Here is a 71318-nt window from a genome sequence, read left to right on the forward strand (position 1 = left end):
ACATCTTCACACAAACCCAAGTGTTTAAACAGAAGTGGAACTTTAATTTCCTACGTGCTGTCCCGCTCCCTGCAGTTTCTTCAGCCAATAACCTGTGTCAGCTCAGCAGCCTCCAACTGGGGGAGCTAGAAGCTCTCAGATGGTCACTGAAAAAAGAGAAGGCTCCTGCAGAGAGAAGCTGCACGTTTGACTGTTTCTGGTCATTGCTTTAGAACAAGCCCTTCCAAACAGCAAGGCCATCGGTAAGCAGCACAAGTGCTGAGAATTATTAAACCTGCACATTTTATATGTATATCAAAATTACACGATACTGCCATGATTTCACTGTACTTTTCCAAGCCTGCAGAAACACAAAGTGTGAAGATGAATAAAAGATTTATCACTTATCTAAAGTACTGTTGATAAGAATGCTTAATCACTACTGCCAAACAAACAATGATTTCTAATAGTGAGGGAAATGCCATACTAGCACACAATGAATGTTTTGCTAGACATTCATTGACTATTTTGTCTAGCGGGTGTTGCTGAAGACCACTAAACACTTGAAAGACAAGGTCACAACATCAGCTGTAGGGAGCACATGGGTTTATTTTGTCTTGATTTAAATTCAGTTCAACCACGACACAACTCTGATGGATTGCAGCACTGGATTCAGATTCAGGCAGAATAGGAGCATATTTCTAGAGGAGACAAGGATGTAAAATACCAGCTTTACAGTTATGTTAAGGTTCTCTGTACCTGTAGTTCTTCAATAAGTCAGACACTCTGATCTCAGCAGTCAGAGTACTACAATAGCTCTGCTTTGCAAAATGAACCTATTAAAAAATAAAAATCACAAGAGAAATAGAAGTAATAACACAGGTATTGCGAATAACAATTGCCTCCCAGTTCTGGTACTTGCTGCTTTAACCGAGATCAAACTCTTCTGAAAGCAATCTAAAAACTCACTAAGTAGGCTCGTCAATGAAGCCTTTATTACTTTTAATGTAGCTCTCCTCTTTACATATGCTACATACGTGTATTTTACTTCCATGCCATAGAAAACGTGCTCTTATCACATTCCAGTTCCTACCAGTTTCCCTCCAAGCTTCTGCATTAACAGTTCTCTTCCCACTCTCAGCAGCTTTCCCTCCTTACCTCAGAAGCAGCAGGACTTCCTTCACAGTCTGCCCAAGTCTTCAAGTCCAGTACACCGAGTTCCAACTCCAGTGTCTTCAGCTTCCCACCTCGCAGCACCTTCCTGAAGCTGTAGAGACAGACTGCTGTTGATATACACTAGCACAGGCAGACTGTTGCTTTTGCCCCATTGTGACTATTGGTGACTCCCACTCACAATAGCGAGGGACTCGCAAATTGCTACATAGCAACAGGAAGCAAATCTAACCCAGCCTTGGATTGTTCCTAAATCAACATCTCATTTCCACAATTATAAAGTTTAAATAAGCATAGGACACCACTAAACACAACTTTTAACTTTAATATTCAAATTCAACACTAGTAAAAACAAACAGAGCACAAATGGGAGAAACACCGTTTACACTAAAATGAATTAAGAGACAAGCCAGTTATTGGAACAGTTCTATCTTTTAGTAACATCTGTTAACCTAAAGCCAACGTCAGTACAAGTTTCAATGGCCACATTCTGTTTGTTTGGGAATTTCAAACTGAGCAGTTAAAATGTTTCTGTTGGCATCCCAGACTGCATTTATAGCATAGCGCACTATATGCACAGTTCAACTTATGTACATAACGATGAAGAACAACCTCAACACTTACGCTAAACAATTATTTACAGGTATTTCAACATTTAAAAAAATATACAAGAGCCTCAAGAATGAAAAACTGAAGAGAATACCAACATTTAGAGAACCTTATTAAAAGGATTACAGAACATCAATAGCCAAGACATTAACAATTGCACTACACTAATACAGAGTCCAAGTTTACATTGGTGCATTATTTCACAATGCACTAGCTTCAAGAGGAAAATGCTGCCTTCACTAAAACGCAGCTTAGATTTGATTCACGTAATTGTTTTAACAAGAAGCCTATTAACACAAGAATGATTGTTTTAATGCTACAGTTTACAGCGAGGACAAAACACTAAAATAGCAGCAGTTCCACATGGCACTTAATTCCACAGGTTTCTAAGCTGTGGTTTATGCAATGCCTACAAAGTGCTCCCAGTTGAATATACAAATAAAATTCACAATAGAAGTCTACCTGACATCAGGTACACCGAGCATAGGTGGCCTTAAAGCCCGTCTGTCAAAACTTATTCCCCTCTGCTCCAAAACCAGTAACACAGCAAGTCCCCTTCCCTCCTTCTTAAAGATCATTAGGGATAGTACTTGTCATTACGATGCTGTAACACCAAAAAGCAGCACACCACTATAGTGGTTAACCCTGGGGCGATGTAACATCTAACAGTGTAACTGAAATGTTCGTGGATTAACATCCAGGATCCTCTACAGATAGTAACCGAGTCCATTATCTCAAATGGCCACTACAGCTCATCAGCCATATCGTAGAAATTAAAAACCCAGAAGCAATTCCTGTAAAAGTAGCGACACTGTTCAGACAGGACAAGAAACCAGGAATTGAACGTTCCCTTCAAATCCTCAGGCTTCAGTCCAGCAGAGATGCTAGAGCCATTCTCAGTAGTTCTTTTGGACCTCAGTTCAGTATATAGTAAGACTAACTGAGCGGTTCATTTTCTTGCCAATGAGTCGAGATGGTCTACTTTGTGTCGTAGATCTGGTTGTCATTCTGTCAGTGAACAGAGCTCTCTCCTCAGCTGCAGCCTTTGCCATCTGTGCCTTCTTCAGCTCTCTGCAAGACATTGGAAGCCACACTTTAGCAAAGCACCAGTGGGAGTCTACGTGCATGTCACAGTAAGCGCTTCAGATTAGTCACAGCAGTTCAGAACTAAAGATTTGCCAACCATTTGGGATAAAAACTCTTAACAGTTCCTCAATGGCTTTTGCTTGTGTTTATAGAAGCCAAAACACCCACTGGAATGGAAGCGTGTATACACAACATAGCTCACCAGTTTTTCTAACCTTATGTGATACCTATTTCAACTCTGTCAGTGATAAATGAATGGAGAAAAATGATTAAGTTGCATGTTTTCATTCAACTGGCAAGTTCTATTCCTTTAAGCCAGAGTGTTAACACCAGTGTCCCATCGCATCCTCTGCACATGAACACTGTACCAGTTCACTGAAATAGTACGATCCATTGTAAAAATCTACTTCCTTAAAAGACTGGAGGTCAGTCACACATGCCCACATCTACCTGTCCATCACACCAATACTTGGGAATTAAGATCTACAGCACGTACCTATTCATCCCTAGAAGTCTAATCTTGAATTCTTCCTTCTACTGAAGGACACAGTACAAGAGCTGAGTTATCTCAGCAAACCTGCCCCTTACAGACCTGCACAACCTGTCAAATTATTCCTTCTGCATTCAATCATAACCATCCCATGAAAAACGGTATGAAACTGAGTTACATTTAAGGACCCCGAGGAATTACTTACTTCTGCAAAAGTGAATTTTTGAATTTCTCAGCGTTCAGCTCTATCCGCAGCTGCTCTGCGCTCTTCTTTGCAGCAGACAGCAGCACTGAATGCTTGACAAGCGCCACTGCTGAAGGTCTTTTCTCCGCATCAGGACTGATCATAACCTTGGAAAAAAGAAAATAAGTCATCCTAGTTAAGGCCACTAGTACAGGAATAAACTGCACAAATCAGTGAGCGGCTGGAACAAGAGTGCTTACTTTTAGTAACTCCAGAAGTTCTTGGGAAAGCACTTGTGGTATTCTTGGTAGTTTTCCTTGTCGAATTTCATGCCATTGGTCACCGTTAGTCGGAAGAGGTTCAGCCCCAGCAGCACAGACAACAGTTAGAGCAAGAGCAAAAATATCTGCTTTTGGCAAATGAGTGTAATTCTTCAAAAATAAAGAAGAATAAATTTATTAGACACTATCCAGTAATAAAAAGAAATCTGACAGACTGATGAGTACTGAACACACACACACACATTACGTTTCCATCAGTGTTCAGGGAGAAATCATTTACAAGTTTCTCCCTGAGCAAGGAGGTGGCAGACAACAAATCACAACAGAGAAAGCAGCACACAGATCAATCACAACTATCTTCCACAAGAAGGATAGCTACCTCCTGCAGGACTTCATTGGCAAGGAAACGGCTGTCACCTTCTTCCACTTGTGGACTCGATACCCGAGTTACATGACCAAGGTCACCTGCAAAAACATGAAGTTATTTCTCAGGAATGCACGTGATGCAGCTCTCAAGCACAAGTAGCTGCTTCTTACCTATTTTAAATATGACTCTATCAGATGACCACTCTTCATCATCACCTTCTTCTGCAGTTGTATTTGGCAACGATGTCCTGGATATGAAAATGTTACCTGAAAAAGAGTACAACTGTTAAAAAACCACATTTGTGTCCAATTTTTGCTTCACCCATTTATCTTTGCCATGCAGAAGTTTCAGTTGCGTACCCAACTCCTCAAGCAAGAAATTACAGCATACAAACGCACACACTCACTTTGTGCCTCTCTGCTGGGAGAACAGCCAAATTTTATGCAAGAGTCAATTACACAAAAAAGATCCAAGATAAACTCATTAACAGTTCAAGTTTGCTTGCCAACTTCATAACTGACATCTTTCTACCGCTACTTAGAACTTCAATTAACAATTCACACTTAATAAAGCATGGTTAACTACTCATTTGTCTACAGAAGATTAAGTTTACTGAAGAAGCTATCAGTAGATTAAAGCAGTTAATGCTTACTAGGTTTGATGTCCATGTGTACCAGCGACATTGAATGTATGTACTTTAAGCCTCGAGCCACCTGAAGCAGTAGGTCCTTCAGCTCTGGCTCAGTAAAATAACGCATGTTCCTGTAATTCTCACTTATGGCATCGGCTAAACTGCCACCTAGAAGAGACATTAAAGAAAACAATTTTTTACATCAGACAATTGAGAAAGTAATGACTTCAAAATTTAAGTACAACTGACTTCCAGAATTAGTAGCAACTCCATCATCAAGAATTTGCTGATGATGCACAGGAAATGTAAAATCAAGCATCACCTCTTTTATAGCAATGCAATGTATTCCTTCCACCCCCCCTCCCCCCCACACACTTTTTCCAGGGAAAAACCTTTCCTCACTCTTCCAGCTTGAGATACTATACAAAAGAAGGCACAGCTTTACTGCTCACAAACACCTAGAGTAGTTCCAATATTCTTGAAAGCTTCACACCACCTGAAACTTTGCTGTTATTGCTTCATGTACCTGTTATCCCTTTTGCAACAGAAAGGAACACATAAAACACACCTGAGACAACGACAACACCAGCTATGTGTAGGGCAATCAGATCTTGCTTAATGCTCGCAATTTGTAGATACCTGGGTATCTCCAAAAATCAGGTTATTAAACAAGTTCAGGTCAACTGATAAGCAGTACTTACCATTGCAGTATTCATTCTGTATGAGCATATGATCATCTTCAGCCCATGCAGAGTAGTATCTTACTACGTGAGAATGCTGCCCCAGAACTGCATGTGCATAAACCTCTCTTAAAGCATTTTGCCTGTTGCAGTCACAAAAAAACAGCACATAGGAATGTTATGAGGTAAAATTAGTTCCATTTCAGTTTGATATAGAAACACATTGTAACATCACCCCCTTCTACCAGCTCAGGTCTTGAAATAAAAATCTTAACATTCATCTCTGTGGCACCTTCCATTGGGTTTGTATTTATGTCCAACCAGCTAAAGCCATTTATTTTGCATCAGAAGACACTGAACATTAAAAATCAGGCTTTGTTGCAGGTGATTCTTGATGCCACTTGCATTACTTGCTTTCCAGCTATTCTCAGCAGCAAGTTTTCCGAAGCACATCATTGAAGTTTCAGGGGAAAAAAAAAGATCAGAATCATAAGCCGGGACCATAAATAAGTTTTTTGGGCCATGAGCACAATTGAATAATTCGAACTCCTCTTGTGTAGGCCTGGTATGCAATTTTGGGCAGCACACTACAATAAAACTACTTAACACTGGGGAAAAAAAAGTCAGGCACATCAGGCTCACCCAAAAAACACCTGCCAAGCTGTATGTCACTCAGACATACCCAGCACACACGAGCACCCAGTTGTGGGAACACTGCTTTCCTCTCCTAACTCAAAGATCAGCACTGCACGGCCTATTCGTACAGTACCCTCCTGCCAGTAATGCAAGGGAGCATTATCTTTTTATTTCCAGATGAGAGCGAACTGCTTCCATTTAGAATACTGGGGTAAATGAGTTGTGGTCAAATGACTTCTATTCCCCAGTTTCTAAGTCTGTACAGTATTTAGAAGAAAAACAAACCAACAAACCAATCACACGCACAAAAAAGCACTAAAAGGTGGCTTGTAAGAGTAGGAAATACTCACTCATCCACTGAGCCTGCCAAGGGCTTCTTAGATCTTTTTATAGCATAAATGCAGCCATCCAGCCTCTTCACACATTTAAATACAGAACCAAATTCACCAGATCCAATCTTCTCCAGCTCGTGAAATTCGGTTGCATATCGTGACTTCATATTACTTTCTGTTATTGTGATCCTCTGCAGAGATTAGAAAAGAAAATATTAAGGTGTGCAGACATGCAAAGTGCCAAAACCCACAACAAGCTCTAAACATTCATTACCTTAGCAGGTCTGATAACTTCATCTTCAGGCTCTCCATCACTCGCTTCCATGTCCTCTCCACAAGAGCTGGAATTCACACTTGTTAGTTTTGCAGAATTAAAACAGATTTACAATTCAAGTCTAACAACTACTGACTGTTTGGAGATTCAGCTCTCCCACCCCCCTCAGGTTTAGTCTAACTGAATGAGGTGTTTATAAGGAGAAAGTCAAAACAAAAACCATAAGCAGCTCAAGCACCATTGTTATTTCACACCAGCACTCAGTGTGTTTGCCCTTCCTCAAGGAACAGCCATGTGTGCAGTCTGGACACAGCCTGATCTTTCTCCACTACGTACTAACCAGAAGATCTAATACTAAATGGTTCTTCCACACTACCATGCATCTCAAAGATGCACGAGCTCGAGAGCTCTATTTCACATTGCTAACAGATTGGTAAAGAGAACTATTCTTACAGAAGCAGCTCAAGACAAATTTCACAAAGAAAGAAATACATTACTCACTCATTCCAGTGTGTTCTCTTCCTCCTTCGACACTGCCCTTCAGAGTTGTGAAGGAACATGGAATCGGGAGTGAAGGGATTAATATTCACATGAGGTGTTTGTCTAATATTTGAGTCTTGCTTCTCTGACCTCCCAGCGTTCATAAATAAGGAGCCTCCTCGGAGTTTGACTGAGCTGGAGCCCAGTCCTTGGGCTTTAGAAAGCAAACTCTGTATTTAAAAAACAGAAAAGGCATTTATGGTTTTAATATTGCTTTAGACACAACGAGTCACAAGGGGATGTTCATATAAACGATACGGAGGTGAGACTAGACACCGGGCCACGAACTCCAATGACAGGCTTAAAGCAAAAACCGACCATCACCAAGTCGAAGGGTTGCTCATTACATCGGGCACAGAAGCCCGCAGCCGGCCCCCCCAAGGATGCTGACCGCTGTCCTACTGCATGGCCAGCAGCAGCACCGCATCCAACCAGCTCCTACCGAGCCCGAATGGAACGTCAACACTCCGAGCGTCCCAGCCCTGCTCTCCAAACCCAAACTAGACGGAGACAGTCAAGGTTCTATGGAACCTCAGCACGGTTGGCGTTCCCGCTGGATAACGTCACCGATTTTCTCGAATTCCAAAGGTAACCTCCGGGATAACCGGCGGGGAATTTGGGTTCTGATCTAAAGTTCTCCGCCGGAACTCAGCGTTAAGCTGTTTGCTTTAAGTGTCACAGGAAAGACGCTCGCATCTTTAAAAGGTTCGCTACTACTCAGCATAAGCCCATCTCCCTCTTGGCTTTATCTAGACGGGACACTGCGCCGCCGGGAAAACCTCAGCAACAGTGAAAGTTGGAAGAAAAACAAAAACCCGACCGCCAAAGTGACCGTGCCGACAGAGCGCTGCCACGCTACCGCTCCGTGCCTCGGCCTTCCCCACGAGCACGGGACGGGCACGGCGCCTCGTTCCGGCCGCTCCTCACGTGTCGGCCCCGCTGTGCGCCGTGCGGAGCGGATGGGATGGGAGCGCCCCCCGCCCGACACAACCGCCACGGCCGCGCCCGGCCCCGCATTCCAACCGCCGGACGCGAGGGGCGCCGCCCCCCCCGCCCGGTAACGGCCGCCCCGCCCGGCCCGTCGCTGTGCCGCTCACCTTGGGGGTGTGCGGCGTGTCGAACAGCCGCAGTTTGCGGAACGTCTTGTGCGGCGGCGTGCCGGGGTACTCGGGCAGCGGGGAGCCGGGCTCGTCGCTACGCGGGCGGCAGCCGCCAGCCGCGGGATGCGGAGGGGAGCGCCCGGCCGAGCGGCGGCCCTTGTGCGGCGGCGGCGGCGACGGCGACCCGGCCATGAAGTAGGAGCCGGGAGACTTGACGGGAGACGAGCCGAAACCTTCCTCCTCCCACGAGTCCCCCTCGTCCGGCAGCGGCGCGGCCGCGGGCTCCATCATCTCCTCCTCCTCCTCCTCCTCCAGCAGGGGCGGGCCGCCCCGAGCCGGGGTGCGGGCGACGGAGAGCGGCGAGTCCGCCTCCTGGAAGGCCGAGTCCTCGCCGGTGCTGTTCCCGCTGCTGCCGCCCTCCTCCTCCTCCTCGTCTTCGTCCTCCTCCTCGCAGTCGCTGTGGCCGCTGAGGAACAGCAGCTTCTGCCGGATCGGGGCGGCCGCCCGTCGGGCCGAGACCCGCCGCGGCGGCGCCGTGGGCTGCAGGCTGAGGAAGCTCATGGCGGCTCGGCCCCGCTCACGGCCGCTGCTCCGCTCCGCCCTGCTGGCGGTATCGGCTGCTCCTCGCGGCGCTGCCCCGGGCACGGCGGCACCTCGCGCCGTTCGGACTCCGCGGCTTTCCCGCGACCGTTAGTCACGTGGCACGCACGCCAGCCAATGGCGCCCGCCCCCTCCGTTTGAAAACACGGCGGGCGGGGGCGGAGCTGCGCGCGATGACGTCACGGGGCGCTTTGGCGCGAACCGGGACTGCGGGGGGGGCGGGGCCGGGGCCGGGACCGACACGGCTACGGCTACAGGGCGGGACGGCGCCATCTTGAGCGCGGGGCGCCGCTGCACCGGGAGCGCCGCCCGGTCTGCGATCTCGGAGATAACAGTGAAACACACGGTTAATAACAACGTTAGTGCGCAGCCATGTCTGCCTTGATAACTGCTGCTGCCTCAGCTCCGGGAGCAGAGCCCCTGGGGCAGACCTGGTACCGCACAAACATAACAAGTGCCTCACTAACTTGGCCTCACGTTAATTTGGCCTCACATTAATTTGGCCTCACATTAATTTGGCCACTGCCGTGACTCAATACCTCCCCACGCTCCCAGCTCATGCACAACGAGGTGGTGTTGCTCAGAGCTCCACCATCATGTCCAAGAATGCCATCAGTTTTCCTTCTGACACAGTGCAGAGGGATGTTTCCACTTCAGCGTCATATCCCATACACTCCTCGCATTCTGATCACCTGAAAACTGAAGGCAGACAATGTAACCTATGAAAGAAAAACCGGGCATCATTCACACAGAGATGGCTACACCAAGCCAAGTGCTGTACAAACACTTGCCCTGCAATAATTCAGAACTACAGTAATTCAAAACGTGAATGCACCGTGCGGCAGATACCAACTGAAGTATTTGAGTTTCAAGATAGATGGAACACAAAAAGGCCTTTACAAAATACAGCTTTCATCTTGATCAATGGCCCACAGGAGATGAAAAGCAGTTTCTTATAAAGAACCTAAAAATTGCCCCTTCCCTCCCCCCCACCAAAAAAAGGGGGGGGGAGGGAAGAAAGTAAACACTTCAGTTTCCTTTCCAAACTCCACCTAAATGTAACTGTTGCTGCACTGCTTTCTGGAGTCTACAGATACAGCTATTTAATGAGGGTAAGTAGCAAATGGAACTGCAGAAGGTTCCTTGTACAGAGTAACCACTTAACTGTTGATCCTTGTAACAGCTTAAATGGGACAACATCAAGTGGAACAAGGATGAGTTTGTGCAGAAGAGGAAATAGATCTAAAGAACACTAAGAGAAAAATGCAAGAGGAGAAAAGGAATGGTGAAAGAAATGAACAAAATAAACCCAATTGTTTAAAAAGAAAGTTTATTTCCAAACTGACAGCAAATAAGGAAGTATTGCATAAATATGCAACTATAACAAAACGTGTAGCTGCTATAAAAGGACCACGCATTCATGGCTTCTACCTACGTGCCATCCTGAATCCACATAAGCTGTTGTTTTTGCTGTATTTTGATGGGACTGTCAATAGTTGTATTGAAGAAAAGTTGGTTCTTCCCAAGCATGAGTATGGTAACTTGGCTACCCTGCCCACCATGAACAAGGACTATCATTACCAGGCCTATCAACAGCCTAAATAAGCACTACAGAGCCTATTTCCTTAGACAGTACATTAGCAGAGGAGAATGTCACAGGGAGAAGTGAGCAGGGAAGAGCTGCGTGGTCTTCTCCTGCACTACACTCTTTGGAGCCAAATTCAGCCCTAGCTCTCTGAAGTTCATTAAATTGTACCTTGGAGCTTCTGTAGATCACACTAAATAAAAACCTGATCCCATGGATAGATGTGTACCCTGATGTCTGGGCAGCACTTACCCAGCAATAGTGCAATGCCTACTAATTCCATTTGTTTTCAGAATATATTTGCCACTTTTTAAAAAACGACTTGCTTTTAAATTAAAGAGTGTATCAGTCCAGTGCACTCAAGATTTCTGCTACCAGAAACGCTTATCTGGGGTGGCACACTCTCAGTGGGAACCAACAGCTTTTAACTAGGAGTTTTCAAGCTCAAAGGGAAACAGTTCTCTCCCTCTGTAGGTAGCAGGACAACCCAAACAATGATGAATGGGAAAGAAGTGAAACAATGGCCAATTTGTCTAGCTGTAAGAGGAAACTGCCATGGAAGGGAATACAGTGCCTACTTGTCAGGATTTCCTGCACTTACAAGTTCATCTGCAGTCCCCCAAAACCACAGTGATCAAATTGGAAGAGTTCTGCCAAAAACCGGATGAAACCCATTGCAGAGCAGCCAGCAGAGCTTGAAACTGGTTCGTTTTATGAGAAGGATAAACAGAGTGAAAAAGCCAAAGAAAAGGAAGGTCAGGCTGCTTTTATGAAAATCAGAAACTCTACAGCAGCTTGTAGTTGATGCTGCCATTCCCTTTGCTCTTTTTAGCCCATACTCAGCATGTAGATAGAGCATTTCTCAGTGATGTTATTTGCACTTCCTGAGTGAACACAAGAGCAAGAGATGGAGGTGGACAAAAGAAAGGGGAATTTGACAGCCTTCTATCAAAGAAATTCTGAGCCTAAACTACAGGAATTCAAAGGAAGATCTGAAAATATTCAGAAAGAAGTTTAAAAAATTAAAAAACAGATTTTGCCAAGTAGTCAGGCACAATTCCTCAATATCTGTCCATAACAATGAAAGCATACACTTTATCAGGCCTTACTGACACCCCTTCTGCATACATTTCTGCCTCTGGTTACAAAGGAAACAACAGAAGAATCTGATCCTGTGAGATGTATTTAGATCAGAAACGTTCTGGAAATCTGCACGTTGCTCTCACACCACACTCCTGTAGTTTGAAGAGGGAATAATTGCCCTGACAGAAAACAACAGGTACAATGAGAATGTCCCTTTCCTGTGTATAAGTGAAGTTAACAGAAGACTAAAAGCCTCAAATGTCCCACGAACATAAACAAAACAGTCACTACTACTTTACCAGCATCCCTAACCTTTGTCTTTTTCCCCTCCAGGAAACATACAAAATCATAGAAGTACTCTGCCTTTTCTCAAATTTACTGCAACTTATTTTAATGATCTCGTGTGCATCATTTCATGGAAGAAATCTTGCAGTCTCTGTTGACAAAGCAAAAAGCAGCTCATTTTGTCTGCCCCACAAACCATTCCTGCATTTGGCTATTTCTCAGAGTCATCATAACTTGCATTCAGATCTGAATGAACTCTACATCATGGCTACCAGCCCATGGGAGCTGTAGCTTGAGATGTAGCTTTCTCTAGGAGCTTCCTACAGCACTGTGATAGTTTCTGTTCTGTCAGCAGACCTGCCAGGTATCAGGGATGCCTTTCCCTTGTCTTGCTTCACTAAGATACCTGCTCAGAAGCCCCTTAGCAAAATACTACAGCATCAACATGATGGTGAATCAGAAACTCCCTGGATAAGTATGTAAAACACAGCAGTCAGCTAACATGGTGAGGGCAAATGCTTCCTTCACGTAAGGCACTTACATGTAAGCATGTAAGACACTTTTTTTTCTCCATGTAATCGTTTGTGCTCAAAAACTATCAACGTTTTGTCATTGTTTTGAATGCAATGCTTCAAATAATTTAAACGGAACAAAATGAATCTAGACAGAGTCTCTTAGGTCTTCAGAACCTGAGCTGGATGGGATTTAAGAGGGTCATGTTTCAATTAGAGAAAAATACACAGACTATGTAGGACAAAATGCTTCCTTGTTGATATAAGCTTCTGTGTTTATTGGGATAATTAAGTCCGCTTTGAATATAACTCTTCAGTTGAAAACGTCTGCTATCACATTAACAGTGGGGTCAGGTGCCAGCCAATTACTATTAAAGGTGATAGCCTAATTGTGCTGTCAGATATTCCTTTGGCCAAGTGAACTTTGCTGGCAAAACAACATCAAAGGAACATCAAAGGATCATCAAAACTGCTGAAAACACCTAAGCTACATTTTAATTACACAACATGACACCAAAAAATGCTGATTTATATGACTTATGAGTATAGTTTACTATTTAAGGCACAGGAATCAGCACTGGCTTTTAGTCTCCCATCATACGAATTCAAATTTCTGAAGGCTTTTATCCAATGGAGCAAAAAATACTTTTGGGAGATCCAGTACTCAAATACGTACTGATCTGCAAAAATAGGAGTACATTATTATCAACAATGAGCTGGAGTCTGAATTCATGCATTTGTATCTGTGCAGACAAGGCTCCTTGAGAAATCATTTTCCTGCCCACCCTGCTCTTACTTTCCCTTGTGCTATACATGAAAACTACTGAAATCTGTACTGCACTTCTTAGTATTACCCTTCAAAGACAAACTAAGTGACTGGGATGGGCTCGTTACAGGGCACTTCTGCATTCTGGTTAAACTGGAGTTATAGTCACCCTAAAGTATGCAGCCTGAGTTTAACCAGATGTCTCTGTTAAATGGCTGGATTCAAACAGGTCTTCTTCACACCCTTACTCTGCTCCATCTTTTCCTAGTGGTTAAAGCTGATTAAATAGCTTCTCGGCTCTGCCTCTTGAGAAGTACGCAGCACACAGGGCTTTTTCAGTACTCTAGTACTGCGTGACTGTCAGAGAAGCCAGAACATCCCGTCAAACAAATTGTTCCCCAAATTCAATGAAGGTTCGGAACTGGAGTAAAGTTTAGGAAGAGCTGCCATCCATGCTCCTACATTTCATTTATCTGGACTATTGGCTCCCTCCTTCTGCTCTATGCTAGGCAGACATCACATGTCCTGTTTTTCCTCCCATACTGTGCCTGAATATCTCTGGTATCAGTCAGCTGACTGGTCGCTGAGATTACTTAAACTATCAGGTATTATGGCTTTTTACAACTTTGTTGGCAGGCTTCAGGATTTACTCTTCTAAAAACACAGTCTTGCAGCTTCAGCCTATTCATGTGTGCTTTGGCATTAAGCTCTTTAGGGTAAGAACTGTCCTATTGTTATGCATAGTGCCTCAGGCACAAAAGGTCGTCAGCAGGGAGCACCTCTAATAATTGCCTCTCTGTTTTTACTATCTGGAGAGGCACTGAACTACTGCAAAGAAAAGCAAATCCCCCAGTGCAGACTGCCAAGTCTAGAGGTGGCTTGTTTGTCTTGTTGGGGTTTTTTATTTTTCCTTTAAGGAAGGAGTTGACTTAGGGCTGGAATTCAAGTCTAAGAGAAAATTGTGACTGGGAATGCTGGAAATGTGGGAGCCAATTTCTGAGAGGAAAGGCTGCTCTACTTCATAGGATCCCTGTTTTACAATTCTTTCTCCCAGTGTGCCGCTCCCTTTGAAACAGAACATTCAAAAAGAGGAGTAAAATCTATGGCTAAATGTAAGAGATTTCTACTGCCTGACACCCAGTTCTTTGGGGCATATTCTTTGCTTCCTCCTCCTGAAATCCTTTTCACCAAGATCCCTACTTCACCCAATTTCAACTTGTGTAATCTCCACTACAGAACCTTCCAACGGCAGTTTCTGCTCACAAGACGGTTCCCTTCTACTCCTGGGAAGCAGGCAGAAAATCACAGACGACACTCTACTCTGAAAACAAGACTGTTATACATACAAGGCCTCACAGTGAAAATGCACACAATCATCCCTGCTTCTCTCTCAAGACTAAGCAGTCTAAGTCAGTCTGGCTTGTTTATTCAGTATTTAAGTATGTTTTCCTTTACAGGGGTAACTATGGGGGAAGCACAACCTTTGACTGCAGGGATTTTGCAAGAACAACTGGTAAGATACAAGAAAAATCACTTAAGGATTTTGCAGCTTTTCCTTATCGAGCTAGCTTTCAATACCTAGCAGGAAAATAACTAGTATGAAGGAAGATGTAATACTCACATTTGTGCAGTGGTCAGAAAGTGTCCTGGGAAACAAGAGGTACTGCTGTTATTTCTGTGCTAAGTCACTTCCAGCCACTGTTTCCATAAACTATTGGCAATGAAATTTAAGAAGAAAAAACTTGAACGTTCATGTCAAATGATACATCTTTAATTTCTAAAAGGTCGTAAAAACTAAGAAACTGATCTAATTGACACGTAATTAACCTCTTTGCATAGTACAGTTTATCTCCAAGGGACATCAAAATTACTTAAAATTTCAGGAAATCTGGCATCTACATAAGTAAACAGCCTCAACCCCACAGGAAGGTTGCAGACAACCTCAGTGTTTTCAAAGTTGTGCTTTGTAACAGCTCTGGACATTAGTCTGTTTTGACCACCTTTATCCCATAGTACTGTGTTCTCTCACGGCATTTTGCAGTTGGCCACCTATATGAAAAGCATAAAAAGTCGCAACCCGTATTGATATAGTCAATCACATTAAATTCGGCCTTTTTGATGTCAAATACCTCCAAGTACATTGTTATTAACTTACTTTTTTTTTAATGCAAAATGAGCCCCTCACAAGACATACAAAATGATCACTTGATCAACGTTTCATCCCCAAGATGTTTAATCCTTCCCTTGAGAAAGATAAAGGTGGGGCTTCGGTTTCAGAAGTGCTCTCAACACTCATCCAAAGTAAGCACTGAGTCTTACAGGAAGCCAAGAAAGTTTAACTTGCTCAACAAGCTTAATAACAAGACAAGTAAAGACAAATTTCTGTATAAAAAGGTTTAAGTTACATCTTACAGTACGTGTTAGATTTATCTACAATGAATTTTTTCCTTTATAGAATGATAGGTGGAGAGGAGCACTGTACTTACATCATCTTTCATTAATCCCTTTTTTATTTCCTAGTAACTTGTGTCCTGATTTTCAAAATCATTGATTAGCAGCACATCGTAGGTAACCAGTATTAGCTGCAGGCACTCAGAACTGTTGAAAACAGACTATTAGTACATGTACTTATGCCCTAAATGCACCATTTGAACATATTCCTCTTGAGATCTCCTAGTTTACTTTCAAGTCAAAATCAGTTGACTAATTATGCTTTTTAATAATTTCTGTAGTGCTTCAGAATGCTGAAAATAACGACCAGCACTGATTACTTTATATACTTCAGTGGACCGTGGTCAAAACAAGTAAAAAATTTAAACTTATAAATAAACTTCGGGGAAAAAAAATTATACAAGGCCGTAAATAAATAATTTAACTTGTGCCACTAAAAGTAAAACAGTATGTCACAGAACAATGTCATCCTATCTAGATAATACAATCTTGTTATCTTTTATTGCATAATAATTTCAGAGTAACATCTTAAGTAAAGTATGTAAAGAAACGAAATCATTAGATTTACTTTTTTTTAATATCGAACAACCAAAGTTTCTCCTTTGTACATAATCCAATTTAAAGATAATACAATTAGCACTCCCAGCATTAACAATCTGTATTTACAGTGAATGGGGGGGAGGGGGCAATCTAAAGAGTATTCAAATCTGTATGAAACAAATCAAAATATGAAGGTTTGCAGTAGGCTCAAAATCCATGACTTTTCCATTTATGGAAAACAACTGAAAAGACTCTGTCTTCTTTATAACTTGAAAGGGTTCTTGAAATTATGATTTTGTCATAGTCTTTACAACACTTCAAATCTTCAGTAATGCCTTCATTATTTGTACATGACACTAAAAATTAACTCCAATACTTCCGTTTTGTTTTTAACTTGCTTGTAGACCAGTCTGAAATCTGATGAAAGGATAACAAGGAAATTTACTATATAATCCTAATTCCATATTCCTGAATATACAACAGTTGGAAGTAGATGATGTCAGTCCATTCCCGGGGTTATGTACACAACACTTACAAAACGTTCTTTGCTCTTGCATAAAATGTGTACACAGTACCAGTGAGCAGGGAACTTCAAAGTTTTTGTGGATTGCTGCTGCCATGGACCTTTGTAGTTTGAAAATAAAATACCTTTCAATCTATTGTTCTGGTAGCAGTTTTAGAAGTTAATCATCAATGCCTGGTGTTTCACCCTGCTGTATTCTGGAGGCTATCCTAATGGCTTCTTCCAGGGACTGTTGTTCTCCAAGCTGAAACAAATGCATTTAAACATAAATAAATCTAAACTTTTTACACAGATTGATTTTTCTTTACAGTTTTGTAAGGTGACACCAAAGGGAAAAATACCGATGGGCAGTGAGCACAAGTAAGTGTGATCAGTACTGTCACATCTCTCCTGGGTCATCTACAGTAGCAGCTATCTAAGCAGCAGGAAAACCAGGAGATCCTCTGATAGCAGATTTAACTGAGATTCTATGTATTTACCAAACTCAGTTTCTTCAGAGAACTGCTGCATGGCAAATGCATTTCATTACATATAATAACTTACATGATTTAGGCAGATAATAATTTCACTTGACAGAACAAAGCTAACATAAGGCTTCTGAAATTCACAGTAGCCACTGAATTACATTTCAGATCTGGTAAACCAAACAAACGCTTTCAGTTTCCTTAATTCTTCTGAGAAAATAAGCTCTATGGAACAACAGCATATAATATATACAGTGTGCATCTATTGAGGAATTCTGATTATATAAAGAAACAGTCCCATTACCACTGTTCCGTTCTACAGCAGTTTAGAGAGGAAATTATTATTTTATCTGTATAGGCATGTTCATAGCAATTCAACTTTGACAGTGTGGCGTTCCTGATCACCTCAACATGTAATGCTGAAGGATGAATGAACACACTCTTCCACTAAAGACCTACTGACTCTCCAACAGTACGAACATCATTCTCTGGTGAAAGATTCAGATGCCCTTAACTTCAGCCCTCCCCAAACAACATATATATATATATTTTTTTTATTTTATTTTTTTTTTCAAAGTTCTACAAATAGATTTGGAAAACCAGGTGCTTATTATTCTTCTTTCTAATACTATATACTATTTAAAATACAAAGTTATATGGTTACTGACTATTTTTTTTCAGGGGAGCCAAGCTTATTACATTGATCTAGTTATACAACTAGAAGCTCCTAGCTCTAGAAGCAAAAAGCACTCCAAAAAATCATTTCCATTTTACCTGTACTGCAATTTGTGTTCCGTTGGATGTAGCCAACAATGTAACGGGTCTAGCTTCTGTGGTTACTAAATGGTGCCCGTGTTGTTGATGTCCTATTTCTGACGAGGTGCTATGAAACGCTGCTAAGTCTTGAGCCACAATGGCAACCTTCAGGAGCAAAGAATGAGAATCAATGGGATGGTTCGAGATATTCATAGTATCATAGTATCATAGTCACGTGCAGGTTGGAAGGGACCTTAGAGATCATCGAGTCCAACCCCCCGGATTCGAGCTTCCTGTGTAGCAGAGCGGCACTTCTACCACTTGCGCCACCGGGGCACACAAATTCACCTATATTCCCTTCATACAACTGTTATCTTCAACATTAAATTTACATTCAAAGCTATGGCTACTCATGAGCACAATTTTAACCTGCAGAGCAGGTCATTTTTTAAGAAAGCTCACATCACTGTGTTTCTCAGTGTCATCTCTTAGCCCTCAAAACACATCTATCTTCAGAACAGCACAGAAGTTCAATAACTGTATCTGTGAGGCTGTGATTATCTACGCATACATGGAATGCATACACTCATACAGAGAAGTAAATATATTTGTTTTCACACGGCACATTTTTAGACCAGTATTTTCACTTACATATGAAAAGCTGTATCACCGTATTTGTACTAAAAAAGTTAACTACTGTATATTAATAGCAAAACTGCGAACGTATACTTACAAACATTTCTCTCTGCAAAACAGATTACAATCCCATAATATTAAGCAATGAATTCACACTGGATTCTACGTTTAGCTTTACCACTTGTTTACTGTGTGACTCTGGGGGAAATGCTTAGCATTTCTATTTCTTATGTATACCTACATGAATTATCAAACTAGTACCTCAATTTTTCTTGGGGGCCAATTATTGTTTTTAAAGCATCCTGTTGCTGCATGCTAATGGAACAGAACACATTGTAGTCTGATGGGAATGATACAGCCTGGTGTTGAATACTGCGATGACTTTTGTGCCTTTGTTATACCATCCCAAAAGGAACGTTACTTACATACACAGGATAATTTTTTACCTGCTGTCCTTCGGTGCCTTCTGCAGTAACCATTGCTACAGAATGTGTTCCTGCAGAAGAGATGACGGCGTCGTGGGCAGGGACTGTGATAGTGGTGCCATCTTGTGTTACCATAGTGATTGTATTTCCAATGGCCTGCATATCTGCCTGAGATATGTTGACCTGAAACATAACATAATTCCTGAAGTAATAAAGGTTTAATTGCTGCTCAAGTCATACCTGAGTCTGAGCTTTCAGCAACATAATGCTGTTCTCAGGTGTTTTTAACTGAGATTTGAAAAAAAAAAACAGAGTTTGCTTTTGCACTGTAGCAGCAAACACGTTCCCACTACTTGATTCAGCAGCAGAAGGTGCGAGTTCACCTTCCTCATGTGAAACAAACTGCCTGACAATTCAGAATGAAAAGGCAACTTATAATAGCACTGAAAAAAATACCCTAAGTCCCATATACAGTAACATACTGTCCACAAGTCCTAGCATCTATTATTCTACTTCCTGATGTACTCGTGCATTTCCTGAGAATCACCGTCACTCTCTGGCCAATTTCCACTCTTGGATGAAGAGCCCTCATTACAAACATCTTACTGGTGGATACCTAACACCCCATGTATCTCTTTACAGAAATACAGTTATGGCTGAGAAGGAGGCTGTGTGCTTTCAGTTAGAGTCTAGAACTCCATGTCAGTCAGATCATACCCCAGAGAACTCCATGTGAGGTTATCTATGCACGGGTCTTACACAAGAGGTCAGTGAGACTCAAAGCAGTTGCATCACATGCTTTTATCTTAATGGAGTCACTAAAGAGGTTTGGTAAGGACTTAGAATTAAAACCACCAATTAAAAATATCATTTAAAAATTGATATAAATTACTGATGTCTCCAATATAAATGTATTAGAGCATCAGTCGGTGATTTGATAAGATGCATGATTCAGAAGGCAATAAAACATTCCAGAACTGAAATCAAACTGAAGGATTAATAGATGTGAAAAGAACTCCATGTTATGGCTTTCAAAGGCCTTCATTTCCAGGGGCTAAAATGTTGGTTTCTTAGTGCTGCTGCAGTGTTAGGGGCTGGCAGTGTGACGGTCCCCTTTATTATTTCATACCCAATTCTAATATTAGATGTTTTTTATATCCTACTGGCACGGTAGCTACCTTTCTCAGCTGAAATATAATTTTTTTTCCCTGTATACATTTAATGTATTACCAGAATTAAACTTAAAAAATGTGCTGAAATCCACACTCAGTGGGTTTCTTACCCATTCCTCAAAAAAACCTATCCCAAGGAACATTCAGGTGTATGTAGTACCATTCTATTTCCTGATCTTCTCATGTTTATGTCAGAAATGGTAAGAATTGAATACTACCAGTTTGTAATACATGCACTGGGTCGAAGTAGATTATTTTTCTAAAAAGCACCCACAAACAACGCAACAGTGATACCAGTGATATTATTCCACTATTATCAGGTATTAACAGAATAACCAGGAAACTCTGGGAAACCTCAGCAGCCATGTTGCACATGTAACAGTTGTTATACAGCCTTTGCCTACAGTGTGAGTATAATGGACTTCCAGTGATATAGATAACAGGACAGACCAAAAAGTCTAAGATTGTATCAACATAGTTTCAGATAAGAGGATATATGGTTGAATGTAGGCGTTCCAGAGGAGATCCAATCCTAAGCATACAGATAGAATAATCTTCAAAGAAGTTTCTTTCCATGAGAAATCAAAGCACAGATTTATCAACAACGCACAAGCTTAAACTCTCAACATATTTTTGTCACCTTTTCAGCAAAACGTTTACTTACATGTTGGGTTCCATCCTGGGCAATTAGCGCTACTTGTTGACCTAATCCTGACTGAGTAACTGTAGCAACCTGTGCAGAAATTACGTCCTCTCCCTCTACACCTGTCACATAGGCTATTTGCGAGCCTTTCAGAACATCTTCCCCTTGACCTATTTGATACAAAGAAGGCAAGAGAATAGTTCAGTTTGGGTACTCTATGTACAGGCAGGAAAGATAACCAACAAGGAACAAATGCCAACCTGGTTTGATGGTTTTAAAATGCTTCAGTCCAAAAAGGATAGTTGAAAGATGAGAAAAAAGATATACAAACACTATTCATAACAAAAGTATATTACTAGTTTATACTGAAACATTAAAAAGGCAACAAACCATTTCTAGTTCAATCTTTAAATGCTGACTTTTCCATACAGGAGCCTTCATGAGAACACAAATGGCAGTTTTTAAAAGAGTTATTCATTAACGAGCAGACAGAGGAATACAGCGATGCCTTTGTGTGAAGATTTCAGTTAATTATCTTAATAAATGTTTAACTTCAGTAGAAGAATCCTGTAACTCCCTCAAAAGACAGCATGAGACCACAGCAAATTTGCTTGAGGCGTTCAGTGCTGCTTCCCAAATACACGTAGTAAAACAGAACCCTTTGCGTCTGCATTTTCTATCTTCAGACAAATCACAGTTTGCAAAGTAATAACTGTTCTCTCACAGTATTTCTTTTAGCCTCGTGTTTATAGTCACAAGATACTACTGATAACACGACAAACGTTCTTAGCTTATTTTCATCTTTGCCTCTAGGACATAAATTCACAGATACTGCTATTAACTGTCACAAAACCACCACAGTATTGAAGTGCTGCACAGACAGATTTTTTCTTTTCACAAGGCAGTGCCTTTATTCCTGACAAAAGACCTCCAGCAACTATGATGCCTCAGTAAAATCCAGTAGGTTGCAGACAAACACTTCAGACTCTTGCAGGTCCCTTCACACATTCACGTTTATAGCAGAATTGTTTATAGCAGGTTTGCTGAGACTGTAGCTCAAATTTCTCAACTCTCTCTTATCTCCAGCCTGCTATAAAATCAGTTTATGATCTGGTCAATTACTCTCTCGGTTTCTGTTTACAAGTTGACCAGCACACTAAAAAGTCCCACAAAGAAGTTCAATAACATTTATTAAGTTCTTCAGATTCTTATCTACACTTTAATTTCCTTGGTTATAAACAGCATAATATCATTCAGCCCATTTGTTACGACAAGAGATTCAAAGACTGAAACTCTAACCTGGTGGTGGCTCAAAAAAAGCCTCTTGTTCCTCTTCAATGGGCTCTGTGTCATTATGTGCTGTCCGCTTGTGCATAGCAAGTGTAGAAATCTGCTTGTACGTCTTTCCACAGTGATTACAATTATATGGTTTGGAATGAGTATGTACAACATGATGCTTGTATAGACTGGAATACTCTGTAAAACGTTTATCACAACCAGGAACTGTACAGACATAGGGCTTCTCCCCTGTACAGAAAAGAGAAGGAGAGGATGTTATCCAGAATGCACAGACAGATTGTCAATGAATGTGTAGGGTATTTAGTGACACACTTCCACTACCAACCCCATTTCAATTCCAAAGGCAACAGTGAAGCTCACTAAGTTTATCAATGCAGCCTCTCATTGGTCTTTTTTTATGTACTTATTTTTTTAATCTGCCAGTGAAAGTCGGGCCCTTTTTTCTCCCTGTCATTCCATATAAAATGTACAGGATGATGCAGTCTAAAAGCTGCAATTTGCAGAATCTTTAGAAACTGATACTGAGGATGAAGGCAAATGCAAACTGCATCACCGAGTGATACAGCACTTTGGGCTTCTGGAAAGGTGTCAACCTAAACATCAGTTTTGCACAGCACTGACAATTTCGTTCCTTAATTACTGGAAGCTCTGTACTTCTCCTCAATTATTAGTTGTACTGCTGCTCTGCTGTAAATTTTCTTTCGCTTGAGTCATTAAGCTTTGAATAATCTATAGGAAGCATACATTTAAATAATTATGGTTTAATATTAAGAACACTTCCCAATAAAAACAAAAAAATCAATGAAACAGATGTCTAAATTACATTACAAACTATAAAGCTAATCTGGTTCATAAGTTCTCCAAGAAACTTATCCACACTTGCATTAAAATGTAAGGCTTACAAGATGATATGGCTATCACTACCTTCTATGTTTCAGAATCTTGAAAATACAATCAAAGTGAAAGGGTGACTCACAAAGGTGAGCCAAACTACCCTCATACTAGGGAAGATAAGGCCCAAACAAAGGCACCAGGTCAAGTCACATAAACATGACTATATCCAATTACAACGCACCAAAATGGTGTTCAAAAAAGGAGACTCTCCCAAGCAGGATCCATTTCAAAACACAAAACATCATTCACATACCTGTGTGTATTCTCACATGATTCTTATAATTAGTTGCGCTGGCAAAAGCTCTCCCACATCCTGGCTCTGTGCAGTAATAAGGTCTTTCACCTGTATGTGTCCTGATGTGAACCTTTCTAATATTAGATGTTGTGAACGATCTGCCACATCCTTCAAAAGGACACTTAAAGGGCCTTTCCCCTGAAAAAGAGAAAAAGTACACACAGAAAAGTTACAAAAGAGTACAAAAAGTGTACAGACAAATCAGTAAAATATACCACAGAAAGCACTTTACCTTTGGCTGAGACAAATTTTTAAAGAGATGTAGCACTGAAATTCAAGTTTCAAAAGCCAAAGCAATCACAAACACAGAATTTTTTATTCCTAAGTCCATTTCTGCACTAAATTTACACACAATAACTGATTGCTCCTCCAAAACCTTCACCATGAAGACTAGATGAAGCCAGCCCCTGCCTAATCTCTCTGATCCTTCAGACCTAGCAGAGCACACAGCTCCTTTGGGGGAGAGCAAAGGGACTGACTCTGGAGAAGTGCGAGCCATCCAACACGCTGTCCTGTTGGAACTTCGCACTGGGTAGAGCTAAGTACATTGCCCCCGCCTTACTGTTCAACAAAGAGAGGAGTCCCGGAGCAAGAGAGGGCAGATTACCACTACAGATACAGTTCTAAGTACTTGGAAACAGAAATGAAAAATGAAGTCCTGACACAGACATTAATACCACGAAACTCCAAAGCAGTCAGCTTCTTGGCAGAGGAAACTATAATTCACTCCTTAAGGCCGCTGTTTCATGAACGTTTTCCACTTTTCTGCCAAGACAGAGCATATCTGAGTATACAGCCTCGATGTTGTGTTACCATGGCTCCCCTGATCCCCATCGGGAGGCAGAACCTCCAATTACAGCCTCAAGGAGGGCTGCAGTCACAAACCACAACGCCGATTGTTCTTCAGCGATTGCAGGAATGTCACCCGACTGGTTTGCCTTTGTGTTTCTAATGGAGTTGCTAGAAAAGTGACCTGTTTCCAGGTGACCGAGATTTTCTTGCATCAGCAAAGCGAGGGGACTCATTTGCCTCCATCAGTGCACTACTGAAACTCACACAGGGTTTGAAACTCACACAGGGTACGTATAAGCACACACAACTCCCACCTATTTCCACAAAGGACTTCAGTTTTAATTTTCACACATTTGGAACTTCCATTAAGTTTAATACCGTATTTTTTATTATTTTTTCTGCTGCGAGAAGGGCAACAACCTGGGAACTAACAGCCATCACGTACCCAGCTTTCAATTTATCTTAAAGCACCAAAACACTTCTAAAAGGTGAGCTACCTTACTGAGGAAAGGCCCCTTGTTATGTTACAGCTGCAAACCAAACTGCAAACGATGTCAGTCTGCAATGGCAGCACCGACATGTAAACGCTTTTCTAAGCAATGTGAATCAGAGAAATCCACCTCAGTGAATTAACTTGGAGAAACAAAACGATAGTAATCCTACCTGTGTGGGTTCGGATGTGTTTCTGTAGGTCTCCAGAAGTCTTGAATGACTTGGTGCAGTTTTCTTCTGTGCACCGATACGGCTTTTCACCAGTGTGCGTTCGGATATGACTTTTTAATCCATACCCTGAAGGTCAGAAAGGATGTTAAAACAGCCCAAGTACAAAATTAAGATGGACAGAAGCCATTACCCTTTACAAGCATTTCATTCTACCATACAGAGCAACAAAATTCCTGATTCAGTTTATGAATTCCTCCTTCCCTCATTTATTAGGAAATTACACTTCCCACTCCCTTCAAAGGGATAAACTGCAATTACTATAACATAGGTAAATATTTATTCTATCTTCTGATGCTTCAATTCACTCTTACGTCTAAAATAAACAGTACGTCATGATCCAACACAGCGGAGTCCTTAATATTTAAGCTGAAAACGTTCAGTGTGTAACACGAACCATATCAAAGGCTGAAGTAAGGGGGTACAAATGGCTTTGGCCAAAAATATAGCATTAGACAAAAAGCTATTAAGAGCTGCAGTCTGTTGCACTGGAAAATAATGTTTCGTTACATTGTTTTGAAATCTCTGCACAAACTCACTATATAATTAAATGTAGGTACAACCCTTTAAGTGGGATTGTTTGTCTTTTGACCTTTCTCATCAGCATTTCTTGTGCTTCTTATTTAAAGAAAAACTGTTCAATCTATTACATCAGATGGAGTTCCACAAACATCTCAGTTTTTACAGAAAATCTAGAGTCTAACTTTTCTAAGAATCAGGCTAATCTACATTCAAAGTAAAAGAATTTGAAACAAGTTTTGCTTTTTTGTACCACCTTCAATGGTCCATCCTTTATAATTACATCCCACACCATCAAATCAAATCTCAGGAAGTGTATCATTTATGAATGGAGTCGTCTGTACAAAAGACAGTGTTCACTTTAGGAGAAACATCACCCTGATACAATGTGATAACAAACACTTCAAGCAGCTCCCACCAAAGTTCAGCTCTGGATCAGAATATTATTTAGTTTCCTCTACCCAGCAGGTTCAGCTTTATTTTGTCACCTTGTGTAATTTACACTCTTAGTTCCATATAAAGAAGGCCTATTTTTTTCAAGATAAAATCTGACCGTAGCATGACAGGTGAAGACCAAACGAAAGTGCCAAGTGCTTCACCTCGTTACCTCTTCAGTAACTAACAATTAAATCCTCCCTCTTTTCTGTATGCTTAATTAGATAAAACACCACCTTTTTCTGCAGTTCTCATAAATGGATTCCCAACTAGGTTCTATACTTAGCAGTTAAGAAAAACAAACAGTGGTAACTATAAACTTATTTTATACAGACAAATGCTAAAAGGCAGGAAGAGTTAGTCTACAAAGGATTACCTGTTGCAAAAGCTTTGCCACATCCAGGATGTTCGCACTGATACGGTCTGTCTCCTGTGTGTGACCTTTCATGTACCTGCCAACACATCCAACACGCTCATTTAACCAAATGTTGCATCTGATTACTTCAGCACAGAAAAAACTTATTCTCAAAGACAATACATTTTATTTCTTTTCCCAGGATTCACATTTAAATGTCGTCTTTTTAAGTCAGTGATAAAAATTCACACAGGGAGTCTTGTTTCCCTTGAAACTACAAGTATGGAAAGCCATGAACTTCCACTTCACTGGAACAGGCTGCCCAGGGAGGTGGTGGAGTCTCCTTCTCTGGAGATATTCAAGACCTGCCTGGACACCTACCTGTGTGACATGGTGTAGGGAACCTGCTTTGGCAGGGGGGTTGGACTCTATGATCTCTAGAGGTCCCTTCCAACCCCTACAATTCTGTGATTCTGTGAAGTATCTTCTTCTAAGATCATCATCATCATAGTATCATAGTATCGTGCGGGTTGGAAGGGACCTTAGAGATCATCGAGTCCAACCCCCCGGGATTCGAGCCTCTGTGTAGCAGAGCAGCACTTCTACCACTTGCGCCACAGGGGGGATTCGAACCCAGGGCCTCCGGTGTTGCAACGCGGCATTCCTACCACTCGCGCCACAAGTCAGTCTTACAAAAAACATTTCTGTAAATATATGTGGAATGGCCAAAACAATGGCCAACTATATTAAAGAAAGCATGCATGCATCAGAGACTTCTCTCTCATTTTTGACTACACTGAGCACTTCTACAGGTCCTCTTACGTTGATTATTTTAAGTCCAACCAAATAAACGCTTGACAAAACAGCACCATCGCAGTTGTTTTCCTGTTAATTTCCATCACTTTCAAGCAAACAATTTGTCAAATAAACAAATAAATCAATCACACTTGCAAAGTAACAATGCTTACTGTACATCTCATTACCTTCAGATGGTGAGCTGTTGTGTACAGTTTTCCGCAGCCATCATAATCACAGCGAAATGCTTTCTCTCCACTCTGCTGAGATTTTGCAGCCACTCTCGTTCCATGTCCCTGCAAGACAATCTGAAGTTGAAAAAGAAAAGATTAAAAAAATACAATGGATCAAGAAAGTCACACACTGTTTTGCAGTCAAAGCTTATTCTAACAGGTTTCCTTTTGTTTCTCTTTGCTACGCTACATATTTTGTAGCACTCGGTAAATGAAATAAAAAATGAGTTTTCAAAGAGAGAAGCTGTAAAACATATTTAACTTGGAGCTAGAACTTCTAAATGAATGCATTAATTAGACAAATAACACTAAATAAGACTAAATAATCTGAAAAATAGGTGAAGCAGTAAGATGAGTGTTAGAAAGAAGAGGCTTACACAGAGATTACACATCTAAGGCACTGGCTTTGTTCCTAAGGGAGGTTAGTTATAAATCAGATTGCCTTCAAAGATAAGTTCACACAAAGGCCATCCAATAATTAAATGCACTAATAATGAGCACTTTCTAAAAATGAAGGAAAGCATTTTGCATTTCGTCAGTGACGCACGTATTTCGATCAAACTAATGGGTGCAAATGAAGCTAGGTTCTACTCTGCTTTCTTGCAAGATACAATAGGAAAATGCACAGAATAGCTTCATGATACAGCTTAGACCCCTATCAAAGGCTTTTTGTTATGCTAATAAACAAGGAATGTTCTTACAGACTGAAAAAAACCACAGAAGACCAAATGTAAACACACTGATACAACTGTATACAAAGTAACTACAACTTTTACAAGTGTATCTTTCAAACTACTTTTATTTTCTCCATAATCCAATTCAATTCCACGCTGCCAAAGAACATGCCACAGCATCAGTATGATGGGACAGCCTAATGCAACCTCTTCTCAAAGCAGAATCAGCTGCAGCAAGTTGTTCATGGCAGTACCCAGCTGAGCTCTGAGTATCTCTAGGGATGGAGACACTACAACCTGTGCAACCTACACCAGCACCGAAGACAAGAAGTTTTTCTCCTCAAGTTTAAACACAACGTCCTGCATTTCAGTGTACGCAGATTTCCTCTTATCCTGCTACTGTGCACCACTGTGAGCCAGGCTCTGTGATCTTTGTACGCCCACGTCAGGTATTTCTACTTATTGGTAAATTCCCCCTGGCCTTCTCTGCTGGAAGCTGAATAGTTGCAGTTTGCTCAGCCTCTCCTCGTCTGTCAAACACTCTAAGCCTTTAATCATCTTCAGTCTTTCACTGGACTTACTCCACTATGTCCACGCATTCCTGAAAGCTCAGAACTGGGCCAAGCGTTTCCAGCGTGTACCACCAGCATAGCAGATAAGGGAAAGATCACCTCCCTTGATCTGCTGATGTGTGGTCTTTGTTTTTTACCAAAGGCACACTGCTGGTTCACAGTCAGCTTGTCCACAAGGATCCCCAGTTTCTCCATTTTCTACCAGTGCTCTGGGTTACACTTCCCAGGTTCATGGCTTTCCACTTCTTTTTATTAAACTTTCCGAGATTCCTGTTGGCTCATTTCATGTGGGTAATAAACAATATCAGTTGTTCTCATAACTACAAAGGTTATTATTTTGTCATAAAAGGGGATTGGGTTGGTCAGGCATTATTTCTCCTTCCCACATCCACACTGACTACTCCCAACTGCCAGCATGTCTGAAGATGGCTTGTAAGATCATTTGTTCACCTAATTGCTTAGGACTCAGGTGAATTGCTAAGGACTCAGGTGTGGCCGGTGGATCTATAGATCTCTAGATCCTCCTTCTTACACATCTTGAAATAGGAATAACATTTGCTTTCTTCCAGTCCTCAGAAACTTCCCCTGAACACCACAGCCCTTCAAAGAAAAGCAAGAGTGGCTTTGCAACATTACCAAGCTCTATCAGCAATTATTATGCAATATATGGCAATTACACTAGACCCATTAGGTCCAGTAGATGTATGCACATGCCCAATTTATTCAAATGTTCCCTAATTTGATCTTTCTTCCAGAGAACTGTTTTCTACCAATTAAATAGACAAAAGCTCAGAAATTCTTTATTTTGAAGGCAATCACAAATGCATCCTAACTCAGCTCAGACAGGTAACACAGGAGGACAACAAAGGTAACTAAGATCTCAGGTAAGATTTTTAGATCACGTACACACACAGCAGTCACATGATTCTGCTTTTCATGTCAACAGATGGCTATGGCAGATGTAAAAAACAATAATGCACGATATCCTTTAGGTCACACAAAGGCTTTTGTTCTCATCTGTACAAACAATAAAGAGGTTTTATGCTTTATTTTTTTCTATGGTGAAAACCTTATCCACACACAAATGGTCTGAATGACTACTCAGCAGCATAACATCTGTTCTGTTCTTCAGTTACTTTGATTGTTTGTTTGTTTGGGTTTTTTTGAAGAATTTATAAATACACACTTATTTAATGAAATAGTTTCAAATTTAGATGAAGTATCTTAAGTAATACATTACTACTAAATGAGTTACAAGTAGGTACTTAATCATGCCAAGAAATAATCACTAAAAATATTTTCAGAAACAACCAATAGCTGGGACCCTCACTTCCTTGGTCAGCCAAATGAAGTCACCTTACTGGGGGGTGGGTGGGTATCAGACTTTGTGCCTGAGCCTAAACACCTGTTGAAACATCAGATCTTTTTCTGCTATTTGTTTGGAACACGTCCTGCTCCATAAGATCAGCACACCTCCGTACAGCCATATGTGTTGCCATATGAAGTGCAAGGTAAAGCAACCTTTGGATTCACTGTTTTAGGGTTGAGGCTGAAATCATCATGTAACTGGATATCTGTAACAGCTTGTTTTGCATAATAGGTGTTTACTTCTAGTTAAAGCCAAACAAATCTTATTCTATTCTTCCTTGAATTCTGCATTTTGATAGAGTTGTAGCTTAGTACTGTACAAAACTCCAGAAGTTCTTGATTTATATTTATGGGATACATTTTAATACCATTGATAACTTCTAAATTGGTCTTTCTCTCCCCTCACAGTCACACTGTACAGTGACAATAATGAAAAGATGGTAGTAAATATCCAAAAGGTTATTTACAGGAAAATCTCACCCCTATGGAAGCCTTCGGTCTACTGGGAACCTCTGAGGCAATCTCCATCAAGGAGCAATCTCCCAAGAGATGCTGCCTTAGTGGTGGTCAGCCCTTAAATGAAGTCTAGAGGAGATGGACTCAAGCTCCACTCCTTCCAGAAGCACAGCTAGATTACTCTCACCTGTGCTCCCGCAGCTGACCCAACACTTGCCTCAGCTGATTAATCAGAGGTTCAGGCTGTGAGTACCAATTTCCCATACGCACGCCATTTAGACAACTGTGGATTGTCACTGGTTTTAAATGTTGTGGGACCTAACATTAAAAAAAATGCAGAAGACAGAACTTTGAGGTCACTGCCAGAGGTGAGCCTATAATTCCCTCTTTCACAGGTATTGTAACATATTTTACCTCTGATGATATTTTTCCATGCTCATCTACTTCATCACCTCTGAAATTAAACAAAAAGGAAGAACACCAATTCTTTGATGACCAAATCCTTCTCGGTGCAATGACTTGGCCATTTCTATGCCATGTGAACATGTGAGGGCATAGGGTTTTGTTATTCGTTTTTGTTGTTGTTCCTAATTAGGATTTTACAGATTCCTGGTTAAAGTAAAAAAGGCCTGAGACTTCATAATTTTTACCTGTATTTTCTATTATTATTAGAACTTTTACGTTAATACCTTCACCTCAGTAAGTTTTTTATACCTCTAAGTAATCTCAACATGATAGCAGAAAAAGAACTGGAAATATCTGTCTGCTCCTCTAGGGTTCACTCGAAGCAATGTCATCTACAGAGCAGTAGATTAAGCACAGACAGTCAAACTATGCACAGAGAAGACTGAAGAAACATGCATGTAGGTATTTGGTATTGTGCTACATACCTGCATTTTTTTTTCTTGTTCATTTTCACCTATCATTGCCGTGCTACTGACACTGTCATTTCCATCAATAGATACCTGAAAAATGAGGTTGATATGGGAAAAACAAGTTATTTTTATTCACCTGAAAGACAGATTAACAGTCAGACAGTTCATGGGGGCTTATTCATTCACAGCTCTCTGGCTCCCTCTTGAAACCAGGTTGTCCCACAATACATTCATTCACATGAAAATCACCATTTGCAGGTAAGGAAAGCACCTCAAGACTGTCTTAAAATGACATCAAAAAGACTGCAAGAACTGAATGTGTTAAATGAAAAATCTGAAGAAATTATGTTAAATTATTAAAAATCGATAATACTGAGTTCTGAGAGAAAGAAAACATTTACTTTTTTTTTATAGTACAACAGCATCTCTCACACTGTGTTAAGCACAGTTCACTTGTTCCAAACAGCACAGCTCCTTTAGAGTCAAAGTACCTAAACAATATATCACTTCTTAATTCATTATAGTGAAATTACAACAGGTAAGAAAGGACGTGTGTATCTTGCGTGTTGCTCTTAAGGTTTAAGTACAAATTTATAGGAAGAGAAAGGTGTCTGTGTTTTCCAAGGAACCTAAAATATTTGAAATGATTGCTTAATATGCTTTCAAATGCATTAACTCATAGAACAGTAGTCACTGTAGTAAAAAACACTAATTTGAGGTGTACATTACAAAGTTTCCCACTTCAGTAATTGACTCTGTGTTGAGTGCTCACATTCAAAATACCCTCTTATACTCAAGGCTGAGATTGGTACCCCTAAATCTAGTCACAATTCCTATCTGCAATTCCACTACATATCCTCTGACTTTATGCAGACCAAGAACAATAATCTATTTGTTCATGGCTGCTTTGAGAGGAAGATGGCATTGACTAAGCCTAAAATTAAGAGGATTCCAGTTAGTCTTTACACACACTCTGTAAGATATGTTGGAAATTGTACTATGCCTAAAAGAGAAGTAAGAGGTGATGAAAACTGAATGTAAAAATGAGTGTGCTCCGCCAATTCCACTGAGCTTCCCTGTGGTCTTCTTTTAGCGGAACATTTCCAGAAATATTCTCCCAACCTCCAAGCAATTTGTGGCTTAGGAATTTCCTGAACTAGAAATCACATGCTTCTACCTAACAGCCCCAGATACATTTTTCTTTCATGAATTTGTCTAATTACCCTTTGAATCTAGGGATGTAATTAGTATGAGCAGCATCCTACAAGCAGTCCCATGGCTTAACTTTGTGCTGTTTGAAAAAGTATCTTTCCCTTGTTGTCACTGAACCTGTGACCCAAGTTTTATCTGATGTTCCCCAGTTCTTAAACTGGTAAAGACAATGTCAAGTCACGACTCTGTTCCACTTAAAATCATATAAAATTCTCTCATATCCTTACCTCATATATTTCATTTGTTTGGTCACCATTGCTGCCCCTTTCTGTACCTCTTCCAATGTCCTAAACCATCTGCTATTAAAAGTATACACTGCCTTATTATGAAGTCTACATGGACATGAAGTAGAATCATAAAACCGCATTTCTCCTTTTAAGAGAAATATAGGGGTGTAACAATTCAGCTACTACTTGCTTTTGTACATCATGCAGATTCAGTACTTGGAAATTCACTTCGACTGATTTTTCTCGAGAAGTTCTAGCATATACTTCAGGATAAGGCTGAGATGAAAGCTTTAAGAAAACAAGTAGGGTTTTTCCCAGGTATACACAAGAACACTTCAGAATATTAATTCACATTACAGAACTCAAAAACACACGTTGAGATGAATAGGAGAAAAAAGCAAATATATTTTAACAGAAACATACTCTTATAACAAATTTATATTAATAAGCTCCTTATTAAAAAGGACAAAGTTCAGATTGATTTAGACCTAAACGAAATAATAGCTTGGCAATGCTTAAAAGCTTGTCACTACAGCACAGCTAACCTTGAATTACCTTTTTATTGTATGAAACATTAAGGCACAGCTAAATGTAACAAAATCTGATGGGTTTTCTCATGTGTTTTGTTTGGTTTTTTTTCCCAATTATAGCACACAAACACCATGGAAAGAATGGTGTATTTGCCATTTACTCACCCTAACTGGCCTTCTCCCAAAGTCTGACAATTCCCAGTAATGCTCAAGAACAAATAATAAAATTCATTCAACTCCTCTCCTAACCACTACTAGCACTGATGGTACTCATCCAGGAATCAGGACACTCGGAAACTATTAAGTCATGAAAGCTGAACTGTTCGCTGCATATTTAGACCACACTTCACAGAAGTCCACTGAAGTGGAGAACATGAATTTTTAGCCTTACATTACATTTTTATCATTAAAAGCATGGACCAGAGAAGCTTTCTTCTAATTCATTAGCTGTCCAATCGTGTTTTTTACACTTCATTATTATGTAATATCCTTACTGAAGATAACGAGCCCAACTCTTCTCAAGGAAAGAAAAAAAGAATCAGCAATGGTCTCTGGTCAAGAATAATTCAATTTTGTTCCTTCCTCCCAAACTACATCCTCTGTAACACTATGTGTTTTAAGGAAAATAGTTTTTTACTTGTCTGAATCACTATGCACATCAGCTCAACTCCACATCATTTTGGAGTTCAATTTCTTGTTCTCTTTATGCAACAGCACACACCAGAGCTACACATAACAGTGAGGCACTGTGTTCTCTCTTAAGAGTCTGAAGTCTCTCTTATCATTTTATTTCTTTGATCACAGTGGGCTTTTGCTGTCAAGTATCATTGATATGAGATTAAAACATTACAGGTAGGTGAACTGTTTTTCAGCATACCTTAGCTGCATATTGCTCCAAAGCAGTGATAGTGTCTGGGTCAATGGCAGCATCTCCTGTATGAAGACCAGCCACTGTGCCATCAGCTTGAATAGCTAAAATGGTATCGGACTGTGGCATCTGCACTGCGTGGTGAATGTAGGCAGTAGTTCCATCCTCCAGCTGGACTGCTTGTAATGCACTCTGATCGTAACTGTCTGAGAAATAATATTATGACATTTTATGAATGAAATGGAATAGCAATGTCTATAGGTAACACAAGAAACTACTGCTGCTTCGGATATGTCTCCAAATGCCATATCCATGTCTGATACTTACAAGAAATATAACCAAATAAAACAGCACTAAATAACAGATTAACTTTTTTCAAGACAACACTATTTACATCTTTTACTTCTGCACACTTGCAGAAACGCAAAACCAATTCTGTATTGGTCTAGCTTTACTAACAAAGGAAATCACAAACACAAATATTCTTCCAATTCATTATCCACTCATATTAAAATGAAAATATATGAGACACATACACATCAGATTTTAGAAGACCAGAAGGTCTTTTAAGACCAGAGTCATGCAAAAATACATGCAAAAAAACCTCTGAATAGTGTTGCTGGCAGTGGGATGTAATTTTTGTCACATTAGTTTATTAAAATATCTGCGTGTTCACTTTTTCAAAAGAAATAGGATTGCTCCTAAGGTGAGAATAATCAGCTTCTACAGAAATCCAGGCTATAATTTAAAATGAATGTTTGCATTCTTGACCGTCAGTCATCGCATTTTCAGCCCTACTACTTAAAGATGACATGAAGAGATGATCTTTGAAACGTACATCATGTCTCTACAAGAGAGACTCACTGATTCATTCTCAACTGCTTTCTCTTCTCAGTTGTACATGCAGTTATGGCTGAAATCTGTACAACGCCTTACTTGCTCTACTAATGTGACATTACTTACTTTATTGAGATCCAGGGCTTTAAAAATAAATACACAGTTGGTGTTTTTTTAAATTCTGCTTATAACAGCTATATGATGTCCTAGTAAAGAACTGAATCCGAGCAATTGCAGTAATTTCTAGATGCCACTAAGCAGAAATAACAAATAAACTACAATGCGAATCACACTGAATTATGGAATTGCCTAAAGACAGCATCATGTTTTACTGCTGAAGTTCTGTTGAACTGAAATAATAAATCACTATTCAAAAACCATTTACCTTTGGAGGTGTGATGAATGAATGCTGTGGTTCCATCCTCCAGCTGAACTGCTTGTCCATCTTCCAGACGCAAACTGTCTCCTGTTTAGAAGAAAGAATTTCAATGCTTTGAAAAGAGGCTGGAAAACCCATTAGTTAGAAAAATTCTCTCTTCAAGATTCTTTGCAAAATAATAAGAAATCAAGCCTTTTTTTTTTTTTTTTTTTTTTAAGGATTACTGATCAGTTAATATTGGTACCTATCAGTAATAAAATACTTTCAAATATATGTCTTGTATTATTACACTTACTACTTTTAGTCATGGGTACATGTTGAACATAGGCTGCAGAACCATCTTCTAGTTGAATCACTTGGCCATCCATTAGTTTACCATCTGAAATACATGGAGTAGCCTTAAGGAATCTAACAGTGTGACACAACCCACTTTAAACACACAGCAGATACTTCCTGGATCAGACAGAATATCAGTAAAATATCACAGACATACACTGCTTGTTAAAGCCAAAGCATAGTAAAGGGCTAAGAAACAGTGGCTTTAAAATTCTAGGATAAAATAAATGCTACGAGGCATTAAGGTTGAAATAAATAAACCCAATGCAGAACACTAAATTTTATTTCCTATCCAGTAGGCAGAATGTTGGTATTTGGGTTTGATGCATAAAGAGTATCTTGCTTCTGTGTTTCACTTATGTTCTGCATTTGATAACTGCACCTTATTAGTACTGGAAATAAATATTTATCTGATATTATTACTGCAACACCCCAACTAGGAATACAGCTTTGAAAACACTGTGAATTTTCCTCAGTTTTACCACCTGAGGGGTTTGCAACCTAAGACAGGGTTAAAGAGAGGAATACAATGTCGACACACATCAACTTCCAGTCATTTACCTACCTTTAGAATTGTGCTGTATGTATGCAGTGGAGCCATCAGCAAGGGTAACTGCTTGCAAACTTACACCTTCCATGTTTTCCAAGTTGTCACCATCTAGTAAGGCAAAAGGTTCATATTTCCCATTACCAGCATTTAAAAATCACCAATTAAGCACCTCTGAAATGATGACATCCCTTACAACTCAATGATCTTAGATATACTAATAGGTTTTCTGGGTTTTCAACCTTGAAGATACACTGTGGTCATATGTTCAAGACCTCGTTCCATAATCATGACAGCCATGATGTTACTTGCTCTAACTAGAAAATAAATGACTGCAAAGTTTAAGTTTTAGGGAAAATATTAATTAGGTCATGAGTCCCAGTAGTGAAATCAGCATATCTATTTGAATCAATAATTTTGGTTTGCACACTATTACCCACCATTAATATATGCAAAACTATTTAGACTAAAATACTCAGGAAAAGGGTTTTATCAGTGTAAATCATACCAAAGCTGTCAGAAAATACAATGTTTAACCAATCCTAAATCACCAGCCTATTTCAAAATTTAACTAGTTCAAAATTTACTTTGCTGAATACTGAAGTTACAAAGTATAAAACAGTAAAACCACTATGAGAATTAAGTTATTGGAGCATCTATTTTGACACATTTATACTATTACCTTAATTAAGAGATCACTTTTAATTAAATCAGTGAACTTCATCTCAGCTAACTAAGAATAACCTGCTGATTCGTGTTAGATTCTTCATTTAGAATACACTGCTTGAGTTGTAGAGTTCTACCTGACCTTCCAACAGAAAAGACTCAATAATACACATTTCAACTGAATGTTCACCTTGCACGGCTACTGCTTCTGTCAGACAGAGAGTCACATGCTGGGCCTCCATTCCTCCTCCAGAAAATTCAGTCATTCCCTGAGAGTCTCGGTTTATCTGAGCTAGTAACATTGTCTACCTAAAAAGAAAGCATTCACAGGACATTAGTGCAAAATCTAAATACTAGAACGAGTTAAATACATTCCAAGATTAACTGGATTTTTATGCAACTGTCACAAACATTTTTTGTTACCTTCCACACACAGATGATGCAATGAATGAATGAGATAGCTGTAAAATAATTCAATGGCCAAAAAAACCCAACAAAGTTATTTGAAATAGATAAGTATTGTTATCTCAATTAATTAAGCTATTACGAACTTCAGGTAGCATTCAGTAAATTAAACTTCAACCAACATGTTGTATTTATTCCAGCTGGGATGGGATTGTTTTCTTCAGAGTGTCCGGTACGATGCTACGCTTTGGTTCTAGGAGAAATACAATGTTGATAACACATCAAAGTTTATAGCTGCTTCTAAGCAGTTTTGTACAGAGCTACTGCCACCCTCAGAGAAGGGCACAAGGAGCTGGGAGGGAACAGAATCAGGATGGCTGAATTAAACAGTCCGAAGGGATATTCCACACCGTATCACATCAAACAGGAGTTTTGAAGGGGATGTGTGCTGCTCAGCCACCAGCTTGGTTAAAACACAACACATACAAGGAAAAATTGTGTTAATGACGGTACAAATAATTATACCTTTTTGCCCCCAGAATTAAAATGAAGCTGACGATTCACTCATGGTCACCCATAACAGTGACAGGGCTTTCACTGCATGAACACCTCCAGTACCAGCAACAAGTTCAGGATCACACACTGGTGATCACATACTTGGTTAGCGAATCTGAATGGTCCAACTATTTCATTAAGCTGCTCCGAGAGATCTGTATCTATCTATCTATCTATCTATCTATCTATCTATCTATCTATCTATCTATCTATCTATCTATCTATCTGTCTATAAGGATATATATCTAAAGAAATAAATGATCTCACAACAAGATGTGTTAATAACAAGATAGAGATTGTTAAGTGACAGGCACAACTCTGCATCCCACAGAACCAGCCATTCCTCTGGATACTAATTTTTCACCCAGGCATGCTTCCATATGGGATATTAAGAAGTCTATTGAATCTGAAAGGATTCTATGACATGCTGTGTTGTAATTCAAGGGTGAGGAGAATAATCTAAGATTTCAAATTTACTTCTAATTAAATTTCTAAGCAGTTATTTTTTCTCCTATGATCTGAAAATCTGCCATTGAATGAGCAAACTCATCAGTGGGCTCAAAAACCAATGAAGACACTCACATTCACTAAGCTGGAACTACGGAACAGTGAAAGCAAAGTAGACCATTTAGAGCTTATGCCTCCAGGATGCCAGCAGTACTTACAAGGTTTGGCACACTGATTCAGTATTCAAAGAATAAATCCAAGCCACATTTTCCAAATATACCCAAGTGACTTTGAACCAGTTTCTATTTTCCAGCATGACAGCAGGAGCCGCTCTACCATCTCCACATCAGTGGCTTTAGACAAGCAGCTTTGCTCCCTGCTCACCAGCGATACCCCCTCTCCTAAAATGGGCAGAGAACTCTCACCTAGAAAGTGCTCATAAACCACAAATGGGAGCCTGCGCTAGAGCTACAGGACTGGCTTAAGCAAGCACTGCATGGAAGCAGCCCTTTCTTCAGTGTTCAAGTACCCCATGGTGATTAAGCACAGAAAACTCACAGTTAAAACAAACAAACAAACAAACAAAATTAACACATCTTTAAAAGTTTTATCCCAGACCAGGTTGCTGGGACTACTTCTTTGGAGGTACTGCCAGCTTGGAGCAAGTCTAATTAAGTAATTACGGTACTAGATGCTGGTGGGGAACAAAGTTTATTTACCCTCTTAACTGCTAACGCGGTGTTTTGTATTGACAGCGCTTCCCATTCACTCAATTTTCAGGATGCCTTGTGGGAGTAGGCTGCAAATCATCTAGAATGTTTCATACATCAGAGAGGAAAGGCTACAGAGCCTCTTCGTGATGCTGCTCTGCCATCATTCTAGCAGGAACGGGACTTTGAAGGCCTCTCATTTGGGTTTCTCTATTGAGAATTCCCTCTCCTGGCAAAGCACCTTTTAAGAAGCCCTCAGCATAGTTAGCATACAATCCACCTTTAAAATAGAAACAGGATCTCCCTCCAGAATTAACACTGTTCTCTTAACTCTTGGGAAGCACAGCAGAAGCAAGGCCTTAGCAGAACACTCTGCTTGGAAGCTCAGGGGTTATTTTGTAAGAAAAAATTAGATTTAATGCAGATAACTACATTGCTGCTTTTCCTCAATCCTGTCCCCTTCCAAAATCCCCCTTCCAATCTATCTTCCTCCCAGTCCTCCACCCTCCCACTAACTTACCTCAGCTCCATCCCCTCTTCTCAAAGTACCAGTTTCCTTCTTCAGATGGCCCAGCCACAGTACCCAATTTCCAACACGTTTCTCTTCATCCCACCCCTGTCACCAAAATAACACAAAATCTGTGCAGGGAGAAATACCCTCAAGCTGAAGGACACGCTGCTCCCTTGAAAGGTCCCTTCTCATTCCCTAGCAGGGAAGACAAGCTATGCAGACAGCACTATGAGGTCTGAGGACGAGCATGGACAGGGACTAAAGGGAAATTAAAAGCTGGGTAATATTGTAGAGAAATGGATCGGGATACCTCAGGGAAACTGTTATATAGACATTGCAGCTACTGCACCATTAATTTCTATTTTACCTTTCCTGGTAAAAGTTTGTTAAATTAGAATAGTCAACTACTGGAGCAGATTGCCAAGAAAGGTTATAGACTCTCCATCCACGCAGGTGCTAAAGGTAATGTGACAACAGACCCACCTGGAGCAGGGGCTGGCTCAGGTAACTTCTGCATCCAGAGAACTTCCGAATGTAACTGCTCTGAGTTTCTGGCTATCTTCATCATTTTGGTATCACATACTTTTAGAGCATCACCACCATGATGTTGGTACATTGCTCACCATGGAAATTTCACAACTAATTCCATGGATCACTGGGTCCATGGAACACGGATCACTAAACAAGATCCACGTTTTCCAGTTCTTCTCAAAAGCTGTCCTACAGGAAGGCACACGTACAGCCTCAGTCATGAGGTACTCACTGAACTGAAAACACAGGACTTGATTCTGTGAACTGCTGCACACCTTCAGAGACCATGTACAAGTTGTAGTTCTGTAAGGCACATATCAAGGTATTTGGGAAGATTTTCTAAAGGGCTGTAATACGCACTGCGTTCCTGACATGACTGATCACCAGAATACACCTATGGCAGAGGATCTTACCTTTTTAAGACGGTTGAAACGCTACCCAGAGAAAACTCAGCCTGAATCAGCAAATGGCTGAAGCCTGAACCCCCTGCACTGAAAAGAGATGGATGCAAAAGGCAGCCACAAGAGAGGATGATGAAACAAGTCTCACACCATCAAGCACAGAGGGAAAGCAGCTTGTTCAGTATAGTGCTGATGAAAGCTGTACTAGAAATGTGAAACATGCCACCCACCAGGGTACACAAACACTAACTTCTATTCATTTTTTAAAATATATGTTTATATGTATCTACAGTTCTCCAAACAGGGAAAGCCATACGCTCTTACACACCAAGTTCTCAGCACTCAGATACGTGGAGCCAAGGGAGGGAGGATTTATCACAAAGACCTCACGAAGCTGCCTGTTAAAGGGCTCCTGTCACTAACACTGTATTCCTGCCCCCATTAACATTCACATTACCAGACGTCTTCTTTAGGGTGCTGTCACCTGTTTTGAAGAAAAGATGACATGCTAAAAGAGAAGTTTTTATGTAAGCTCTATATGGCAGCTGAAAACAGGAGTCTGGGCTGAAAATCAGGAGTGGAACAACAGCAGCTGGGATGGAACTGAAGGAAAAGCAGGCACTGGTAGAGAGCATGGTGCCATGTGGCAGGAATTGGGTCTGGAGGAGTGGGAAATCAGGAAGCTGAGGACAGAATGAGGAGGAGACCATACAGAGACGAGAATGTGGCAAATAACAGCTGGAAAACAAACACTAGAGTTTGGCATTGATAGAATTATTATAACATTGTATTGTTGGACAAAGAAAAAACCTGTAGTGACAGCAGCAGAAACTCCTGAGAGAGGAAAAGAAAAAAGGCTGACACTTAGGGCATCAATAACATGAAAGGGAATGAAGGTTTTAACAGCAGCCAAGGAGGAAAAGTTACGGTTACAAAACGCAAGGAGACAAGAAGACAGACTGAGCAGTGCCAGGTGGAAGAACCATGACAGACAGACAGGAAAAAGGCTGTTCCAGACATGAGGTAACCCTGTGATTGCTCACCCTCGCCACACAGACAGAGCTGGGAAGTTTGAAATAACACCCATCTATTTAATTTAAAAATAAACGTCACTTTTATTTTTAATGCACTTCTAATGATGTGCAAAACCACTGTAATTTTACAGCATTTATACAAACAGATGATAGTTCACCTGGCAAAGTGAAGCAGCCAACAATACAACCCTGCACCTGTTTATATCTCATTAAGGAATTTTAGGAAACTGTGTTCCCCTGTTTGATTAAGCTGGATCCCAAGTTCAGTTCTGGCTGCATTATATCATATCATAGAATGGCCTGGGTTGAAAAGGACCACACTGATCATGTAGTTTAAACCCCCTGCCACATGCAGGGTCACCAACCACCAGACCAGGCTGCCCTGAGCCACATCCAGCCGGGCCTTAAATGCCTACAGGGATGGGGCATCCACAGCCTCCTTGGGCAACCTGTTCCAGTGTGTCACCACCCTATGGGTGAAAAACTTCCTCCTAATATCTAACCTAAACCAGCCCTCTCTCAGTTTTTATTCCCCCCTGTCCTATCACTACCCAATTATGGCCTTCAAGAACTGATACGATTGCCAGTATCAGTGCAGTCATTTTCCCAAAGCAGTTTGATTAACAAGCATTTGTGAAAGACCACAATTACTACCTATGATCAGTGTTCTGCTCCAGTGCACTTCAACTGATAACTAACATTGCAGCCTGCTGGGTCTTAGGGCAAAAAGCAGTGGGTCTGGATTGAAAAACAGAGCTGCCCAAAAACGTTGTGTGTTACGGGACTGAGGGTTAGACCAGCAGCTACATGAAGGCAGCGGACAGTGGTAGGGTCAGAAATACAGACACGGCAAAATGAAGGCTCTCACAAAGCTTCCTTCTTTTCCCAGCTGTACCTGCATGACAGTCCTTCCCAGTATTACTTAGGAAACCTGGAGGGTCAGAAATGACATCTACATCCTGTTCATGCTTTGACCAAATGCTTCAAGAGATGAGACAAGGATTTCCTGCTCCTTCAATAGCCTTTGCCTCTTCCAGGATCATACTGCTGCACTACAGTGTTGATTTCATACAATAATTGGTCAGCTAGATTTTTATTACATATAAGAGAGGCTCCTTGATGTCAGGCATTTCTCACTTTCCTGGTGCTTTGTTCTATCATCTTCACTTCCTGTACTTTTTCCTGTTCTTGCAAAGGGACCCAGGACATAATTAAGCAGCCATTTCCACATTAAATCAATCACTCACTGTACAGGATGGGCACAAGGCTGAAACAAAGACCAAAACCTCTGCAGAAGACACTGCTAACAGCTGGATTCAACCAGACCGGCCACTGAAGATGCGTAAGACACACAATTTAACAACACACCACAGCAGTGTTTTCTCAATGGCAGGAAGCACTGCAGCCCAGCACAGAAGAACCTAATCAATCCCGACAGCAGTGCCAAGTGCATGAGTCCCATGTCTGCGTGCCGCATGGCAGCACCACTAAGCCACAGAGACACGTGTGCCCAGAGCAGGGCCTCACAGTCCCAACCAAGGCTCCACTTTCCTCTTTTTGCAGCACTTCAGCCCTCCCAACCCACCAGAGATGCGCTGTCCCAATGGTAATGCAGCTCCCTTCAAGACTCCTTCACCGCCAGAATTTGATCCTTTCACAAACAACACGTGAACACAAATGTAACACTGCCAGAACAAAGCCCAGCTCCATGAGAGCAGTAAGAACACAGAACTTCATGTCATTAGCTCCCGTTCCAGCAGTTCTTTTCCCATCGCTGTGCAGTCAGCTATGAGTGTTTGCTTCCTCTGCTGCCTGAACATATTAGAGAAGAAATGACGGGTTAGGCAGCGTGGGGTCAGTCTTTCCACCAGCCAGTGTTAGCTGTGGGACAACAGCTCCCCTGCAGGCAGCAGTGCAGGATTCCCACTTCCACAGAGCCAGCGCTCCATGGCAGCCCTGCAGTGGGGAACCCCATTGACCAGCACAACCGTAGGCTCTGCTTCAGACCAGAGTCCATACCAAAGCAGTACATTAAATGTCACTGACAGCACCGCAGCACTGGGTAAATAATAACATGCACGCTCAGAAACTGAGTTAGGCCAGCAGTCAGAGGAAAGCTGCCAGCAGAACCAGGAATTTTAACAAAGTACGTGGGTATGTGTTAATCAGTAACAACTGCAAATGTACCAGCTCCAGACATGGCAAATTAGCTGTGGTTTCCATCAATGTCTGTGTGGCAGGAACTCCCTCCAACTCCTCACTCATCCACAGGAAAATACCTGTGAGCACGTCTGCTTACAGAAACCAGAGCAGAATGTTCAGTTCCACAAGGAAACCCATCCATTAGGATCACAATCCACGTTACGGACCTGGGTGTTTCCTTTGGCCTTTCAGGAGTCCTTGTGGCACAGGGACAGGTTACCCACGTCACATATCTCTATAGGCTCACTTATTTCCTTGTAGAACAGAAGAGAAAAGCAGACCACCTGTTGGTGGGGAAAGAGCAGAAAGCACTTTGCTTCTCTGCAGCTCAGCAATGTGACAATACAGGAAGATAAGCCAATGGTAAGGAAAGGGGAACACAAGTCGGCTGGGATGCTACGGTACATAGCATAGGATGGCTTCCATGTGACAGCAAGGAATGATCAACATCCTGATCTTTAATGGAAGCCCAATGGCACCGTAAAGCTCAAAGAGGTCTTCTTTTTAGCTTTATTTAAAACAAAAGCTCATACATTTTAAAAGGCCATTACATGAAGTCTGTAACAACACTCCTAAATTAGTAAACGCTAACATTTGCTGTCCAAAAGGACCTGGTCGGGTTCAAAAAGTGGCCCTGTGAAAACCTAATAATGTTTAAGAAGGCCAAATGCAAGGTGATGCACTTGGGTTGACACAGTCCCAGATATGATTACGGACTGAGAGAAGAACTCCTTGAGAGCAGCCCTTCAGAGGAAGGACAAAGAACTGGACGTGATCCAGCTGTGTGCTCTCGCAGCCTAGAAGGCCAATGGTATCCTGGGCAGAATCAACTGGGGGGGGAGAGTGAGCAGCAAGGAGAGGAAGGGGATCATCCCTCTCTGCTCTACCCTGGTGAGGCCCTATCTGGAGTACTGTGCCCAAGCCTGGGGCCCCCATCACAGAATGCAGAGCTGTTGGAGTGGGTCCAGAGGAGGGCCACAAAGATGGTCAAAGGACTGGAACACCCCTCCTATGCAAAAAGGTTGAGGGAATTGGGCTTGTCCAGTCTGCAGAAGAGGAGGCTCCAGGAAGACCTCACTGCAGCCTTCCAGTTCTTGATGGGAGCTCACAAGCAGGAGGGGGAGTGACTTTTTACATGGTCTGATAGTGACTGGACAAAAGGGAACAGCATTAAACTAAAAGAGGGGACATTCAAGTTAGATGTTAGTAAGGAGTTCTTTACACAGAGGGCAGTGAGACACTGGCACAGCTGCCCAGAGAAGCTGAGGATGCTCCATCCCTGGAGGTGCTCAAGGCCAGGCTGGATGGGATGCTGGTCTGATCTAGTGGGTGGCAGCCGTGCCCATGGTGGGGGATGGAACTAGATGATCTTTAAGGTCCCTGCAACTTAAGCTGTTTCATGATAAACCGGACCTTAACTTGTACACGTTTGTTCATTTCAATAGGGACATCTACTTAGGAAGGTGTGAAAAGCACACCAGGAAAACCACTCATTTCTGAAGTACTCTCCCAGGCCAAAGCAGCAGTGCAGGACCTGTTCTAACAGCGTCCATTAGCTCCTCACAGTGAGGACCTCACACCACACAGATCCACTGATTTGCATGGTCAAGGGATCAGCTGAAGGCAGGTGCTGTGCTGCCCCTGTTCTGCAGGTCACTGATCCACCAGCCCATCCTTCTCTACACCACTAAGTTCTTTAGGATGAATCTGGTCAAGTAGCTTTTTCAGGAAAGAACATAAGCTTGAGCAATAGCTGTAATCAGCCATTCCAAATCCCCTACCACGGGTGATGTGCACTGCAGGGGCACATTCCATCCCCCTTCAATAATTATTTTTGCTGATAAATAGGCAGAGGGTCTGACGGATCAGTGCCGTTTCTGATACCCTTCTCACTCATTTGCTGAGCTCACTGTGGCCAAGCACCCATACCTATAAGCACAGCTAAGTATATATTCACACAATGTTTTAAGGGAAGTCCAGCACATATGGCACACGGGAGGATGCCCTGACACCACAGGAGCAGGCAGAGGCGCCCAGCCTGGCCATGCTACATGTGCCCACTGCAGGTGTGGAGCCAACGGTGGCAGCTCAGTGGCTCATGGCTCAGCTGGGAGCCAGCACAGCAGCACCACCTGCACCCTGCCTCTACTCCTGCCGGTTCCACCCCCTGGGCAGCACAGAGCAGCAGTGTGGGCCAGAGGCAGCCTGACCTGCTGAACCTGAGATGGTCCAGAGATAAACACACATTTACAAAGCTAATGCTGGCGCTCACCGCTGGGGAATATTCATCGCTATTACCTCTGTCCTTCTCTGCTGAGAGAAGGGAGTCCCAGCATGATGCCCCAGCACAGATACTGCCACGATGGCACAGAGTGAACTAAGTGATGTTCTGGCTAAGGACATTTTCAGCCTGGCTGGCGCATTTGCTGTACTCGAGCCGTACAGCGTAAGGCAGAACAATTCTTTTGCAAGCAGGATCACGGAACGAAACATTATTTTATTATGAGAATACTTTATGTAAATTATGTAATCAGTTTGGAATAGGTTACTCAAAAACCATTTCAACGTTTATCCCACGCAGCCCAATTAAGGCACCATCTGGTACCAACACAGTCGTGTGCAATGTGAGAGCACATCCCTGACTTCCACAGCTATTCAGATGGGAAATTCCCACTCTACGGACACCGTGTTAAGGCCCAGCCCACGAAATACAAAGCGAAAAGCCACGGCAACGTGCTTCAATCGCACTCCATCATTTCAAAACTGTACGGCCAGGGCACTCACAGAGGTGTAACACACCGCGTTATGTGTGTGTGCCCTTATAGAGGTGTTGGCTAAGAACGTGCCGCTTCCCAGGTACCATCACCTGAACGGCGGCCGGCACACCCGGCACTCAGGGCTGCGGGGCCGGGAAGGCCAAGAGCCCAGTTCCCGTGGGACACGGCTCCGTGAGGCGCGGTGCGGCCCCGTGCTGCTCAGAGGGCCGAGGCGCCGCGTTCAGGAGCCCCAAGAGCTCCCGGGCCGCAGTACGGCACGGCCAGGCCCCGCCGCGCACGGCCCGTCCCGCTCCCCGCCCGTCGGCGCCTCGGGCCGGCAGCCCCCGCCCGTGACGCGGCGGCCAACGGCGCCCCGCGAGGGGGGCGGCCTGAGGGCCCGGCTGGGGTCCCACAGGGGCCGGTGTTGCCGCGCGGGGCGGGGCGGGGCGGGGGGCGGCGGTGCCCGGGGCTGGAGGCCCGAGGCCGCGCTGCCGGCGGGAGGAGGGGAAGGTGCGGGCGGCGGCGCGACAGTCGGTGGATCGTTGTGGGCCGGTGCCGCGCTGCCGCCCGCCCCCAGCGCTGCCCCCGATGCCGCCCCTCGGCGCAGCACCACGCGCGGCGCGGCCCGGCCCGGCGGCCCCATCCGAGATGGCGGTGGTAGAATAAGGCACACTGGGTAAAAACACATTTATATACGAACCTCGCCGAGAAATTTTCCAACAATTCCTCCGTCCGACCACCATGCACCAGGACAGGAAACGGCCGCACAGCGCCCGCCCGCCTCAGCGCCGCCCCGAGCCGCGCGGGCGGGCTCTGCGCACCGAGCTCCCGACGATCCCATTGGGCGCGCGGCGCCTTGTGGCTCCGCCTCCGCCGGCCATTGGTCGCCTCCGGGCCCCGCGCCGATGCCCATTGGCCGGACGCCCGCGGCCCCGCCCCGCGGCTTCATGGCGGCTCGGCTGTGCTGGGTGCGGGGCCGCCGCGGCCGCCATTTTGTACCGCGGGCAGCGAGTGGCTCGTGTGTCAGGGTCGGAGCGGGCGCCATTTCCTGCTGCGGGCAGCGAGACCGGCGGGACCGGACCGGACGGGACGGGGGCGGCCGCACCTCGCGGCGAGTGCGGCTCTCTGCAGACCGGGCGCCGGGAGCGGCCGAGAAGGAACGAGGGGCCGCGGACCGGCCTCGCGGCGACCGGCTCCCACCGGCAGCGCAGCGCAGCGCCGGACGGATCCGAGCGCACGGGGCCGGGCTCCGTCGCCGCTTGGGCCCGGCTCCCGAAGGCGTTTTATAAGCAGCCCCCGAGGACGCTCGTTCGAGGCGATGTGAGCGGTGCAGCCATCCGGCCGCAGCTCCAGAGGCTGATAAAGTGCGGGGCACCGGGCGGCAGAGACTGAAATGGCTCGATCGAAGCCTGTCCGTGAGGAACGACTAGAAGACGAGTGAGCCAAAGCAGGACAGGACGGGCCGTGAAGCTTAACGGTGCTTCTCGGAACTGATCAGTGCAAACATTGCCTTTAGATCCAAAGAGATCTAACATCGATTCCCCAGCTCTTCCCTTAGAGCTGCATCACAAAACGCAATCACCAGCAGCAGCGTAAAACCACACTGCTATATACATGTATATATATATAAGTTCCTTGGAGCAAAGGAAAACAAAGCTGGAGGATCCCTTTTGTGTTAAAGCTACTCCTTTCTACCCAGTTTAGTTAGCACAGAAACACAGCCTCAAAGGCTGTCCTCACTCCAAGATAGACTAACGCCCTTCGTGTGGAAAAAATAGAAGCTTCAGAAATAACAATGGCAGTGAATTGGTAATTCTCCATCTTTTCCCATCTGCTTTGTACATGCAGCCTTCTTGCAGCTGTTATATCATATATATATATATATATATGAGGCAAAAGCATCATCTGTCCTAAAACGTTCTCAGGCTTTTCTGGAGGGCAGGAAGCAGAACGAGATAAGCAGGAACCCAACGAGCAGATGTTCAGAAAGATTGAAGTTCAACTGGGTGTTTTTCAAGGTCAAGGAACGCACAGGAAAAAACATTCTGTGATGATGCATCACGTTTTCATACAAGATAAAACTGCCCAGAGACCTGTGGGTGTTCAGGAGTCGTGCACTCTATACGTATAAACACAGTTCTGCCCTATGTACTTGGCCAGTCAGTTTAGAGCTCACTAAGCACTACTGTGGCTCCCATACCACTAGCATAACAGATACCATGGATTCAATACTTAATTTTTTAGGCAATATCAAGCCCAAACTTTGCATCAGGTACCCCTTTGCTATTACAGTAGGGCACAGTGACAGCACAGCGCTGCCTCAGCCTCTCACACCAGCACTCTGCACAAGTTTTTCAGCTTAGAAAGGCTGTCCAGAGAGGAGGGAGTGGAAGTGCCCCATGTACCTGGCTCACAGCACAGTATGAGCAGTCCTGTAACACACAGCAGGCACAGAACCGTGCCAGTCAAAGAAACCCCACACCACCAATTGCAGCTACGCTGCTGATGGAAAGAAACACACCACACAATCCAATTTTCTGAAGACTGCATTTTGAGTATCATAATATATATATGTGCATTTCATTTTTACAGATATAAACTCAGTTTATTTTTTAACCTGTATTTAAATTTTGGAGGCTTACATTAAATTAAGGTAGCTCGTTTAATATCAATTGTAACAGCAGGTGACATTTTTCTTTTTCAATATAAAAACAGCCAAAAGAAAAAACAAAAAAAACATTTGATTTAAAAGACCTGACACCAATGATCTCAAGGCAAGATCAAAAACCTATGGATTTATGCTTTAAGAAAAGAAAGAAAGGGGGCATTTGAGCCAACCCATTCACAGCATCTCCCTGCTGGCTTCTTCATACAGTGGTTTTGATAGTGGTCCCAGAGGGAACTGTATTTTGCCTCTCTAGCTAAAATACTAGTTACTATAGCAACTTGGAAAGAAGAGAATCGTGGCTTCAAAAAATGGAAGATTGGCAAAACTTCAAATACACGGTCTGGATCAGGCGGACGATCGTACACTAAGAGCGGCAGCGCACTTTGCGCCACCACATTGGGGGAAAAAATAAAAGGTTTTGCAAAATGATGGGAAAAGTTGCAACTCACAGATCAAAGCCCAGGTTAGCCCAATTATTAATTTGGTTTTTTAATAGATTGCATATATAGATGTTTCATCCACACACTTCAATCAACTCATTTAAGAGCAGAACTTCACATCTACTTTACATGCTTCAGAAAAGATCACTTTCTCAGTGCTTACAATGAACATTGGTATCCAAATCGTAAGTCGTACAGTGAGATCTGTAAGAAAAACAAAGGACACAGAGGGCGTTGCTATTTTTCTCTTTTTTTTTTAGCAGCAATGAAATATCACTAACCCCTTTTTACAGAACCGAATTCAAGTCACAAGCAGAGGTGACTGCGCCACAGTACAAAACTGCTAGTTCGTTTTAAAATTAATACCTTGAAATTATTTTCCCCAATACATCCCTTAGTTTTTATTTTTCTTTTTTTTTTTATAAACAGCAAACATTTTGCTATTTTTGTACATAGGCTAGCAGGCTTGTTTCAATATGAAAGTGCTAATTCATTTACAGATTTATCAGTTATGTAGTGCTACATTAAGTGTCCGATATTCTACATATGAACAATCTTGATAAATGGAAACGACGAAGATTAAGTAAGGCTATTTGATTACCTTATTTACACTGAAAGAATAGACACCCGAATAAGGAAGGGAGAAAAGGGAAGGTGGGCAAATACTCATACCGCCACAGGTGTAAAAATTAACTCTGCCTCCTAACTTGTACTGTAAATGAGATTTAAATAGTCCTGCAGCCCATGCCTATTGTGGGTTTTTTTCCTCAGAAAAAGAAAAGCTGCCTTCATGACATCCCTCTTGATTTCCGATTTCCAAAGTGTGTCATTTGAAGCTTTTAATTCAGATTCTTCCTGACTTCCAAAAAAAAAAAAAAACAAAACAAAACAAAAAAACCCCTCTGGTTTGCTTTCCAGTATTAGATTGCATGATCAGGTCCCACACTGGGGGCTTTTGTCCAATCTATTTATCAATTAGTTTAGAGTGAGCTGTAGGTAACATGAACCAATTCTGGAACCACTATTGGGAGGAACACAAGCTCTTCACTACAATCACACAGTAGCAGGAAAAGTGATAATTCAATTCATTCCCGGGCCAGGGCCTCCAAAATTAAACGAAGTTGGCACGACTGGAGCATTGAATTTGTATCCTCCGTGCTTTTCAATCATTTTGGATTCTAAAAAGAAAGAGAACAAAGATAGAAGGAAAATTAATCACTGCTCACAAAGTGGAAATGCATCAGGCCCCAGTAGATGGACTTACAGTTATACTTAAATGATAAAGGAAATTTACGTTTCCAACGAGCACACTTGAGCTTTTGGGAACAAATGTGTAATTCCCCACATCAGAAAGACAACCTACACAAATGCTGCATCTCCAAAACTGCTGACACAGCTCTAAAAGTGCTGCCCACACTTCTTTCTGATGAAAATGCCTGACCATCAGATCAGGATGCACCAAACAAAAGCACCAAACAGACATCATCTCAATATTCATTTGTTCCTACGTCAGCTCAACAATATAAGCAGAAATAAGCTCAGTTCTGAGAGAAACCACATCTACCATGTTTCATTATCAACCATGCCTTAAGACCTTTAGGCATCTGAGGTTCACAAATCCATCCCTCCATCTGTTTTTACTAGATGCGTATTACATCCTTTAAAGATCACAGCAAGATTGCCTTTTACAAGTTCTAATGTTTTTACAGGTTCTAATGAAAGAAGAGCTCAAAAACAGGTTGGTAAAAAGCAGACAGATGCATTTCTGTCAACCAGCACTACAATCTAATACATATCTACCTTCTCAAACACAAAAGGGTTGCATTATCCCCAGCTCAAGGTAACGAGGGTTATTAAATATCTAACTTCAAGTCTATCCTTCTCCTATCTTGAAGGACTTCCAGATGGTCTCTTTGTGGGAATACAGGACAGCTCATTATCCAGAGGATCCACATTCTGACTGTTCCATTTTCTAAAAGGCCAGAAAAATGCTGCCACGGCTCATGAGGGACAAGGAGAGAACACAAGCAGGGCAACGCAGCTTTGTTCACTCCTGTTTCCTTAGAGTATAGAAGGCAAGTTTCTCCAAGCACATGGAGATTCTTCTTAGCTACGCTAGTAAAACAGTTAGATTCCAGATCCTTCTATTAGGTTGTGTTCATGGCTGGTAGGAAGCCTGGATGGAGATCAATATACTGTTAGTACCTAAGAATTTCCTGCGAGGATCTACCTCCTTAAGTTAAACTTCACAACTTGAACCTAATTTGTTCCACGAATAAGCAGTTGGAACAAAAAAGAAACACTCTTCTTCATAAAATGCACAAGTAGAACACAGCGAGACTATAGTTCCTATCTATCAAAGTGGATCACTCTGGACACTTAATAAGCTCTGAGATACATTTGGCTATTTTCTGACACAAAAGAATAGTATTAAGAGTAATCACTTTATAATAAGCTTTTTGCTGAAAGCTTTCTGAACTTAATCTGAAGCACCTTATTACAATAAGATGCAGCATACGACCTAATCAAAACACAGTCTTGACTTCAGAGACTAATATATTGGCTTACACTCAAACAATTGGAGAATTAATAAAAGAACCACGAATATTTGTCCATTTCCTACATTTAAAGGCCTCAATCTGTACTATCTCCTCTGAAGAACAGTAATTTGAAATATTTAATAGTTCTAACAGTGTAGCATTATAGATGGATACTAGTTTTTGAGCAATCATTTTCCCACCCACAGAATCAGTGGCCATCCCAGCTGTACTATGTCACATCACAAAACACTCTACTGGTCGGGTAACATGTCTGCTTGTTACCAAACCTCTAAGTTCATCCACTTTCTGGTCAACAACTGTTATTAAATTCAACATTATAACAAACTATATAATATATGCTTCCATGTGTATAATGAAGTATATAATATATAATCCAAATTATAACAGCTCTTCATTGAGCCACTTCTACCCTTCCATCCACCCATGGTTTGCCATACAGACTATGCACTAAAGCTTTGTGACCTGGCAGTATTAAGGCTTTTCAAGCACCTTCGGTCTGCAAAACAAGCCTGCTTTGATGAAAGCATTATCAGGCTTGAATTATAGGCTGTTGAGTGTATGAACAGCATTCAAAAAGCTAAAGAACCACTTAATGGTATAAAGGGGAAAAAATACCATGTGCTGCCCGCCTCTGGTCTGCCAGAGTTGCTATGTCCTGCAATTGTTTCCTTTGTTCTTCATTAAGGCCCTGTGTCAAAGTTTGGTACCACACAGGGTTACGATTCTGAATTGCTGCAAGAGAAAGAAAACATACAAAAGGCGTAGGTTCATTACAATGTTCTGTAACTCAAAGCATATTAACTCACTGCCGTTTTAATCAAAATAACATGCTGATAAGCCCTGTTAGGATCAGATAATCCAACACATCTCTGACTCTTTCCCTCCCACCAGAAATTCCTTCCAAGGGCTCCCATTTCTCTGAAAGTGAAATGATGGCATCGCTTTCCCCTTTTTCAAAGAAAGAACTCATTCAAACCACATATTGGAAAGCCTGTTGGAAGCTTTCAGCAAGTTCTGGTTCACAATGACAGGCTAAAATTAAGTTAAAATGTGATTAGTTGGCCAGAAAATAAAATTACTTACTCTGAAAAATTGTTTTAAATATCTGATATTCATCAACAGGGTTGTCTTCATCATCAATAATTGTGGAATAGCCTTCCAAAGCAGTCTCTTCAGCATCATCTTCTTCCCAGTCTTCATCATCTCCATCTTCACCTGCTTGTTTTGCTAGAATTTCTAGATATTCTTGGCCATCCTCATCAATGTCATCTTCATCACTCCCCAGTTCCTCTGAGTGAAATATCACACACAAAAACATTTAATCTCAAGAACAGGTAAAGAGATATATAAACATATACAGACAGCATTGAAAAGCACTTGATAAAACTAAACAAAGCATTATTTGTACTCCAAAGGATGTTCAAAATAATTTGATGCTTAGTTAATAATAACGATGATAATTTGATGACAGATGCTTAAAGGGGTCTTCAAAAGGGCCTTGGAAATGATGCTTGAGAACTACAGAAAGTAATAAGATTAACAATGTGTAATGAGAATAGTTTGGGGAATCCAGAAGGCAATAGCAGAGATCAAAAAGAAACATGGCTTCAACTAGGTAGATGAAAAACACCTTGAATGCAGAAAGCTGCTTCAAATACCCAGAGATATCAGGATGACAACATAGAAAGCAAAATGAAGCGAGAGAGAAAAGCTTAAGCAGTGTATAGAAAAGATGAAACACAGACGCAGGGAGGACCTGCATATCATTTTCATCTTCAAATAAACAATACTGAAAATAATGTGAAAGTCTGTGACAAGACCATATAGAGAAAAAAGCCTGTAAAAGCTGATGAAGTTCAGATTACGAGAAATGAGAAATCCTTGCCCAAGAAAAAAACCTAAGAACTTCAATGGGGTTCGGAGCAAACTGACCTAGTGTGCAATGCCTCTGCCAGGGCAGGGCAGTAAGAACCAAACCCTTAAGGATCGCTTCCTACTCAAACCATTCTGACTACGATCTGTTTTCAATATACACCTACAACTCCATCATTTCATGGGACAACTTGTAATGACTATTAGTCCAAACTATACAATGAAGCACAGTAGCAAACTCCTCCTACTGACTCTAACTACTACTTCCTCAAAGAGAAGACAGGACGCAGCACTGACAGCATCCGTACATAAAAGCTAGCTTGACAGCTTTGAGGAGACCCAGGTGAGGAAGTCAGCTTCTAAGAGTGACAGGAAAAGAAGCAGATATGCTTGAAAGATGTTAAAAGATGTCTAATGCTCTATCTCAGCTTTGAGTTTTGAAATTAGGCAACTCTGAAGAATTCCACGAAAAACAACTCTGTGTACCCACCAAGAAACATGAAAACAGAACGGATCTTCAGTTTCCATACCTGTTTCCTCATCTTCTTCAGCTTCATCATCATCATCACTGTCATTTTCATGCTCTGCATGACAGGCATAAGCTCTTTTTAATCCGTTAAATAAAAGGATAAAAGCTGGCAGGATCTGGCCAGCAACTTGATTTAAAACCTGTGGTATTTGCTCCAGATCAATGAGAGCGCACAAGCCAAGCACACACATTTTTCTGTCATGAAGCCTGTAAAAGAAAACAGCGTGCAAATTACAAATACCATTACGATCTAGAAGCTGATAATACAGAGGTGTACCTCAGAGAATAATCTTCAAGATAAGAAACACTCACCCCAAGAAGCAGTCCACATCATTAAGCCACTGCGTTATGAAGTGATTAGTGACAGGCTCCACGTTATTGGGAAAACGAAGATTTTCCAATGTATTTAATAATAGATGAGGATTGTAATACAAAGCAGCTATGGCAACCTGGAGGCACATTGTTCGTAGTTCACTTGTTTTCACTTCTCTGGTCAATCTCTCTAAAGCAGCTTCCACAAATAAGGGTATGCACTGAAGAGCGAGAACAATTATAAACTTAGTGATCAAAATCAGTTCTTTATTTCACACTCCAGAAGTGGCTGAAAAAAACAGACTGGCACATAAATACACAGGGTGTAAAATGGAAAGAATTGTTCACAGCCAGCAGAAGTCACATAAGAACAAAGATGAAATAAAAACATGACAAGTTACTACACCTACTGTGAACACATGGATTTTGTGACATCCCAGACAGCAGAAGTAAATGGTAGGCAGCGTGCTTCAGCAATGTGACAGTGTGTCACCTCCGCCGGTGCAGGTATTTTAATTTCTATTACACACACGTGTATACACATTGACTGCAGTGACTACATTGAAAAGTAACATTTCGCAGCTGATAATTTGTTATGTCTAATAGTGTTATTACACTCTTTATCTGATGTAGTTTTCATGGAAATAAATAGGGGGCATTACTTTCAGAGAGACCTACACAGCTCTTATACAGTACTTACCATAGACACACAAAGGAAGCACACAAATGCACCTCTCAAAACTCAACTTCCATTCATGTTTAATGAAATCCCTGACTCCTCTATGGTATTAATTGGGATTCTAAGAACTTCATTTTCATTCTTATTTAAAGGCTACTAACTTGACAGATTGAATCATTTTCATCAACCTTCACTATAATCACCTTAGAATAAAATTAATCCACTTTTAGCTAAGATGCTCCTAAAGCAGTTCTCTTCCAGATTCATGAAAACACTTTATACTGAGCTTTGCAGCATCCTAAATCCTGGAAATGAAGTGTGCAATAACTATTTGCTTAGTGCTGTTAATTGCACAGTAGGATTTGTGATGCTGAAGGAGAAGTCAGGATCATTAGTCACCCTACACAAACTTCATGCAACAGAAATGCTCGTGTTAATAGGTAATCAATTCATATTTGAGGGGGAAAAAAAATAACTCTGTAGTATTAGCAATATCAACCAGAAGTTACCAACCTGATCAATTCCACGCCCTTTACATTGAAGGATAATTACTTCTAATAGTTTTGCTGCATGACATTCTGCATCTTCTCCAGCAACTCCTGTCAGGACCTGAAAAGTAATTATTTCTTATTATATCACTTCAAGAGGTGTTTTCAACATGCTGCTCTGCTTTGAAAAGCAATATAAATTTACCCAATCTGCAACGCTTGTATAAACACCTATCAGTGAAGAAGCCAAATCTACAGCAGTGGCTCACTACCAGAATCACAGAGAACATAAAGTTGCTGAAAGCCGCTGAAACTAATCTACCCGTACAAACGTTAAATAACAATACGCACACAGACCTCACCATATAAGCTGTATTAAGAACTGGCTGCCATTTGGAAAAGATTTACTTGCATACACAAAATAAAACTTTCTCTTAAGCATTCACGTATTCGGTATTTTTTCTTTTCAAAAAAATATTTAGGATATTCTTTGGGAGATGACATCTCTACAGCTTTTGTGCCAGACTCGCTGTGCTCAGCTAATAATACACTAAGAGGTTTTTGCTTTTCTTCCCCACAGTGTATTAAATAGCATTTACAGCCAACCTGGTTGCAACTTGTCTTCAAATAAAGATTGGCAACAGTCAGAACCACCACATTTTACTCTCAGGTTTAGTCACTGATCTTACATAACCTTGGTAAAACAGATTGCCATTCCTATCCCTCCGCTTTCCATCTCCACTCTGTTTTAGCTAACAGATTTCATATCTTCAGCATATGTATAGTATTTGGTATTCCAGCTATAGCAAGGTTAAAAACCCCAGATTAAATTATCTGCCCTTTGCAATATATATACACACATACACACACACACAGTATGCGTGCCTGTATAAAAAGCACACTAAAAAAAAGACATGCACAAAAAAGGTTTGTTTAATCTGCTTTTGTTATTTACATACTGTTTTTGCCTTTCAGCAAAAGTATAATATATCAAAAAATATGAAGAGATTACATCAAATTTTAAGCAATAACATCATAACGCACCAATTCACAAAGATGCTGAAGAGAATATCAGAACGTATCACTTCGAGTCTACCGTTGTTGATAGAAGTAGCCAGCTAAATTATGTATTACTTTAGAGATCACAGATGATGTGATCACAAAGTCATCTACTTACCTTCTTGCACATACTGTAGATCATTTCAAGGTATTTTGTGTCTGACAGAAGCGTATCCGTATCAACGGTAACATAATTATGTAAGAGAGGCATCATATCTGTAATAAGAATATTAAGTTAGATTTGTTTTCATGTTTTATGAACAGAATAGCTGACAAAAACAGGTTAAAATCTATGTATTACTAAGCTTATCATGATCCGTGCCTAATGTTTTTCAAGACAGGTATGTATCTACACAGAATTGCCTTAGCAAAAAAGATCTGTTTGCAGAAGTATCTGCAAGTGAGAACACTTCAGTTTTCTCCTGAACATTTCAATAAAGGTGTAATTCACTTTTCTTCATGAAATCACACATGAAACCATGTGGCCTTCTCATTAATATTACCTACCAGTAAAATAATCAAAGCCATCCTGCTGAAAGACTTCAAAAACAAGAGGAAGAAGCTGCCACATTTGTGCAGAAACTTGTTGACAGGTCAAACTATGAGCCAAGGAAAATATCTCCTCGTAGAATTCTAAAAGAAACAGAAATGTAGTCACATTTTAAAGCCCATCCCATACTACCGAAAACTCAAGCAAATACAAGCACACACACCTAATACGTGCTGCTGCAGAACTGTCCCAATCACTTGCAAGCAGATTCCCTCCAGCTGCTGAGTAATCTGAAAAAGCAGGAAAACAACAAAGATTTGACTGTCTTCAGTACTTTGGAGTTGAAATTAAACAATTTTAATATTATTCCAACTTGTTTGTGTTTACAAAATATCTTCTAAAAACAACTCAAAACCTCCCACATTCTAAAACACAATGCACCCACATAAAAGTTTTTAAGGCTACATTTAATAGGAAGTATTTTGGGAATCTCTCTGAACACTGGAAAAAAAACAATCTTTACAGTTCATTATAGTGCATCCTTTAGAAAGGCCTACAATTAAGTCTAATGCCATAATCTCGTCCAATTAGAACACATGAAACCAACATACAGCTAAAGACCTAAGCAATGAAAGCTGTAGGAAGTATTTGCTGTTCCGGAAAAGTGAAATTTCAGAAGAACCCTATAACTAACTTGGACTAATTGACTGCGTACTAAATGAACTTCAGTGCTGCTCTACAGGACTGTACAGTCTTCCCAACAATAACTTCTTAGTCTGTGGAATAGCTAACAAAAAAAAGACATTGACCTGACACTCACTCTGCACAGCAATTAGTAAGGGTTGAGTTTCTGGTCCTAGCTATGCAGAACAGGATTTGAAACTAATCAAATGAAAAACCTACCTGATCATCTAGTATAAGACATCTAGATATGTAGTATAAGATATCTCTAGATATACATGTTTACTGACCAATGTCTTCCAAATGAGCTCATGGGGATTAGAGTTTTGTTAGATATTCATCCCATTTTCATCCATTTGCCAGCAAAAACAAGTAAGTGCAGCTTCAGCAGCCAAGTCTATTTGGACAAGCCTTGGACACAAAATTTGTATTGTGTTTCCATAATAAAACCTTCTGAGCACTTAAGAGTACAACTTATTACTTAACTATCTAAGTCAAAGAAGTACCCTGCAGTTAGTTATCAAAATGCAATAGCTGACTTTGTCAAGAAAGTTTATAATTGGCAGTAGCATATTTAAAGCAAGCCGTATTCCAGCTAGAAGGAATTTATTATGTCAGAAACATGATCCAGCCTGCCTCTGGTTCTTTGTTTTATGAAGGTTTTAGCTGCACAGTTTTCCAACTAATTAATGTCAGATACACGATAACTACAAAAGACTTTCCAGTGGCTTAGACTACAGGTATTGCTTTTGAAAGTAAAATATACGTACTTCCTTGTGATCTTCAACTACACTGAGAAGTGTATCAATAGTATTCAAAATTCCCATTGCTGTCACTGCTTTGTCGTCACTGCCCTCTTCATCAGGTCCAGTCTGAATCACCTGGTTGAACGTCATTGCCTGCATGTAATAACAACACAACTCATAAATGTCATTCAGCGAGGACGTACGTGGAGGTGAAAAACAACTGCGCAAGTCTGGCATTCTATAGAATTAACTCAAGGTGTTTTGCTAAGAAAATACTAAGGTGACCGCTTCACTCCAGTTTGTTTTCATGTGTGATCAAGCTGGAAAATTAAGCCAGCTGAACTGCCACCCCTCAACCACTCACAAATAAAGCAACATTGCCTTCCATTAAAAGAAATACATTTGCACTATTTAGTTTTCTGAAATAGGGTTTATGAACTAGCTTGGATCTCTTAGCAGGTGCTCTCAAGGAGGACGTGCAAACAATTCAGTGTTAATGTTGAGGTAAGGGTCTTGAATAATAAATTAACGCTGAACTGAACTCTACTACTGAAACTAATAGTACAACTTGCTAGATACAGTCACCTAAACTTAATCTCTGCTGCAAAGAAAGTTACCTGCAGATTCAACATCTTTAGTGTAATTGCTACCAAATTTCATCTACGCTTCCAAAGAAAACATGGATAAGGGTTTCTCAAAGATTTCTACAATTCTTAGAAATATCCATTTAGTTCAAGTTATGAAACCCGCTTTTGAGGAAAAAAAAATAATTCTAAGTGTAAAAGGAAATCACTCTTATTCATGCACTTAAGCAGATCAATCTCCTACATATAAAACAACTCTCCAAGTCAGTAGAAAGCCTTACCAAGTGCTGTGTCATTTCTACTGCAATTGGGGTAACTTCTTCACTATATTCACAGATCATCTTCTGAATCACATTAGTAAGATCATCATTTTCAGTCTCTCTTATAATATGAAGTAAAGCTTGCATTACAGGCCTAATAAATGGGGTGATATATTCTTTAGCTGAAAAAAAAAGTGGAAATTAATATCTGACAGTATCAATACCAGTATAAAGATGTCAATATATACTTAATATTTAGCATTTTGTCATCAACATGCCATATAAATGAATAGAACCTATCATTAGAACAATAGTAACGTTTAGTTTTGTAATTATAAAAGCTACATCAAGAGGCCTACAACTGAACTAACAAAGGCCACAGAGTTCCACAATCTATGGAATGCAAGATTACTTTTCAATACAAGTTCTGATTGAACAAAAAGGTATACAAGCATTCCTGTCAAATCAGCAAAACAGTTGATACAGAATTTGTTTGCACTGTTGTTTTTATGCCAGCTTCGGGAATATTAAGCAGCTTAAAGCTTGCTAGGACAAAAACTATTCTTTTTTTATACAGAGTAAGTTTGTTGTAGTTTCATAAAATGAGGGCTACCTTTCTCTTGATTACTGATCAGAACTTGTAGTGCTATTGCAGCTTCCACTTTCACAGGCATTTCCCTGTCATCGATCAGACACCGCCTTGTGAGTTCTAAAGCTGTTTGGAGATTCTGGTCACTCTTAAATTTGACTTCACAAAAATAATGAAGAACCCAACAAGCCTGAAAGAGACAACGATGAGTAACTTTAGTGCCATAAAATTAAAATCAGGATTATTGACTATCCACATCCCTACAACCATGCAAATTATTAACTATGAAATAAAACTGATGTTGCGTAACGATACCATAAAACTTATAGGATGAAGATGTTTGAGAGTATGGAGGCTGGCCAGCAGGAGGCATGTCATTCAGACGTCACTAGACCAGTACTATGATCTCAAGTTCATCTTTGGCCACAGGTTTTGTGTGAGTAGCACAGTCTAAATGTAGAACACAAATAGACTGTACCACCAGACACAGATGGACAACTATGCACACAGTTCTGCAGCCATCTCATAGCTACACAGTAGCTGTTCATAATCATATACAAAGACTAATCACTGATATAAGCATTCACTTTATTACAGGTACAGAAAGAAACGCACCCACTAAAAGGACAAAGTAACTTAATAATCCTTAACTCTTGAGCTAGAAAAATGTAAACCTTAACATTAAGTCTTGGGCTTTCTTACCCGTGCTCTCATGTAACCCAGCTCACTGCTGAAGAGAGGGAACACATGATTCTGCAACATATATTCCATTTGATCTTTATATATTTTTTTCTGTTGGAATATTAACAAAAACATTTATCAGTTTAAAATTTCATATCAAAACATACTAATATAATAAAAATGGCATTTACAGAAGTCTGAACTTCTATAGCATGTGAGCTTAAAAAATCCTCACGTTTAACTTTCCCCTTTAATAAAGACATCAAGCAATACAGGATCCCAGATTTTACTCAAACTTCACATAGATCCAATTTGAAATCATCAGACAAAACCGTTCACTTCTTTCCCATTATTCACAGACTCCAAGAAAAGGCTTTTGTTTGGTGGTATATTACCCTGATACCAAAGGCAAAAGTGGTCTAAGAAGCTTCTCAGTCAAGGTCCAAAAACAAATGAAAGACCTGTTTCTTATTCACTGCCATGCTAATTGACAAAGTTCACTGATTTCACTTTATTTTTGTCCTTCTAAACAGAAAAGATCTTGTTAAGTCATCAGCCCCTCATTGGCTGGATTGTTCTCCTTTCCTCCACGAAGAAGGAATGTAGTTAAACAGTACAGCATGGTAAGAATTGCAGTGCTCTTTTCCACAAGCAGAGAATTTAAATTAACTTAAAAATAAGTCAGCTGAACTTGAGCAAACCCTAGTAATTACACTTACTTTCAGAAGAATTTCAGCTAAGGAACCAATCATATGTAAAGCACCATCTTTCTTACGAGGATCAGCATTTGGCTCCGTAAGGATCTGATAGCAAAAGCCCATTGTCTTCTGCAAAACCTAGATTGAATACACAAAGTATTTCAACTGGTCATGGCACATACCATTCTCAGTGCTCTGAAATGGCTCAAGTTGTGTGAACGTCTAACAATCCGTCCCAAAGTCTGGAATTTCCATTCTGTTTTATCCATCAGTTGTAATACATAACATTCTTGATACATGGGTCCCAGAGGAAGTGACAAGTACAAAGATTATAAGTAGACTAGTGCAAAATAAATCTGTGATAAACGGCAAATGTCACTGTACTACAGTATGACAGAGCTGAAAAATAAAGCTGCTCAGTAATTCTCCCAGCAAGTAAATACAGATTACAGAGTAAACCAAAGAAGCACTGTGTGTTTCAGGGCTTACCTCTTTCCTTTTACTACATGATGTAAACAATAACGTCTGAGCAGCAGTTGTTGGTGAAATGAAGTCTTCAAATACATCTATTAAAGAAACAAAACAGCTAAATTTTTAGTCTTCCGATGTAAATAATTACCCTAACGTTATCTAATGGTTTCATACAAAGCACATCAATTTTCTGGTCTTATTGCAGGTGGTTCATCATGCTTTCTTATTACAGATGTTTTGAGATCAGACAGCAGTCACAGTAAGTTAGACATTCCTGATAGTTCCATCTTCCACATTTTCCATGATAACCAGCTCTGTGTATCTAACTGAAAACTTTGCTTTCCTCTTTATTAGAAAAAGTATTTTTTAACTAGACATCACCATCTGCTTCCCTATGCAATCTGCTGCACCAGGAAGGGCATGGATTTTTTGGCTGAACCAGTTACATTTTTTTCTTATTTCCCGCAGAAAAGGATTCTCAGAGCCATGTATAATACCTGAATTGTTTACAGGTCTCACTGACCTAAGGGACAAGAAATCTCCAAAAGAAATCCCCTAAATTCAAATCACATGCTCAAATCACATAAAAATCCTAGAGAAAAGAAAGAACTTGTTCAGGAAGCGTGAAGATTCTCCATTCTTCCATGGCCTGAAAATGCTGCACTGGCTTATAAATAAAATCCATGAAAAAGGGTAAAACTAGGCAAGTTTGGAAAGAGAGGCTTACTTCATGCCATGTCATTTACCATTATGGTACATCTGTTCTGAACCACAGCACGCAGGAAATTCACTGACATAAGAACACCAGGGCCTAAACTGAGACAGTGCAGGTTTAGTTTAGATGTTAGGAAGAAGTTTTTCACCCAGAGGGTGGTGACACACTGCAACAGGTTGCCCAAGGAGGCTGTGGATGCCCCATCCCTGGAGGCATTCAAGGCCAGGCTGGATGTGGCTCCGGGCAGCCTGGTCTGGTGGTTGGTGACTTTGCACAAAATAGCAGGGGGGGCTGAAACTGGATGATCAGGTTGGTCCTTTTCAACCCAGGCCATTCTATGATTTTACAATTCTAAAATACTAATGTAAATACTCAACTTTTAGTATCATTTACTTAGCTTGCTTTTAGTAAGCTAGACCTGGACTGTTTCACTTTTGGAAAAGAAACAATGTAAATGCCAAAATCAGTTACTTTACAAATGCAGAAGCAACTGTATCACTGCTGAAATATTCTATGGTATCTGTCACATAGTCCAATCTATCCAGAAGTTAACTACATGAAATACAGTGCATTGTTTTCTTTTTTGAAAGGCTCGAGTTATCCCTGTTCTCACACCCACGAAAAAACCTCTTCATAGGAAGTTAAATTTTAATTGAAGACATTCCTAATCCTTACCAAATTTCATGCGAATATATTCATATGGATCTTCTTGCCAAAGCTCCTCATCAGCATCTGTATAGCACATCAATGGGAAAATCACATCTTGGATAATCCCCTGCAATTAAAAAAAACACAAAAAACAAGTTGAAAACAAACTAACACTACAAAAATGAACCTGTCCCACACTTAACAGGAATCAGATTTTGCTCCTCGTCAGTTCTGACACCACATGGAAACATTCTAAAACTACTTGAAAAAGGTGGATTCTCTGCACTTCCTTAAAAGAGTTTGCTTTGGATTATGCTGTACAGAGATGACTCTGTGATAAATCCAGTAGTTATCACCATCTCCAAATCTGTTATGTTGCCATACAGCCTTGTGATCTTTTAATTGGCAAAATACAAAAGATTTGTAGCAAAAAAAAATACCAGCTAGTTAGCTTTGCTCATTCATCAAGAAAAACTTAAACAGGCTTAAACTCTTGTTGCGGGTAATTTACAGCAGAGATTCCCAAAAGTTTATTTCTAGCAATGACAGAGACACTGTCCCACAGCTTAATGTACTACTGACTCATGTAAGTATGAAATCCAGAAAGTGATTTACTTGAATATGAGGTTTCAAATTCTTCCAGGTGACTGCATGCGACACTCCTTGATTAATGTAGTTCAGTGTTTGCTGCAGAACTCTAGGAGCCATGTACTGCTTTTCCTTGTATTGATACAACACCTTCAGCAACACCTAGAAAAATTGGATCTAATTAATAGCTTATACTGAGCACTATTTTAGCTTGACAAATGACACAATCCCATCACAATCCCACAGAAAAACCTCTCAAAACACATCTTAAATGTTTACTCATTAGATTAAAATGGGTACTGACTAATCTACTAAATGTCATTGTTAATTTTATATAGCAACTTGAAGCTCATATCAGGTAGTGAGTATTTTTTAAGCACGCAATCCTCTAAAAAGAAAACGTTAATGCTAATTAATCACCACCGCTCAGGGAGCCTTCTTCTATGTGGTTTATTGCTCTGTCTCACCAACCTTTAGGGGCATAAATTCATGCCTAAACACCATGCTGGTAAATGCACCTTGTCAGTCTACTGTCCTTATCCACACACTGTATTACAACAGTGACACTGTATGAAGAGTGCATTGGGTATGAAGAGTGATGAGCCATTCCGTGCCCACCGCCCTTTGGTGTAGAACCTGACCCTCATCCCGTGTTAAAGAGCAGAGCTCAGCGCTGCCACTGCCATCAGACCTTCCCTCAGCTCCTCTGCTTTGTGCTGAGCAAACCAAGAGACCCCAGCCACTCCTTATACATCCTACCCTCTAGAGCCCCCATCACCCTTCTTGTCTCCTTTGCACACACTCCTGTAGTTCTAAGTTCTTGTACTGTGGTGTCAAAACTTACTAACAGTACTTGAGGGGGAGCTCCACAAGTGCAGAGTAGAGCAGAAGTATAAAAGCCTCCCGGACTTAAAGGAATTACCAGTTGTTACCCTCACCTCAGTACAAGGTCTTGGTGGCATAAGACAGTGATTTAGGGTAGGAAATTAAAAGAGAGGAAGTTTTGAGACTTGAAGCTGCTTTCAAAAGGTATAGAAAAACACAAAGAAATACCTACGCCTCTTGTAAGCAAACTAAGAAGAGAAAACAATCCACTGCAAACAATATAGTGTGATAGTAAATGTTTGCAATGTCCAAAACCAGTAAACCATCAGTACGTGGTCAAAATGAATGTGCTTCTTGAAATCAGAACAACTAAAGGAAGAGTTAATCATTAAAAAAAGTCCAAGACGATATTAAAAAAGACTGAACAACCAAACAACTCAATGCATTTTACTTTCCTGATTTATATAAATCACAGAATCCTTAGAGTTGGAATGGACTTTTAAAGGCCATCTAGTCCAACTCCTCTGCAATGAACAGAGACGCCCACAGCTCAATCACGCTGCTCAGAGCCTGGTCCAGTCTGATCTAGAAAGTCTCCAGAAATGAGGCATCCACCACATCTCTGGGCAACCTGTTCCAGTGCCTCACCACCCTCACTGCAGAAGTCTTTTTCCTTATATCCTTGTTTCCTTATATCAACCCTCTTTAAGTTGCAAACTATTTTCTTCATTTCCCTTATTCCTTGCTTTAAACAAATTACTTCCAGAAAACTAACGAAAATGGTGAGTTTACACAGAGTAGTTAACTTCCAACTGATAGACTTCCTTTATGAATTTAAACACAAGCAATAAAATATGACCATCAACTTATTATTAACATATACTGAACTACATAAGCCATCTTCCATGGGCTCCATGGCCTAAGGTACACCACAGCAGCAGCTGAGTATATAAGAAAATATAAACTAAAGGCTCTTCTTTTTCAGCAAAAGGAATAACCTTGGGACTTTGGTGAAAGTGAACTTTTAGTATTACAATATTTTTTGTGGAAGTTTATGCAAGAAGTTCTAGTTTTCTGGTATATTTGAGTTTTAGGTGGGTTTGAAGTTGGTTGGATTTTTTTTTGTTTCTTTATCATTTAGAAAAGATTCTCCAGTTTAACAGAAAGACACACTGGAAAGCCTAAATTCATTGATATTCAATGAAAAAAATAGGTAATAGTCTTTGAAAATGAAGACAAAACTGAGGATCAACAAATGGTCTTTAAAGCCACACTAGAAAAGTGTTCCCTGACAAGCATTTCAGGCTTCTTTTAACATATCTAACTTATTAACTCCCACTGTTCAGATGCAACAAAGAAAAAAAACAAACAAAAAAACTAAAGCAAAGAATAAGAAAGGATGTAAGATTAAATGAGAAAAAGCAAGATGTGGGATGTAGGCTGCAGGGAAACAAGAGAACAAATCCTACAATTGCAAAAAGGAACAACCAGGCAGTAGAGTTCAACCAGTGTTTAGTACTGGTTCATCGGGTCTTTCAAAACAAAAAACATCTTGAGCAAAAGAACCACAAGCACAAGGGGTGAGAATCAAGATATTCCAGCTGGGTAGGTGAAGCTTAAAGCAGTTTATCCAGAAAAAACATGTTGGATTTTTTTGGTGTGACATACACATGAAAATAATATAGGCGAGATAGTCTATGAGAAAAACAGATTTCAGAACTAATACAAGCACACAGATTCTAGAACAACTTCTGAGATGTTTTATAAACTTGTTCTAAGAGAACAAGAAGGAAGAAATGGTCACAAACTCTAAACCTATCTCAATACTCCCCAGGTTCTGTGTTTCTTACTTGCTGAACACCAACAGCAAACGCCTTCAGGAACACTTCAGCAAACTCATTGTATTCCTTGGAAACATTGCCAGGGCTTCCATACCTAGAATTTGAAGCAAATATGCAAATTTCAGTGTGAAGCACTATCACTGACTTAATCATTTGGTTGAGTTCTTAAAAGTAATTAAAGCAGAAGTTACCTCTCAAAAAGTCTAGCTAAGATATGCAAAGCCCACTTCTTGCACTTCCACCAAGGCAACTCGGGTCTGTCATCTTCATCAACCTGAAGAGTTTCCTTAAGGAAAAAGAAAAAAAAATTACATGACTTTTGGACATCCATATAGCATATCTTAATTTACTTCAATTTTACACTGTAATTCACATATCACACTTCTAACTTAAAAGCATAAAGTACAGCACATCTAAAACCAAGTCCCACGATGCTTAAGTGGTCAGAGTACTGAAACATGAAGCCAAAATAAACTATGCTACACTTTGATAACAGAACTCCTGCACAAACTACTTACTTTCCAAACTCATCAGGCCTGTTTAAAATATCCTATTTGTTTTAAAATTATTTTCTTGGCATCCATCGAGAGAAACACACAGAAAGACTATCTGTTGTGAAAAATATTGAAGATTAAACAGATAATAGCCAAAAGACACTTACAGCGGGTACATCTCTATCAACAACAGTCTTCAGGATCTCTATCCATTCAGTCAAGTTTTGCTGATTTATCAACTCCAAAGGTAACGTGTACTTATTCAAAATAAAGACAACAATTATAAAGCAATTCAAAAATAATGTTACATTCACAGATTGAATTTTAGCTCTTTCAAGTCTACACCCACACCCAGCTTCCATTAAAGAAAGCAAGAACTGAATACAATCTAGACCGCATCCGCCAGTATCCTCAGTGGTGCTGGGTATCATTGCAATTTTGCTTATGAAGCACTAAGGTACTACTTCACTAGATGTTACACTGATTTCTGAAGCAGTTAAGATGTAAACAGTTCCCTTACACTTGCACTGGTCATCCTGTGTAGGCTGCCCTCTATTATCTGCCTTTAGAATAAGTAATTTGAATGGTTTTGTAGCAAACACTCCAGCTTAGTGGAGAGCGGGAGTAAGTTTCTGCCAAATGCAGATCAGGAAAAAGTACAGCACTGATTTTACAGCACAGTTTATGATACTAAAATACTTGTGATTCATACCACAGATGAGTAAATGTAAGTAATTTCCCACAACTAATCTAGTTAATATTTCAGTCTACTTTCAATTACTCATTCCAAAAAATATACAAAATTTATTTTTACCTGGACAAGGGCATAAAATATTTTGAAGATCTGCTTCTGGATGAGGACAGACTGATCAGATGGATCACTCAAGAGCTGAATGAAACTATCCTTCAAAACTGGTAGAAAATGTTGCATTGCAGCTATCAAAGGACTACGCTCCTCTGGTTTCTTGTACCTTTAGATAAAGCACAGCTAGCTTTATAAGCCTTCCAGACAGCTTTGGAATTCTATGCTTTCCCCAGTGGAGATAGAAGCAGGTTATATTACAGATGAGAATAATGTGTGGCTAAAAAATCCTAAGTATTTCTTGCTACAGAACTTGGAGTAAACATTACAACCAATAAGCAAGTGGAAAAATGAAGGAGTTTTTTACTCCACTATATACCCACATGATGTTTCTGCTAGTACTGCATTCCTGTCAATTTGCACACTTGAAGACTAAATCACATTCTGCCACACCATTACTAGAGTGAAGAAACAGTCAGAGCACTACAGAAACTGCAAGCAAAAGGAACACGTTTATTGCCAGAAATGGCAGATGTTGGGCTAGTCCATAAAATTCTACAAGTACATCTATCGGGGTTCACACTTCATCAGAAACATTTCCAAAAGCTGGATTGCTTCACCAGCACTGAAGAACACAAACTGAAAAGTCTCCCACATCTTGCTATCTAATTTGCCCACATCTAACAAACTGAGTGTAGGCTTGAAGGGCACGTGACAGACTCGCAGCAGGCTTCAATTGCAACACCCTTTGAAGTAGGGCCCCAGATGTTTCCATGCCTATGCTGAAATGAAAGCTCCATTCCCTTTCCCAAACATTCAACACTTCTGAATTAAATTGAAGCCACGTTTTTAAAGCTTTCCCCCAACTTTTAATTTGCTAAGAAGGAAGTCCTTATTAACTCAAGTGTTAACTCTGCAGAACAGCAAGAACACTGTCTAAATTTAGATGTCTATCAACCTGTGCTCCATCCCACATGGAACTTCACACTGTTGCAAGATGTATGCGGTACACAGGAGATAAAAGCATGTTCCTTCTGCTCTTATATATGGTAGGAAAAAAAACCACAACACCACTTACTCATAGTTTTTCACAAGTTGATAAAGACACAGAAGAATCCCGAGCCAACAAGCACTGTTGTCAGACTGAAGATAAAACCCAATTTTCTCCACAACCGCAGTCCAACGACTAGGATAATCATGCTTGATTATGTGATGAATACAAGTTGTAAGTTGTACTCTAGAAATCAAGTGTACAATGATTAAGTAATTAGTAACATTCTTTGGCACTGAAACAATTCATGTTGCCTATGATTTAAATTCAAGCATATTTTCTTTAAATAGAAAGTTTAGGTTCCACACTTTCTGTTTAATAGTGCTCATCTGAAGAAAAAAAAAATGAAGTGACGAGGGCTGACTCTCTCATTGTGAATAATTTTTTGGACCAGTAAGTTTCCATATGCTTAACATTCAGCTTATGTCAGTTGTGTAAAAAGAAGAAACAAACACAAAAAAGTCAGAAACTGTAACAAAACACACACAAACCACATACCTGATCAGCTCAGGAGAGTGAATAATGGCTTCTACGATATTTTCACGAATACAGTGTCTATCTTCTTCTGGGATGGAGTAAGGTGGAATTTCTCCTGGGGCAGTTTCCCGGTCCGGCCAATACTGGGTTATCATATTTTTCAAGTAGATAACCCCTGTCAGACAAAAGCAACAGACCAGCTCATAACCAGAATATCAAATGAACACTCATTTTGCCAAGACAAATCTATTCCAGAACAAAACTGCTTATAATGATCACTGCATTGACCATTTCTAACAAGGAGAACCATAATGCATAATACATACAAATTATTAACGTGCTAATTTGCTGTGTTGATACTTCTCTACCTATTTTGATATTTAGTACCATAAATAATGTGAATCCACATGAAAATCATAAACGCTGTTTTCTTCTGTTACATATATAAAGCTTGTGTAACACTTTAGCAGTAAGCTACTGAAAAAATCCTTTACAACATTTCTCACTACTTTCATTAAAACTGATCAAATAGAATTAATACTAATGACTACCTAAAACATTCGATGAATTTTCCAAGTGAAAAACAAAACACAAAAACCACAAAAAGTTAGATCCCTAGTACAAGTGTAAGTGTTGAAATAGAGCTCCTTTATACCAAGGTAACAGGCCATAGCACTTTGCAGCTATTGGGCCGCTTTTACCTTTTGACAACCAAATCCGAACTGCTTATTTGTCTGAACATAGTTTACAGCACTTGAAAAGAAACAGACTGACAAAGGCAACAGGAAATCTCAAATTACAAACTAATAGCAAAGTTACTATTAATCTAATTCTATATACAAATCCATAAAGAAAACTCATTTTGCAAACGTCACATCTACCTTCTGAAGAGTCAGAAGCAAACGGTTTCTGAAAGGATCTGCAAGATACAAAACAACCTGCAGATATGTGCTGTGACAACACTGAAGCGATGCAGACTTGAGTGCCCTCAGTGGGATTTATCATACCATTAATTGCTTTACAAAACAAGCACTGTCTGTAAGCTGCGTGCTGTATGAGTTGTCTCCACCCTCTATGGACTGCATTATTTTTTAATTAGCTCATATCAAGGTGGAATTTTCAGAGGTTTTCAAACTTCCTCCTTTTTTCACATATACATTAGGCCTAACATAACCTTAATGCTTACTGTCCCCAAGCATCAAGACAAAAAACAGAAATTAGGCTTACACTACAACTTGGATTAATCTCTTACCTGGGAAACCCAAATAAGTGATCAAGATCCCATCTCCTGAGATGTCTGAACCCACAGTACTGTATCAGAAACCTTTATCAAGTAATCATAGTAGCTCTTAGGTGATATTTGAAGCTGTTAATACTCAAAACCAATTTCTACTGATGACTTGTGCAAACTAACTGAGTTCCAATTAAGAGTCAGCCACCTTTTCTTTCTCTTCCCCATATGAATCTAGTGCATGATGTCAGGTGAAGTTATGATGACCATAATTCTGACAACCCCTGACTTTCAGATGTTAGAAATTAACACTTAGAATTCCTCAGCAGTATCTGCATGTGTAGCTCTGTGCACACCATTACAGCAGAAACAATGTAAAAGGATTTAAAGACTTGCCTGCCTGTCTCACTGGTAAATCCAGTTGCTCGGACATAGTGATCTGAAGCAAAGTTGAAACAAAGTTCACTGACTTATGAGCCTGTAAACACAAAAAAAAAGTTACAAATTAGCACTGTCAGAATTTAAGTTTTCATCCCTTCCAATACTTTATTTTTATTTTCAACAAAGAATGAATTTGACTGAAGATTTGCCCCGAGATA

At 40.7% G+C, this 71318-nt stretch overlaps 3 protein-coding genes and 1 non-coding gene across 12 annotated transcripts in view; all 4 read right to left on the reverse strand.

Annotated features, from left to right (window-relative positions):
• Positions 1-568: 568 nt before the first annotated feature.
• WEE1 (WEE1 G2 checkpoint kinase) lies at positions 569-9051 on the reverse strand. 4 transcript variants are annotated; one of them, XM_015864047.2, is made up of 13 exons: positions 8360-9051; positions 7224-7432; positions 6723-6789; positions 6467-6639; positions 5502-5623; positions 4822-4968; positions 4340-4435; positions 4182-4267; positions 3782-3952; positions 3543-3688; positions 2703-2832; positions 1138-1246; positions 569-680 (listed from the first exon to the last, which is right to left on the reverse strand). In XM_015864047.2, the coding sequence occupies exons 1-12, from the start codon at positions 8921-8923 to the stop codon at positions 1160-1162; spliced, it is 1998 nt and encodes a 665-aa protein (XP_015719533.2). In that variant the 5' UTR covers positions 8924-9051; the 3' UTR covers positions 569-680; positions 1138-1159. The 4 variants fall into 4 exon arrangements, with proteins under 4 accessions (XP_015719533.2, XP_015719532.2, XP_015719534.2 ...); XM_015864046.3 differs by lacking the exon at positions 569-680 and adding an exon at positions 707-815; XM_015864048.2 differs by lacking the exons at positions 569-680; positions 1138-1246 and having other exon boundaries at positions 1458-2832.
• A 5891-nt stretch (positions 9052-14942) lies between these two features.
• On the reverse strand, positions 14943-47039 carry ZNF143 (zinc finger protein 143). Of its 6 annotated transcripts, XM_085550122.1 has the most exons (17): positions 46940-47039; positions 37618-37734; positions 36878-36996; positions 36040-36132; positions 35434-35517; positions 35145-35225; positions 33932-34128; positions 31101-31175; positions 27096-27215; positions 26134-26209; positions 24747-24872; positions 23250-23429; positions 22103-22330; positions 20825-20973; positions 19010-19171; positions 17946-18092; positions 14943-16951 (listed from the first exon to the last, which is right to left on the reverse strand). In XM_085550122.1, the coding sequence occupies exons 3-17, from the start codon at positions 36987-36989 to the stop codon at positions 16868-16870; spliced, it is 1914 nt and encodes a 637-aa protein (XP_085406248.1). In that variant the 5' UTR covers positions 36990-36996; positions 37618-37734; positions 46940-47039; the 3' UTR covers positions 14943-16867. The 6 variants fall into 6 exon arrangements, with proteins under 6 accessions (XP_085406248.1, XP_015719539.1, XP_015719535.1 ...); XM_015864053.3 differs by lacking the exon at positions 37618-37734 and having other exon boundaries at positions 27096-27203; XM_015864049.3 differs by lacking the exon at positions 37618-37734.
• Positions 47040-48767: 1728 nt separating this feature from the next.
• Positions 48768-71318, reverse strand: part of IPO7 (importin 7) — a 30502-nt gene continuing 7951 nt past the window's right edge. Inside the window, exons 2-25 of the mRNA XM_015864061.2 lie at positions 71116-71197; positions 69510-69663; positions 69039-69197; positions 67973-68129; positions 67326-67415; positions 66856-66950; positions 66674-66758; positions 64026-64160; positions 63438-63537; positions 62066-62142; positions 61598-61714; positions 60900-60989; positions 60222-60387; positions 59630-59790; positions 58789-58917; positions 57561-57627; positions 57355-57480; positions 56966-57063; positions 55814-55909; positions 54622-54842; positions 54311-54516; positions 52992-53198; positions 52524-52640; positions 48768-50525 (exon numbers count right to left, since the gene is read on the reverse strand). Coding sequence (XP_015719547.1) covers positions 50428-50525; positions 52524-52640; positions 52992-53198; positions 54311-54516; positions 54622-54842; positions 55814-55909; positions 56966-57063; positions 57355-57480; positions 57561-57627; positions 58789-58917; positions 59630-59790; positions 60222-60387; positions 60900-60989; positions 61598-61714; positions 62066-62142; positions 63438-63537; positions 64026-64160; positions 66674-66758; positions 66856-66950; positions 67326-67415; positions 67973-68129; positions 69039-69197; positions 69510-69663; positions 71116-71197 — 3033 coding nt within the window. The 3' untranslated portion in view covers positions 48768-50427. The remainder of the gene's footprint in view (positions 50526-52523; positions 52641-52991; positions 53199-54310; positions 54517-54621; positions 54843-55813; positions 55910-56965; positions 57064-57354; positions 57481-57560; positions 57628-58788; positions 58918-59629; positions 59791-60221; positions 60388-60899; positions 60990-61597; positions 61715-62065; positions 62143-63437; positions 63538-64025; positions 64161-66673; positions 66759-66855; positions 66951-67325; positions 67416-67972; positions 68130-69038; positions 69198-69509; positions 69664-71115; positions 71198-71318) is intronic.
• On the reverse strand, positions 60532-60713 carry LOC116653571 (small nucleolar RNA SNORA23). Its single transcript, XR_004307670.2, has one exon. It is a non-coding gene; the product is annotated as a small nucleolar RNA SNORA23 (small nucleolar RNA).

The sequence above is a fragment of the Coturnix japonica genome, chromosome 5, assembly GCF_054131305.1.
Source record: "Coturnix japonica strain WE chromosome 5, WE-NBRP24, whole genome shotgun sequence".
Classification (NCBI taxonomy): domain Eukaryota; kingdom Metazoa; phylum Chordata; class Aves; order Galliformes; family Phasianidae; genus Coturnix; species Coturnix japonica.

Excerpts from the sequence above, each read along its gene's own strand:
- ZNF143 (XM_015864049.3), bottom strand. The coding sequence starts at position 36,989 with ATGTTACTAGCTCAGATAAACCGAGACTCTCAGGGAATGACTGAATTT. Across the intron at positions 35,226-35,433 it reads TGTACCCATGACTAAAAGTA|GAGACAGTTTGCGTCTGGAA; the intron begins GTAAGTGTAATA and ends TCTTCTAAACAG. Across the intron at positions 26,210-27,095 it reads CAACAGCTCACCATCTGAAG|GTACATGAAAGGTCACACAC; the intron begins GTAATGAGATGT and ends ATGTGTTGGCAG.
- WEE1 (XM_015864047.2), bottom strand. The coding sequence starts at position 8,923 with ATGAGCTTCCTCAGCCTGCAGCCCACGGCGCCGCCGCGGCGGGTCTCG. Across the intron at positions 6,640-6,722 it reads AAGTTATCAGACCTGCTAAG|AGGATCACAATAACAGAAAG; the intron begins GTAATGAATGTT and ends TAATCTCTGCAG. Across the intron at positions 3,689-3,781 it reads AACTTCTGGAGTTACTAAAA|GTTATGATCAGTCCTGATGC; the intron begins GTAAGCACTCTT and ends CTTTTTTCCAAG.